Raw genomic sequence first — 61,796 nt, forward strand, 5'->3', positions numbered from 1 at the left:
TTAATAATAATTATTAGTAATTATGCAATTAGAATTAATTCTGTATATTAAAAAAGAAGAAATAAAAAAAATTTAACTTAAATTGTTTGTTTAAAATTTTAAAAATGTTTTAAATTAAGAATTAGAAAATGCAACTCTGCATCAGCTGTCGATTGGGGATACCAGAGCAGATCAGAAATACTTTTTTTATATATGACACGCAACAGAGATGTATGATCAAAAAAAAAAGAAAAGTGGTTAGAATCAGCACAGCGCCTATGGAAGGCTCACCATTTTTTTATGTTTTGAGGATTTGAAAACGTAGTGTTTCACTAGTTTTTTCACCACTTTTGGCTGGCAGGGTAGTTTCTTGAATATGTAAACAAGCAACATAAGAGTATACGCGTGTGTTAAAGTTGGCAAGAAATCTAACCAATCTATCCAATAATCCCTAAATATTCAAACGCTTAGGACGGCCCCGGTTGAAGCCAATGTCTGCAGTTTGTCTTGATGACGCTTCAGATGCGAGCGCAATGTAGCATCACATGACGTTGGAGCGGGTGCAGGTCTTTGATGACGGTACAAATAGTAAACACACAAATTTCCATATAAAACATTTTATGTGTTACAACAACACGTGCGCAATCATAAAAAAAAAGAAAACAAATAAAGCGGCGTAGAGAAGAAAGATGGGAGATTGCAATGCCGTTACACTGACTCGACTGCTCGATATTCACATATGCATAGATGCACTTCGTTAATTTCTTCTATGCGTGAATACGAAATAAGTGACAGCCAACTCAAGTGCAAAAATCTGCCTCAAGTCTTTGAGTTTTGAATATGTGTATCAGCTAAACAGTAATTATCTTCATAATCTCCATCGTTCGATGAGCCATGCAATTTTGTACTAAGCCACTCCATCGTCTCCCGTCTTCTTCGATTTTCACTGCATCCGCGGTAACGCCGCGGCTCAACTGCTTTACTGTTGCACAATTTAGTTTGGAGCGTTGGAATCATCATCACAAAATTGCGGATCCATTTACATGTAACTCCTTAACTGTTATGTCGTTCCGGGCCACATTTATGCACTCAAACCTTGACGTACTCTCAGCGTGCCATACATCATCTGCAGCCGCACGTCGTAACGTCAACAGCCGCGTAGCAAAAGACATTCGTCATTATCGCATTCAATGTAATTTAGATGTTTTTTTTTGATTATTTTGTGTTCTCCTGCTGTTGGTCTCGTGCTGTGCTTTTATGCCACGCACATCCTGAAAGAAACAGCATGATTACTCTACCCTTTCACTTGGGTCGGTTGGGGTTGATGTCGGTGTTTAGGTTGAATTTATTTGGTGTAATTTCCGCTTTGCTTCGTTGATATCTGGCATCAGTAACAAACAAGTAACACAACAGCATATCACACAAGACTACACAGTTTTAGACTAAACCCTTCTCTCAGCAGCGGAACATCCGCCTAATTCTTGGTTGGCCTGTAAGTATTTCCGCATCGCCAGACTACAACAGTCGTCAGGGTCACTTTGTCAGCTCAAGGAAAAAAAGATTGCGTTCAGTGTGCGCTTAAAGAGATACCATTCAAAAGAAGATAATTTGTTTTTCCATTGTTTCTTTTCATTCTTAATGGCAAGTAATCATTAAATATTTCCTACTGATTTCCTCTGATCCGTTCCAGAAATGAAAGGAAATTTTTTATTTTTATGGTAGAAATTTAAGAGGAAAGGTGGAGACCAGTGTGGTGTGGTAAAAGAAAACAATTTTCTCGGCATATCTTATGCGTTTTTCTGGGGTTTGAGTGAATTTATTGTATTGTTCTTCAAAGTATTTTCATATTTCCATGCTTTGAAAAGTTTTCGCCTTATTTTACACGTTTTTAAGTGAATCCTAATATTATGTGAGCTTTTCTATTATTTGGTAACCACCTTCAATGAGTATTGCTTCCCGTTCCTTATCTTCAAATCTTTATGACCAACACGGACGTCAATCAAGCTTTTTGAAAATGTCGGAGATTAGAATATGATAGAAATTGTTATCAGCAAAAATATTAGTTCCAACTTCAAAAATTTTCAGGAGTTAAAATTGCAAAACAGCAAACTGTTTCGTTTTATGCCTCTGAGGTGATACCATACAAGGGACGCTACCTATATTTCGAGATTGGAGAAAAAAAAAACAATATTAATCATCGCAAATAGTATTATTTTTTCAAAATATTCTCCATTTGGATCTATGCATTGATGGAGGTATCTACAAATCATGCTTTTTGAACTCATCGCCAGCCTGTTGAGCCTTGAACACTCACAAGTCTGTAGATTTTTGCATTGTCTACGTGAAGATAATCCGTCTTCCGCAGTTGGTTTTCCTGATTTCTTGAAAGACAATTGATAAACAAATGCTTGTGTATCCCTTAGAATTTACGGTTCTGCGTTGTTCTAGTGGTATAGTTTCGATATGTCCCATTTTTCAAAAAGAAAACAAGAAGCTATTTGCTTCGAAGTGCTTTCACTCGTCTGGAAACACTCATACAGTTGACTGCTGTCTACTATCGCCAATCGACACGAACCTGTTTTGTGCGATTGACAAATTGCATTGGATTCAAAGTAAACAAATAATTTTTACAATGAAATGTTTGTGCGATCCTACTAAAGTCTATGATTGTCACAATATCATGAGAGATTGCGCATCGCATCACTAGTTTCCGTAGTTACAACTTTTGGGCGACCCTTCATGAAATTCGCCTTAAAGTGACCATACCATAGATTAGCACTAATGATGAGTTCATGGATGCCCTGTCGCTGAGCTAATCCTCGACTAAAGTTGTAAAAAATAATCGCGCAAAAATAAATGTTTGTGACATGAATATTTCAAGTTACAGTAAACAACACCACTACCGCTAGTATGCATGTCAAAATGTTTTGAGTATGTATAACATCAAACCCCTTAAACCGATAAAAGGGGAAAAAAATGGAAAACTGTAAGACGAAGAATTTGACTGTTACAATTAAGAACTCAGACTTATAGAGATTTTGGTGGAGATGCCCAAGAACATATTTTTCACAACGTCGAAACGAGAGTTCTTATTATCGTATAGGGATTGTCTTTTTCTCAGTAGAACTACAAGTTGACAGCCCTTGTTAAAACATGAGTCCGCTTTCCAGTAACGGGTCAAAAATATTTCCCATTTAAATTAATGGGTTGATTAAATCGCTTCTTCGATTAATGATATTTACTCGAATTTGTCAAAGTGTGGGCTGTCGGGAAATTAATGCTCTGAAACACTTTGGCAATTTTAAAATACGGCTGTAATACAGTTGACACTTGGCTATCGGTTTCTATCAGTGATTGGGGCAAATGTCAAATGGAATTTATTGAACAAAATGAGCGAAATAAGTATTTTCGTGAAACTGATTTTTCAGCTGTGCGAAAACCGCTACTTCGTCATGCTATCTGCGTTTTGCGCTCTACTTTCTTCTTTGCGAATCACAATCTCAATATCTAAGTGCTTTTACAACGCCAGTCAAGCGCAATTGCGCAATACTAAACTTTAGAAACAGCAGAATGGGATCAAACCAGTCAACGGAATGATGAACAAACAAACCCAAAATAACCATTGCTTTAACTTCCACGCTTTGCAAAAGTACTCTAACAGACTGCCGACTCAATTGTGAGACAAGAAAGCAGTAACAAAATTTTGATTTTTGCTGTTGTTGCAATATTTCATTCTCTTATGGATCCTTAACAGTGCTGATTTGAAACACTTCGGGTTGTTTGCTTTTTTTGCTAAGCTCAAAATTAACTCAAATTTCCGTCCTGCGCTTCAACAATTGCTCAATGCGATTAAGGATAATAATGAATTGACGTGGAGCGGCGACTGTGGCTCCCAGTCGCTCTCATTTCGAAAGTGGAGGCACCGCGGTAAACGCTTACTACAACCGTGAGCATTACCTTCAACTTTTTCAAGGTTGCGTCTTATGCGATATTCTATTGTATACATATATTTATGTTTCCCCTTTTTTGATAGTTTATAAATGTTTGTGCTGTTCCTTATTATGGATTTGATGAGCGGGTTTTTTGTAAAGCTCCATTTGATATTTTCTCAAGAGATAACAAAGAGCCGGTGACAGTTTAACGAAACGCTTGCTGACACGGCATTAACTGAGTAAACTTTCAAAAAGAGCCAAAATGCATTAGCAAAAATCTTCCGAAGAGTCCTAGTGGTATTTTTTTCAAAAATTTTTCCAAAAAAACTGACAATCTTCAAAAATCTTTGTTTATAATATTATAAATGTCCGAAAGAACTTCTACGAATAATTACTTAAACTTTTTGCCACGCGAACTTGAATGATTTTTTTCTAGAAAAGGGTTTAAATTCTCGGTAAATATTCACTCTAAAGATTTAAAATATTTTGTTTTCAGTACAAAAAACCTCTCGGTTATTGTTACAGCCAAGGCCATTCCGCTTATATAGACCCGACTGTCGTAGGAACTCTTCATTTAGTTTTAGCCCTAACATGTTTCAAATCCTAAAATTTCCCATCTAGAGTTTAAATTTTTATATAAATTATGAACAGCCGTTAGCAGTTAGCCTTCTCAATAAGAGCGCTACAAAAGTTTAAACAAGACAAAAAAGGGTACGGGATATCAATAAAATTCTTTACTCTGCATGGAGAGCATGGACACTCATGTAGAAGTCCAGACGTTGAACCCAATTTTCGACGGTTTTCAAGCAAAACTCGGCCGACACTGCTGAAATTTGAAGTTAGGTATTCGTACGAAGCTCACTAATCGTTACTAGCTTGTTGGCATAAACCGTAGACTTGACGTGGCCTCACATTAAATAGTCTAATTGCGTCAAATCGCATGACCGAGGCGGCCAATTGACTATGTCAATTCGTGAGATAACACATTCACCGAACTTAGTTTCCAATAAATTGATTGTGGCATGGCTTGTGGCGTCGTCCTGTTGTAACCACATATTGTCCAAGTCTATATCATCTAATTCGTGCCAAATATATTCGGAGTCTTTTCCGGAAGCAATGGTAACTCGTGAAGTATGATTGAATTGCTGTCTGACCAATAAAGGTATATTTTGCTTATTGACGAAGCCATTCATACAGAAATGAGCCTCATCGCTGAAGATGATTTTTCGATTAAAATCTGTATAATTTTCAAGTTGTTGCTCAGCCCAATTCACGAACATACGACGATTCTGGTGGTCAAGCTGAAGTCACTTGCCTCAATTTGATCTTGTGAGGATGTATGCGAAAATATCCTCGCAAAATTCAATTACGTCACACAGAAGGGCAATGCGACGTATGATAGACCGAATTGAGTATCCTCACTTTATGCGCTAGCAGCAGCAATGTTCTCGACACTACCGGCTCTCCTTTGTCTCATAGGCACGGAGACATTTTGTACTATCGCTGTGGATTAAAATTTTTCCACTAGACGCTCAATCGCTAATCTGACACAACGATCATGGCGACCATAACTTGCACATAGCGCTCTCAAAGTTGAGCCCATCGACTCCGAACTTCGGTAGTAAATTTTAATAATTTTGACTAGTTGCTGTAACGTATATCTTTCCATGATGAAATCTGAAACGAAATGTCAAAAGAGCGGGAAAAATATGACGTCGTTTACTGTTCCTAACGCTCTATTTTTGTAGCGCCCTATTGAAAAACCATATATTTCATAATTGAATGTAACGCCTTGTTTCTACGCCTGAAGGTATGCTTACAAATAAGAGTTTGCAAAAATGATAAGCCAGGTAGTAAAGGAGAGCAATTTCGTTGTAGTTCTGCCGAGACGTGCATGATTGTATTCGCGCTGCCGCAAGTTCAAATTACGAAAATACTAAATCATGTCAAAGATGATCCATAAATTAAGTGTAAATGTTCGAGTAAAAGTGTAGAATTTGAGATGCGAAAATATTTCTGTTAATGACAGCCATTAAGGCTTTCTACCGCTTTTAAGAACTTTCAATGAATGTTAGCTATAACCCTTTTAATGGCGATTAACCTTTTCGCCCGCCAACACATACACTCGCAATATGGTCTAACATTGCAGGACGCAGTCGAACGTACGCATTATGATCGAATATAAAAAAAAAACACCGCAATGTGAAAAGTGCTCAGACATTGGATAAAAGAATTAGTATAAAGGAAAAGTATTTGTTGCTGCCCTTTTATTGTTGCCATAGCAGCGTGCTTTATTTAGGCGTAAAGTCACTTTCACTTGCTATTATTATTTAATGAGTGCCTACGTACTTAACCGTTCAATAATTTCATTAACAGAAAGTAATAACAGGAGAGCAGTGAAAGAGGCGGCCAATTGACTATGTTATTCTAACATAAGATACCGTTATATTATATACTACACAATAAACACGTGTTAGAGTTATGAAATGCCAAGCACTAAATAATCTGCGGTTGTACGGACAGGCATCAGCTGTTGCTCACAACTGACTGGCGGAAAATATTGGTTGCATATGCTCACATTAGGGTGATTAAAAAAAATATATTTTTTTTTTCGTTTGGTACTTTGAAAAATAGGTTCCTAGACACCTCTAAGGAAGCCTCTCCAAGAATCCAAGAAAGTTCTTAATTGTAACGGGAAAGTCCTCCTACTTACAATTTTCTATTTTCTTTTTTATTATCGTATAGAAAAATTCATATTATATCTCACTTCCAACCACTTCAAAAAACATTTTGTTTATTCGCTATTTTAGGAAATTGAATGCTCTACAAAAAAGCTCTCAAACGATTTTTTCGTAAACCCAACCGTTTAAACATATTAACGGTTGAAATTTGATTATTTTTGGGAAAAATTTTTATTTCTTATGAATTTTATAACTCAATGAAAAAAAATCATTACGCATGATGAAACTCGTAGTTTTGTAGGCAATTTACTGCTCTATAAAAATGGTCTCATATGATTTTTCGATTAAGTTAAGCGTTTACGAGATATTCATCGTCAAGCATCAGCATATTAGGGTGAATCAAAAAAAAAAAAAAGTTTTTTTCGTTTGGTACTCTGAAAAATAGGTTCCTAGGCACCTCTCAGAAAGCCTCTTCAAAAATCTATGAGTTTCATCATTCGTAATGTTTTTTGTCATGGAGTTATAAAATTCATAAGAAATAAAAATTTTTCCCAAAAATAATCAAACGTCAACCGTTAATAACTTTTAAACGGTTGGGTTTACGAAAAAATCGTAGAGACCTTTTTAGTCGAGCATTCAATTTCCTACAAAATCTAAGGAACAAGTTATTTTTTCAAGTAGTTGGAAGCGAGATATAAAACATTCTATATGACACTAAGAAAAAATAGAAAATTGTAAGTAGGCGGACCTTCCCGTTACCAATAAGAACTCATTTATGCAGAGGCTTCCTTAGAGGTGTCTAAGAACATATTTTTCAAAGTACCAAACGAAAAAAAAAATTTATTTTTTTTTGAATCACCCTAACATACATAGTTATATTTAGTTGTTGGTTAATATATTATATTATAGTATATTGCAAGAAATTGAATAATGGCTTGCTTTGGCGGCAAAACTCACTTATGTGAAAACCCTGCCGATGGCTGTGAAAAATACTCGGATAATTTTAGCACGTAACAGACTTAAGAATATTAAAGTAAAACACATGGCTCAATAAGCAGATGGTTGATAGATATAAATGATCATGGAACCTCGCGGTTTACGTACGAGTTGAGGTTTCAAGTCACGCTAAAGTAGGATGGATAGGGCAGGCACGGAACTTTAAAATCTATACGGATAAATAAAAAATTACTCATGAAATGTGCACCGGGATCTACTGCCAGATCTATCCCTTGAAGGTGCCGGAATACTTCAGTGTCTTCAGAAAAAAAAAAAAAAACGCCAGATATCTTTGCAGTTTAGTAAGCTGTTAAGATAGCTTATAATGCAGAAGGAGATATAAAGAACGTAAATATATACGTCGATAACGCGCTTTTTTACTCACACTGCCTAGACAAGGCTGCAGGACGATTGTTGACATAATGCCCGGTCATAAAGTACTGGCGTTCCATGCAAGCCGGGTGGGCATAAGTAATAAGAATATACACAGAAAGAGAGATACTCTAGAACACCACTTTTGCTTCTGTCCAGCTTTATCTTGCACTCGTATTAAATATCTTGGAGCTTCGCAGTTCAAGAGACTCGATTAAGTGTCAAAATGAGATGTCACATTATTAAAATGAATGTGTTATAAATTGAATTACTTTGTAGAAATTAAAGTTTTTTCAGCTATAACCAGAACGGTTAAAAAAACAGCGACGAGTTGAGTAGCTTCAATATCTTTAAAAAAATTCAAGTGCATCCAAACTATGACGTACTTATTTACTATAATAATATATATATAGTATATAGGAGTAAAGTAAATACATGTACATAGGCTCTCACGAAGCTATCTTATGGCTTGTTCCTGATCTCTGTATAAATATATTATAGTACAAGTCTCTACATAGCCGCTCACAATTCATCCTTGCTCAATCTTGCTCTACCCATTACGCTCAATCTCAACGTTTTATTGGGTCTCAATTTACCTTCAGCTGTCTTTGGACATCCTTCCCATTTCTCGCGCCTGTACCAAAACTATCCTATCAGAAACTCACCATAGTCGCTCTCGCAAGAGTACCTGTTTTTTGATGTTGTTATATGCATCACATGGCTTTAACTTGGTACTAACTCGCTGGACCACAGCATCATTCAGTCATCGTCGCGCAGTCAGCACAACTGGTACATTCGTGAAAAACATTATAACGGACAACAACAACAAAAAAGTTTCATATGTAAAATATTTACCTCTCTTGACTGTTAGTCAATTTGCCGGAGTAGGCCATCAGTCGCCTCACCGGTGAGCTAAAGAGTTGCTAATTGCTTCTGACATATTTCACATTTGCTGTCAGATTTTCCACCGACAGCATATGCAACAACAACAAATTTATCAAAAAGTATATAAAAAAACAAGTACACACTCGCGCATTTAAAAATTTGGCAACATCGTGGCCGGTAAACCATAAGCTGTCGCCCTCGTTAATTCACTGTTAATTAAGTGCTCTCGTAATCACGTTCTTAAGTAATGGCTTCCAATGCAGTGATGGTGTAGAGTAGCTATTGGGCGGAAACGGAGGTGAAACGGAGTTTTTGAGACTTCGGACGAAAACAGGCCAAAAGTAAACCGCTTATTGCAGGTGCTTGTATGTGAGTGTGTGTTATTTAATACTTGTGTATTTGTGAACTTATACGCTCAAAGATAATTGGTGGCAAATGTTGATGTTGACATTAACAACAACGCAGTCATAACTCGATCAGTCGGTCGAGGCTGCGAAGTCACATGTTACGCATAATTAATGATATAACCAAATATGACAAACAAGCTAACAAGCTAACACATACACATACATACATACATAAAAAGAGAAACTAAAAGCGTGTGCGCTCCCACTTGTGTATATATAATATTATTATTGTCTGCCGGCAGCCGCAGGGCGTTCATGCGACATCACGTGGCTGGTAGATAAGAAAAGCATGGGTGCCCTTGAGTATGCGTTTCCTGCTAAGCGTGCAACATTATTGTTAATTATTATTATGCTGTGAGCACTAACATACACACGTTTATATGTATTTTATTTTTATTTTTTATTTTTATATAGCCAGTAATTTTTTTTTTGCAGTTTTAATTGCGAATACGTAACGCTTGAGTGATTGTTTTAAATGTTCTTGTATATATCTACATATAATAAATTAAGCACAATGGAAAATGTGAAATATGTCAATTAACATGCCATGTGTGAAATGCGTAATTTATATTATAAATTGTTAACACACAATACAAAAGTGGAGCAATTAAGTGGAATCGGCAAATGTTTTAAAAAATCAATTTCAAAAACTGGAAAAAGTGTAGTTGCATAGTGTGCAACATAGTAGGTAATTTAACTAAAATGAAAAACACTAATAACTAAAATATTAGAAATAAATTTAAAATCAAATAAATTGAATTAAAGTAAACTCAAATACATTGGAATATAACAGCATGAAATGAAATGAAACTTACTAGGACTTACTAGGGCTGCCTTTCGCTTTTAATGATTAGGGAACAAAAAAAAATTAACCATCGTTTTCTTGTTTTTCAAAATATTCTTCACTAGGATTAATACTCTGATTAAGGTATCTCCAAAATTTGAGTTATTAATGGGTTACATAGGTTGCCATGGGAAAAATAAAGGCCTTTTTTAACAATTTTTTTTTTTCATATAAAAATGAAATATTTTATTATTATTATTATTAGTTATTATTTATTATTTATTATAATTGAAATTACAATAAATGTGAAAAAACTCTAGCAACTAGGGCTATCGGTTACTTTTGGTAAAATAATATATAGCTTATATTAATTTATGAATATTTAAAAGTTTTCAATAATTGAAAATGTGTTTGACATTGTTTTCGTTTGGAGTATTTAGTATGGATATGGGATCTTGATGAAATACGGTGGATCGGTTGAGGTTTAAGGATTGGCATTCCTTAAGGATATGGCTGATTGTTGAGATGATGAGATGAGTTGCAGAAGTATCACGTTGGCTGTGACTCCTTCTTCATCAAGTGAAGATGTGTAAGACGGATGTGCCCAAGGCGTAGTCTTATAAAACATTTGTTCATTAGAGCTGTGGTATTGGTTGGTAATTTTATGGTGTGTTTATCTGGATTCAAGTTTTTGTAATGACCAATTTTTTTGTTCCATTCGTATTGAAATTTTTTATGAAGGTCTTGTAATATCTCATTTTTGATTCGTTAATGTTTTATATGTACATACATATATGCATATTGTCTTTGAAATGTTTGAATGTAATATATATGTTTGTTTGAGTAAAATTTATGATCCATAAGGTTGCGTCATTGCAATGAATTTCAGTATGAAAAATTTTTGTTTATATTACTATCATATTAATTTCTTCTATTAATATAAATCTATAGTTAGGTTAGTCTGGTAGGCTAATGAGCCCTATAAGGCGCAAATGGGTTTTCAAATGTTGATTACGTTTTCAGGGCAAGCTAATCCACTATCACATTGCCTCGAAGCCTTTGTGACCCGTTGCCCAGTAGAAGTGATTTTTTGTTTTAATTCATAGTTGTCTATCAAATTGAAAGGTGAATTTTTGTCTGAATTTATTGAACAAAGAAGTGCGCCTGAATTTGTTATTCGTGATCATTTCGTTACATTTTCAACTAATATCGTGCCGAAATCACCGCATTCGCCTTATTTTCCTTAATGTAATATCTTACTATTCAGCAAATTCACATGACTACCCCGAGGACACCGTTTTGACTCAATTGGATGATGGACATAACGACGGAGAATTTTTCCAAGTGCTATGATGACTGGAAAATTCTTTGGCATAAGTTTATTGCAGCGGGAGGGGATTAATTTAAAGGAGGTGAAATGGACAACATTCACATTTTGATTTGATCACAGTAGTACTTATGTTAAGAAATACCTGTAACATAGTACTCCAAGGGCGATTCTTGTGATGAAGACACATAGATACTGGTTATAATTCAAAATGCCGTGAATGATTACAAGTAATACGTTTTTTCTATGTGCTAAGTCTCTTAGATAAGCGCTTAAAAAATGTCATGTAGTATAATGGGAAGCGAAGCAAATGAAGACGAAATATCTTCATATGAAAACACTCTAGCTCTGAGATTATTTGACCGCCGGGGGAAACAGAGGAAGAGGAAGACCTTCATTTCGTTTTGAAGACCGGGTCGAGAAGGAATACTGGCGTGCCGTTATTAACTCAGCTACATATAATGCGTAAGCAGTATCTACGTCAATAAAGAGAATTTTAGTACACCGAAAAGATAGCGTCTGACTCTGCAAAATCAAAATATATATAATTGACAAGTGTGACGGGTTGAGTCGATTTAGCCATGATCATCTGTCAGTCTCTTTATATGCAGGAGGGATTAGTTCTTAGACTATTGAGATATCGATCTGAAACTGTGCACACGTTCTTTTCATACCAAGGTTCCAAGTTGTAGGAACCGCCATTATCGTTCAATAACAGCACTTAGCTGCTGTTTAAGCTGAACCATCGGAAGTTTACATATGGAAGGCTTTTTATTTTGACTAGACTAGTATCTTTAAGAAAATCGACATGAATTTTTGCCTTAGGAAATACTCTAATCTACTTGTGTGAAAAAATTGATGTGATCAAATCACTATGGCATCTAGCTTTCATATAAACTGACCGAAAGTACTCAGACCTTGTATAAAAATATCTTCACGATATTTGACACCGATTATAATGCATTCTTGCAGTCTCCCAAAAACTGCTCAGATCGGATCACTATAGCATATTGCTGCCATATTAGCTAACCGACTGGTATTAAACACATTTTACATTACGCAGGACGTTTACTGGTCGCTTGAGTGAATTAGAACAGAGACCTGTCGTGTACCTTTAGTTCAGAAGAATCTTTCATCGTAATGTGTGGCCTCAAGCTTTGTCGCAATCAACTTTTTAGATATATTTACATATGTATGTATGTGTGTTTGGAGTATAATTAAGTAGGTGTGTCTGTATTTGGTTGTATACATTTTTAGCTCATCTAAAATGGCGATTCGCTATCCATAAGTGCTTATACATATTTAATGAAACGCGACCTTTTTGACATTATACTGAAATATTTACTCTTTGCTTTTCTTCATCTTTATTTGCAGCCTTTGCACGTCCTTTTAACTAATAAATCGTGTCTTGCGTGGATTCACCAAAAGCAATTTGCAATTGAGAAATACATCGCTTCTTTATCGCCTTACCTATTTATGTATGTCTTCCGATCCGATGGATGATAAGCGAGCGATTGGGAAAATGTTTAAACGGCGAAAACCTTTATTTCATTATGCAGTGACCAAACGTTGGAGTAAAACGCTTCGCCAGCGCAAGAATGACTGATATTATCGTGTTACTCGTGATGGCCTTTTTTGGTGGTCATATCTACAACCTGTATTGGTGAGTGGAATGAAAGCAAATACATTTATTTTTGTTTATATGTGCATTTTAAACCATAAATAAACCCATGCTTACATCCATACATAATTACAGAACATATTGCACATGTGGCAGCATGGAAAAAAAATAGCAGGAATGCAATTAACATTAAAGTTGATAATTAAAATCTATGTATTTGTGGTTGCATCCGCACACAATTCGGTATTTAACTTGTGGTATGCAGCTACATGCACAAACATTAGGTTGATATTCAATCGGGAAATTTACTTAATTTAATTTTTTTATGCAAAGGGTTGTGAAAAGGGCTTTGTTTTAACACTGGGATGATGTGATCCGATCCATTTTAAAAAATTCCTAATGAAAAATCGTGCCTAATTAAAAATTTTCAAGTCTAAGTAGAGATCGTTAAAATCATACCTAATAAAAAATTTGGAATACTTATTTTAATTCCAAGTAATTAATTTATTTTTTCGAATGGTATATTAAAAATAAATATCTTTGTGAGAAGTATTTATAAAGAATAAACCACGAAACATATGAAGTAAAGCAATCTTGATAACTTAGGTTAAATATCGCTCAAGCTAAACAGTAACTCGATTCTTGTGCCGTCCAACTGATTTAACTAAACCTTACGTATTTTTTGAATATCTCTTCAATTCCTTTCCACTAGTTTGACTTCGTTAACAAAAAAAGAACAAATATTAACTTCGGGTCCACCGAGAATATAATATTCATTAGTACAATTGTTATAACATAAAATGTTGTAGAGAGGTATTTTGATTTTGTTCGGCTCCGTAATGCTTTCTGTATATAGAAAAATCAATGGTTTAGAATAATTCGATGTCTGCTTTATGATAGAACAGGGTACGCACAGAGGAAGTGCAGGATAGTTTCCTTGCTGTCTATTTTGTGCTATTTCTTCAAATTACATGTTAGGCTCCTCTTAATTATCAATAGCGGACATAGTATTGGCCTCTTCTATCGAATGAAGCTCCTGCATGATGCTGATGTCGATGTCACCCTAGACTCTCTGTAGCCTTTTTCGTGCACTGCAGATTTATCTATATACATCTTAGCTCTCGGTGTAAAAGAGAGAGCTTTTTCACTTAGCACTCTACAGGGGCATCGAAATGCGAGCAAAAGGTCTTATTCGGTTTAATATGATGACAAGATGCCAGAGGTGTGACAAGAAACTCTAATCGTCAAGAAGTAGAAGGTGTACGTAATATAGAACAAGACTAGACAATCTGACATCGATCTCCAACCAACATTCTGGGGTGTATTGGGAACTTTGGGTGGTACCCTCTGTTCTTACTGCTGTAACTACTGGTGTACTTTGGCTAATACATTGTTTCATGCCTGGCGAGAAGGATGTCTTTAAAGGATTTCGATATATTGATCATATACACTATAATATCTGTCGAATGTCTAAGGTTTGAAACTTTTTAATTTATATTCCTTATCTGGTTGTCTGCTTCATTAGTCGCCTTTTAACTATATTTCTAAATGAAATCGCATGATTTACAACTCGTGAATAGACATCTGTTTATAAACGGTAAATTAAGTTTCTTTATACAGAGTATATTGAGTATGTCACGAAGTTTGTAACACACAGGAGGAAACTTTAGAGCCCCTATAAAAAATTTCGAAGGTAATGCAAAGCTATAATAATAGGTTAAGATTGCTTTTTATTGGAGAGATGACAATTAAATTGTTCTCTAAATCGCTAATGGCTAGCTTAATATAAGTATGTCAATAGGCCTCATGAATTTTTACATGATAATTTGGGAATATACTCCGCAAATTTCACATTGCATTCTTCTCATTTTTATACAAAAATTTCAAAATGAAACGAATTTTTTCATTATTATCACTCATTTTTGAACAGCTGTAACTTTTTTCAATATCCCAGAATTTAATTAGTAGCGCTGGAGATATTATAAATGACTGCAACAATAATCTCTTCCAAGCTTTTGAATCATTACTATACTTTTATTACTGTAATTATAAATATTATTTAAATAAATACAAGACACAAATAAATGCTTACATATTCAAATATAAGTACTTAAATGTACTTGCTTTTATATTTTTCTTAAAACTAAGATTACTATTTTGTAAATTAGTATAAAAAATAAATATATTATTCTTTTTACGTAAAATTATTTTCTAAAAGACAATATCAATACTGATGGTGATGATGATGATACAATATATCCGAGATTAAAAACGCATCTGCAAATATTAATCGGTCAAGTCTTGGCGCTCACTCAGCTCAGCTCACGTGTGGCAAACACTTCCAAAACCGAGCGGTCTTGTATACGCATATTTGTCGCTGTGTCTTCACGTACAAATGAAATAAGTAAACAGATTTTTAAGCAACAAATGTTATGCAGATACCGCAAATGGAGGGAAATGGATCATTTTATGTGATTGTGATTATCGGAACAGCTTTGACTTTTAAAAATATGTAATGTAAAGAACATTTGATATACATGATGTAAATATAAATGTTAGAGCCGGTCGATTTTCTTTTCTAAAAATATTAAAAACTTTGCATAAGCAACGACGGGTCTAAAAGCGGTCACGAGACAGCGATTTAGAATTTAGAGATTATAAAATTTGTTTGGAAATTTTTTGATTTATCTGAATGAAATTTAATGCAAATGTGAAACTCGATATTACGCTATTTATTCGTCGAAGTCATCCAAATCGGCAACTACAAAATACATTCCACTTTTTATTCGTAAAAAAAAATTTCTAGAAGTTGATTTTGAAGACTTTTTTGATGATCATTATCGTATCAGTAAAATATTCCCAAAAAATATGAAACTTTTTGTTGGTTTTTTAGCCACGTTGTTTGATATAAACAATCTTCAAGTCGAAGTTAGGTTACTTAGACAAGCAAAACCATCTTTATCTTGATTTGGATCGGTTAGTTTGTGTATCAGTTATATTTTGTAATTATCGATATCGGCGGTAATACAAAATTAACAGTCAAAAATCGAGAGAGACATGACCAAATTAACTCAGCTCCTATGGGTCAGTTATATAGATTCTGTCGGGTCTCCATCATCGCATTATCTTCTGAGTATTACAAAATGACAATCTTAATACACTCTTTACAGGGTCGCCTTAAATTCAATTTTTATTTCCTCACTACGAGGTGTGTTCAAAAAGTATCGCGAGTTTTATGTTTTTTCAAAAATTATTTATTTATAAGTAATCCCCATGAGATATTATACACTTGTGCCAACGGTTTTTCCAACCTTCGAAGCACTTCAAAAAATAATTTTGTTTTATCTTCTTCAGCTCCTCCTTCGATGCCGTCTTTATCTCGTCAAGAGAAGCGTAACGTCGTCCTTTCATGGGCCTCTTCAGTTTAGGGAACAAGAAAAAGTCACAGGGGGCCAGATCTGGGGAATATGGTGGCTGCGGCATCATTAGTGTGTTGTTTTTGGACAAAAAGTCGCGAACAAGCAAGGATGTGTGAGCAGGGGCGTTATCGTGGTGCAAAAGCAAATTTTTGTCACATCTTCTCGGCCTTCTCAGAACATTTTGTACCACCGATAAACGTTGCTTCGTCCAAAGTAGCTTCTCCGTATGCCACAGTCAACATTCGGAATGCATCCGCGCACTTAATTTCGTTTTTCACACAAAATTTTATACAGGTTCTTTGATCCATTTTTTTTTCAATAGCTAAAAATCGAGGACGATCCAAAACACGTGCAAGCAAAGCAGCTGTCAACAATTAAATGAACATTCAAAATGGCCGAGCTTGTCGGCATAAGTGAGAGACATGAGTACCAACATAACGCCACAAAAAATTCGAAATGAACTTTAATATATATTTTAATATTATATAATATATATAAAGTTTTCTTTAAAAATATTAACAGTTTTAGCCAAGCCATATGTTTGTTCGCTTCACCGGACGGAATATATACAGGGTTTGTCTGGAAAGAAAAGGATTGACTTTCTTCCACCGCGACTGTACTTCAGAGCGTGCGCGCACCGATCAGTTGTCTCCGAGCACCTGGTGAGTCAGGATAAAGTGGTGTGTTTAGGTGGCACTATGCCTTATTAGAAGGTCGGGTAGAGGTCGCTGATGAATATCAGACCTGCGACAATGTGAATCGTGTGCGAAAAGTTTTGAAATCAGACCGTCAACTAAGTATTCGTTAAATTTTTTAACTCAACAGATTCAAACGAAGGGTCCGATAAGACATCGCAGCCGATTGGAAGTTGCACCACGACAACGCCTCGGCTCACATACATCAGTGTATAGCACGTAAACCAACAAACAGATAACTGAATCTTTGAGTGCCATCTACACCTAACCTCCCACACTAGCACATTATTGCCTCCTTGATATCAACATAAGTGTAAAAAACTCAAATTCAATGGGCTGTGCAACTTTGCCGTTACAGTCAGCACTGTCACACTCACCACTCACGCTGTAATTCCTCGCGTTTTTCTACCTGATTACCTGACTCAATACTGTCATCATCAGCAACATCGTCTGCATCAGAAGCATCATCGTTGATGTCAATGTAATCTTCAAACCCCTTTGATTGAAACAAACTGGATAAGAAGCAGGGAACAAAGAAGTCTAAAAATTATAGTATTAGTGAAGCGGGAAAACGCAGGAAGTTGGTTGAGCAGAGCTTTTATGGTTTCATATGCCTTAGCAACTTCTCAACCACAGCAGTAATTACATCTTCTTGGTTTCAGTTTAATTTCGCCTCCATCTCTACAAAAGCAATAGCAAAAACGCATTTGTGATTTAACTTTTTTGTCTTCCGACTTTTGCTTGCATGTAGAGAAAGGGAAGGTTGTAAGTTTCCGTTTGACGTTTGTATTTGTGCTCGTGTAACATATTACATTGGATAAAAATATTTTATTGAGATGTCTCAACCAAAGGCCATTCATATAAACTCAAGAGTAAGGCTGAAAAAAAGATTGACGACTGCATAGTGTATTTTTTCATAATTTTTAAATATTAAAACCACGAGCAATGACAATCTTTAGCAAAGATCGGAGTGTATGACTACACCTACCTCCTTTGAAAGGTAAAGATGAATGATAGTATATTTAAATTCAAGGTATAAACTTGGATAAGCATTCACATGAAAATAAATGACTACGAAGACGAAAAGGACGATTTGCATTGAAATCTTAAATGATCTATGTCGAGATCAGCTGACTATAAATGCAGTAACAGTATCTAATGTTGGAATTCGCTCGAACTTAACTCCGCCTTATACATTATTTCAATGCAATACATATTTATGATACTTTACATGGTTTCTGTGCAACATCCTGCATGTGTCGCAAGTAGCACGGTTGCAGAAAGTGGAGGCTTTATTGAGTTTGTTCCCTGCAATTTCCTGTTTGCTCGTGCGACTTCTAGGCTATTTGTTTAAACGGAGTTGGAGTTAAAAATAGAAGGGTGTAATTACTTGGATGTGTCTGTGACTAGAGCTGCAACTTGCACTGGAATCGCAAGAAAGATTTATAAAGCATGCACTTGAACCCATTACGGTTTATTGTATACAATGTGTCTCCAACAAATGTGGGCGATGAATCTTTATAACGGGTGCTTTTTAGACGTGTGGTTTTCAATTATTTGATACTTTTTTATGGGGTCTTTTTGACAGCTCATTTTTTCTTCTCATTTAAAAATGAGCGGATTTTTTCCGGAACAATGTTTGGAAAGTGTGAACATTTTTTAACAATATGACATTTTGGTTTTCGTACTATGCGCAATATTAAGTCAACATAATTTCCCAGCGGACTCGTTATTCCGAGCTACTATGAATCGCTCTCACACCCTCGAACCGAAAACTCTATTGAGCTGTGGAGCAAAGAATCAACCCGAATGAGTCCGCGCGCAATAATTAGACCAGTGTCCACCCATTTTATTTATTTTTAAAATGCAATGACAAATCCTTATCTTTATAATATAGCTAGTTCTCGGACGTAGCATTAAATTAGACGCATTTTATTTCTTGTCGATAAACCATATGTCTTGAACAAGCACACTTCATCAAATTGTTGCCACCAACCCCAGTCATCTCAGACTATTGCCGCCCACAAACGCTTATCCGGACTTTTTACCAATCCAACAAACAAGTAAGCAAAGAAACGACATTGTGGAGCAAAGACAAACCCTTGCCAATTCCGGCAACTGTTTGCTCGGGCTTTCTGAAAGGTCTTTCTGGAACAAAAGCGGCAACGGCAGCGCCTATATATATGTTAAGATTATAAAGAACGCGGCGAAAGTATTCTGCTGGTAAGGTAGATTTTCTAAAGAGCCAAGACAAACTGCCTGAGACATTGTGTGCGGTGCTGTTACAAATACTTGAAACCCAAGCGACAGTAAAGCAAAGCATATAGAAGGGTTTTAAGCAAACAGTTGAAAGAAGTGAAGGGGGTAAAAAAATGTGTAAATAGAAAAAATATTTGTGAATGAAAAAACGAGAGATAATATCCAGGTGGCTTGGGCTTGATTGCAGCCTGCTTTCTAAGCATTTAGCTGCATTTTTACTGGGGGGATTTTAGCAGCTTGAAGCGCTTCTTCCGTTATCTACTGTTAGCATCAGCAATCATCGCACTTAAACTTAATTTATCTTACAGACAAATAAAGTCTTTTAATGCACATATTTAAATGCACATATAAACCATATGATAAACTTATGTGTAACCTGGTGCTTCATATTTATTTATTTCTTCTTCGCTTTCTTTACTTTTAGTGTTGCTCTTTCAGATGCTTCCAACTATTTTGACACTCTAGGACTTAATTTTTCGCATGAGCCGCCATCGCACATCGAATACACTAACAATGCCGGCTGAAAAATAAATGCGCAAAACGCAACTTCCAATGCTTCTCGCCTTAAAGAGTTGCTTTTTTCCATTAACGAGCGTTTTCATTTACGCAACGCCTTTACAGAGTAACCACCCTGGACTACCATTGGTTCAGACGCAGTCTCAAGACTCTTTCGTCCAAGATGGATCTCAATAGTTGTGGGATTCCAAGTCGTCATTATCCTAGCGGCATCCTTTCTATAGGGCCTTATCTGACGCAATCTGCACAAGCTCTACACAGTAAGATATAAACCACTCAACACTTGCATAACCACTTGGAAACTCACACTCTGGTATCCGAGTGAGCCAATTAAAAGAGAATTTAAATACCTAACCACTGAGAAAATTGTTTATTGGTCACAGGGCGCTTTGTTGCCTTATAAGAATGGAGATCTGTTTTTAGGGCTTTACAAATGACTACACATAGTAGTCCAAGTGTGATCTATAGATCAGCCATCGAATCTGAACTGACCTTAGTTATATATTTATCTATGATTCCGGTCGCTGGAAGAATTTTAGCAATCTCGAGCAATCTTAGGAAACAAAGTCAATCTACAGGAATAGTAACTTCCGTTTAATGTCATTTATCGAAGCAACTTTAAAATGTCTTACATACAAAATCGGTATTCTTCAATTGAATTTATAAAAAACACTAATATAGAAATAAATAAGTATGTATGCGCAACAGTGGAAGGAATGCATTTCGCTTACAAAAAATGTATTGTTGTTGTTAACTTAAAGTCTGTGTMCCCTTTAACGCAAAAAAATTGTAACGAAATTTAAAAACTGTGAACAGAGTTTCTGGCTGGCGCAATCACTAACACTCAAGCGGATACATGAGCCGCAGAACGAACATTGCATGGTATTTACTTTACACTTACAAAAAGCGAAACAACTGCTACCAACATAAAAATCCAAATACAAAACAGTAGCAACAMAATGACAATAAAAGCAACAATAACTTACGGTCGACATGAAGGAAGCGCTAGGAGTTGAGGCGCGGCCACAGTCAGTTTCGAACAAATTCAATCAATAACCACTTGAACCAAACTTCCGCCATAGGCGGCTCGCCTGAGTTATTTCGATATGGCACCGAAAGTACGGACGGTTGACTGGCGGCTGGAATCGTGCGAGTGTCGTTAAATATGAATGTGAGACAGGCTGCCGCAGTCGGCAAGTAGACAAATACTGCGAAAGAGGGTGTTGTTGGTCAGGAAGATTAACGGGCGGTCAGACAATGTAGCAGCTTCCCATTATATATCGCACAACAACTACTCTAAGCACGTCGATGCCACAATAAACAACGAGAAAAGTCAATGCGCCATTGCTGCTGTTTTTGCTAGTGTAGTGGCTACAACAATGTGGCATTGGCAATGTGTCCAACAGTAGCGGGTCTTAGGTGTTGTCTGCTGTACGGGAATCCTTAATATTACCCTCTATAAATATGTATGTGCGTATTTTTTATTTAATCTTTGAGTTTCTTTGTTCGCTTACTGGGACCCATCCCAGCCCTTTGATGCACTTATAATTAACGCCTGCCAAGGATTTCCGAATATTTGTACTTTCCGCGGCAATAGCAAGTTATTTTGTCGCAAATTTTTATAGGTCAATTAAGAAAATTGTTGTTGGTATCTCTGCAGTACCGTACCAACACGCTCTCCACCGTTTGCAAAAAACACGTTATTACACATATACTTCTCCATTTTAGGTTTAAATGACTCGCATTATTATCGATTTCCATTACACTAAATTGCTGTTTGAATATTTTTACATTTCTCCCTCTACTCCGCGCTAATACGTTTACCTCTCTCTTGCAGGTCTGTCATATGCTGACTAATGGTTCACTCTATTTCCCACCTTTCGAGGCGGAAGAGTTCTGTCAAGATGACTAGTCCGTGTATCATTGTGTGGCCAGCATTGCTGTGGGTACAAATGTGTCTCGTTACGTTGTGATCAAAGCAGGTAAGTACAGCGATAAGTTCGAATTATAAATGTGAGAAACACAATCGCTCACTTTGTTTTCGCAACGATTCCCCGAAATGTATGGATTGAATGCATCACAACTACATTATATCCTAAGCAAATGAGTATCGAAACCTTTTAGTTTTCTTAGATGCCACATCCGCTTCAACGAAACTATCTTATATCCTGAAAGTAGGGTTGATGTGAAGCTCTCAAAAGAAGAATCCTACTTAACTTCCCCTTGAGCTTTGATCCTTCCGCTTAAAAGCTCACTACGCTCTTTTTCCGCACCCTCCACTCAGTCCGCATATAACTTTTAGACATATGTTCGCAAAGAATAAATCACCAGAAATAGGTTCCGCGTCTACTCTTCTTGAATATAAATAGCTTGAAGCTATTTTAAAGCCCATAGAACCCTAAAATCTCACTACTATTCTCCATCTACTTCGCCCAGTTCACATGTCGCACGTAGAGTAATATTTACAGAAAAGAAATCGTCAGAAACAGATCCCGCGTTCAAGGCTCTCGGCTGACCGAGTTATGGTTATGGCTATCAGAACCTAGCTATTCATTGGTTGATACAATTTTCATCATATCTAAGCTTTTTTGTCCACAATCACTCTTCTTCTTTACAGATGTAGAAACCACTTACGCGGTTATAGCTGAGTTAACAACAGCGCGCCAAACGTTTCTTTTGGTGCCAATTAGAGATTACGCGCTAAGCCAGGCCCTGCTCCACCTGGTCCTTTCAACGGAGTGGAGGTCTTCCTCTTCCTCTACTTCCCATGGCGCGCTCACAATCATTAGAACTTTTAACTAACAACCGGGAATTAATTTTTCGACAAATACTATTCTTACCCTTATCTTATTCAAAACCCAGTGTGTACATATAAGACGAACAAAACTTGTATGGGACCGACTATATAATTATATATGTATAAAACTGAACAGCTGAATTGAGAAGAAGTTTAGTAGGTATACTATCTCCCTCTATACCGACGAGTTCATATTGGACTGCTAATTAGGATTAATTCATAATTGCTTTCGTCCACCAAACTCAGCCAGCTTCTTTCAAGCGGACATAAAATTCTTAGAACACACCTGTGGAATTCTATCAAATAACTACGGGAGGAAACAGAAAGCTACCATATTCACAGATAGCCAGGTGGCATTATTAGCCTTGTCGTCGGAAAAGATTTATTCCAAAGTAGGAAGCAAATTTGGAAGTACTTAAGCTCACTTGTCTATAATTGGCGACACCGGCGACAGGAACATTTTTCACAACGAAAAAGCGGACAAATTGGCCGAATCAGAAACACCTCCAGGCAAGCCTAAGAAGAGGTAATACCAAGAATGGTATTATTACTACTACTAGAATGATCAATTTGGTGAACCTGATATTACCAAAATGAGATAAAATAAGAACTAAGGACTTACTACACTTCCTCTGTAAGTGTCCAGCTCTATTACAAATTCGACATAGAACTCATGGAATCCATCGGGTACCTAACCTTGAAAAATATCTACAAAAATCACAACGGAGATTAGAGGTTTTATGAAGGGTACTAAATGGCTTAAATATTACCATGAAACAAGATAACAATCTTTAAAGAACTTATGGCAGTGTTTCAAAATGGCGCATCTAGTGCTAACTAAGTCCGAAGAGGCTGTAATCTCTACAGGCTCACATGTAGGTCTACGCTCCTTTCGTCCGAATAGATCGAAGTTTATAACTTCAATTTTAAAATTGCAAAAAATACCATAAAAGTTCAAGTTAGGTTAAAATTAACATTACACATTCTTGTGTCTTTTACTAAACACTAGTGTATATAAAATATTTGTTTACTTTCCTTAACACGAAGGATTCGGGTCGCAGCTTTTGTGTGCGCTATAAAAATACTTTCATAGAGCCAAGACAACATACTCATTTATTTACACATATATGTGTGTTGCATCAGTTATGCTTCTATGAAACCATGCCAAACGCTGCGAAATGTGGAAATGAAGTGAACATAAAGTTTTACGGTTATCATGAAATGGTTTCTGGTGTTTATTGGAAAATTTACAATTCCTTCACGCACCTTTATGAATGAATGAAATTCGCCAAAGAGTTCATCTTAGGTGGAGCTGTGTGAAATAATTTCAAAGCTACGAATATTTGAAAGAAGAGATATGTATGTGAGGACGTATGCAAGCAAAGCTGTGAAGTTTTTTTGAGAGGTATCTTGGGAAATTGTAGGAATATGTAAATATGGTCTAGCGGAATAATATTTGATTGGATATGCACTGATATTACTGTATATGTTTGTCTTAACATGTATCCTTAAGGTTTGTTGTGCACAATTATAATTATCTAAAAGTGTTGAAAGCAAAAGAATGAAAGCCCTTCTTTCAATGACTACTGCACATTTTGTAGACGTGGGTTGAAACACTATAATACCTACATTTTTCCATAAAAGTACTATGTATACATATCATCATCAGATTCGCTCGTTGCTCCACTCCAACAAAGTTAATCAATGAATACAATAAATCCGCTTCAGTCACTTTTTAAGCATAGACAGATTTCGAGTGACTATAATTTTGGTTCTAGGCATCTAATTTCATATATTTCTATGGTATGTTGATTTACTCCACCCATCAAAGTGGTTTTCGATATTAATGTGGTCATGCTTCGAAGATCTATCTTTCATCTTTTAATTAGGAAATAGGAAAACTAAAATATACAGTGTTAGCTTTCAGTTAGTATATTAGTCTGAGTATCAGCAAAGAGTCCTAGTAGTAGCAGCATCAACATATATTAAGAAACTCAGATGCATGTGCAACAATATGGTTATTGTAGCAACTTTTGGAAAACTCTATTAAGGCTGAGGGGAAAGGAACGCCCCAAACCGGTTAAACGTCCAAATTAATGCATCGTCCTTTTTTATATAGCAAATGAACACATAAAAGTTATATACAACAAGTAAGGAAGGGCCAAGTTCGGGTGTCACCGAACATTTTATACTCTCGCATGATAAAGTGATAATCGAGATTTCAGGCGTGGTTGTGAACCGATTTTACCCATATTTGGTACATGTCATCACGGTGCTAAGAAAATACTATATACCGAATTTCATTGAATCGGTCTAGTACTTCCTGAGATATGGTTTTTGATCCATAAGTGGGCGACGCCACGCCCATTTTCAATTTTTAAAGCCTGGATGCAACTTCCTTCTGACATTTCTTCCGTAAAATTTAGTGTTCCTGACGTTTTTTGTCAGTCGGTTAACGCACTTTTAGTGATTTTCAACATAACCTTTGTATGGGAGGTGGGCGTGGTTATTATCCGATTTCTTCCATTTTTTAACTGTATATGGAAATGCCTAAAGGAAACGACTCTATACAGTTTCGTTGACATAGCTGTAGTAGTTTTCGAGATATGTACAAAAAAGTTAGTAGGGGGCGAGGCCACGCCCACTTTTACAAAAAAATTACGTCCAAATATGCTCCTCTTTAATGCGATCCTTTGTACCAAATTTCATTTTAATATCTTTATTTATGGCTTAGTTATGACACTTTATAGGTTTTCGGTTTCCGCCATTTTGTGGGCGTGGCAGTGGGSCGATTTTKCCCATCTTCGAACTTAACCTTCTTATGGAGCCAAGAAATACGTGTACCAAGTATCATCATGATATCTCAATTTTTACTCAAGTTACAGCTTGCACGGACGGACGGACAGACGGACGGACGGACGGACGGACAGACGGACGGACGGACAGTCAGACATCCGGATTTCAACTCTACTCGTCACCCTGATCACTTTGGTATATATAACCCTATATCTAACTCTTTTAGTTTTAGGCCTTACAAGCAACCGTTATGTGAACAAAACTATAATACTCTCTTTAGCAACTTTGTTGCGAGAGTATAAAAAGGCACGAATCTACATACATACATATGATAGCTACATATGTATGTACATAAAATGGCATGCTACTAATATTTAGACGACAAAAAATACACAAGGGCACACAAGTTACTTGTACTACAGAAATACGAATGAGCGCTTCTGCTGTTCTTATTAATTTTTTGTATGGCTCGCATTCCAACGTTAACTTTCGCTACTTTTTTTTGTTGATTATTGACTATTTTACGTTTTATACCCAAGGTCCTCGCTCTCCTTTCTTCTCTCGCTCCCATACATTGTGCTTTATTTGCTACGCTTTCGTTATTGTACTTGGAATATCACAATTGTTGGGTTTAATGCTTCTTTGGAGCTGCCTAATTTCAACAAACATGTAGCTAAAACAGTTTGATGCGCACTTGGTAAACACAACAACTAAACAAGCGACCGTCCAACCCTAAACCGCTTCAATGTTTAGCGCCCTTTTAAGTATGAAACTTTTTCCTTCCTTTTTCAAATTTGTTTAATTCTAATATTTTTCTATTATTCTTACTAACGCTTGCAGAATTATTCAATATATATATTAATATATGTATTTACATACATATGTGCACGGATTAGGGTGGTGCTTTTTGAGATCGCACTTTAACCGGAGCAATGACTGTACGAAGTGGCTAGTTAGTGGTGATGAAAACGCCCACCTTTGGATGAAATTCAAAACTTCACGGATTTCTTGATCAATTTCAACCAAATTTGTATGTGTGCGGTTACCTAAATATTCCCACAAGATGTTTTGAAAATGGGTGAAATCGGATGACAGCCACACCTAATGACGAAATCAATGAAGTTATCAGCATAAAATTTTGCACAAATAGTTCCGTTAAGGTATTATATCATATCGTTAAAATCGAATCATAAATTCTGCTTATATCTAATATAAAATAATGAATACATAATAGATGGTAATATTAAAATCATAAATTAAATAATCTCTTTCTAAGAAACCTGTATCCTCTTGCCTTAAGTGGATAAAATAAAGGCGATACTTTTTCTAGGTTGTTTTAAAGGTTTTTCGCAGGCTTTGATCCTTTGACTATGAAACGTTCAGCTACACCTAACTTAGCCCTTTCCTACATGTTTTTGGCTTTTGCTTGCTTTGTCCGAAAAAGAGGGTAGTGGATGAAGTATGGATAGAAAGAAATAGAAGCATAAAAATTTAGTGGTTTATGGAGGTCCGTGTCGCTCATAAATACAAGGATTAAGATCTAGTTTACGCGATGTGTGAATTAGCGGTACATTTTCAAAACATTGTATTACCCTAATAAATTGTATTTATGTACTCATGAATATATTCTTGCTCGTTTATTACCAGTGTTTAAAACTTTCACCATTTCAGCCTGTGCATAATTAAAAAGAATTTAGCAACTTTGACACTGCATAATTATAATCTTAATAAGGGTTGCGTTACGCGTTTTAATGTTAGAGAGCAAACTGATTAGATTCGGGTTTATTTAAAGGTAACCTTTGTCTTAAACTGCGGCATGCATTTAATCAAGAAGCCTTTCACGAGCTGAAGGATACATACGTATATGTATATGTATATACACTCGTAAACTCACAAACCTTACTCAAAATTTTCAAGTATTGTGCATATTGGACATATTCGCGCTTTAGAAATTTTTTATTTAGAAATAAGTTAATGACATGTTATTAATTAAAAATATTAAAAATTAAAAACCAAATACATTCAGCTATAGATTAATCAAGGTAGTGATCTTTACAAAATGAGCTCGAAATATAAGACTGAGATACGAAGAAAAAATTTTATTTTTTATTTTTTTAATTTAATGTCATTTACACCATATTTTAAATTAATATTTCTATATTTTTTTTTATTGAAACATGAAGTTTAGTAGATGTATCACTTCAAAAACAATCAAATCGCCCGCTTTTGTACAAACACAGAAAGCTAATTTGTATTTTACTCATTAAACATAATAAATTAAAAACTATTATTGTAATTAGATAATATAATTAACCTACTTATGCTTACTAAAAACATAAAAAAAAAAAATTGAAGAAAATTCCGATCGAACGAAAAGGTCCGAACAAATGTAAGAAAGCCTAGTAGAAAGGTTTGTGTGGCCACGAGTGTACATACTTTCATATATAATATAATATAAAGTATGCACATACAGAAACTATGTATGAACTTATTGTTTTTTGAATGGTTAAATCGAATAAAAGCGTGAACCCAAAACAGTTCTAGCGAAAAAACTGTTTCACATTGGAAAGTTTGATGGACATTTTTAAGATTGGAGAACCTTTTTGTGCTTTATTTGTAATAACGTTACTCTTGCTAACTATGTTCGAAGTTTAAACTTAGCTTCTTTATCTGTTCTACAGAAAACAAAACTAACGGCGCTCTTATTAAGGCCAATGATAGTAATATCATCGGCATACCATAGCAGCTGTACACTCTACCAAAATATTGTAGCAATCGACTAAGTTCTGCAGCTTGAATTATTTTCTTCTACAGTAGATTGAGGAAGTCGCAAGAAATGGAGTCGCTTTGTTTGAAATTTTGTTTGGTATTGAATGGCTCGGAGCAGTCCTTCCCGATTTTGGCTACCCAGATGATACTTGTTCATGTAAATGGCAATCTGAATACTTCCCTCAGTAGTGTAAAGTTCTACATATGACTCCATCTTTCCACAGCATACAATAAACAACTCTACACACATTTATGAACAGTAATGAGAAACTTGTAAATTACACATACTCACGCTTTCATTTAAAAATACATTCACATACATACCCACCCACTTAAACGCGCACATAACGTGATATAGGTAAACATCAATGCCTGCAGACCAGTGCGTATACGCGACATGCAATTTGTATGACTAAAAACTGACAGAGGGCACGTTATGGGCTGATAATGGCAAATGTCAAACAGAAAATTGAGGCAGAGTAGATAGAAAAAAAAAAAAATATGCCCGCACGAATGCGAGTTGCGTCAAAGAGAATCCTAACAATCTACACATGCACACGCTGGGAAGCTTTCATGCAACACTTCAATCAGTCGATGAGCGAAAATGAGAATTGTAAAGCTGCTGCTTGGCCGACGAAGGCATTATTGGGCGTGATTGATTAATACAACTTAGAATTTGACCTAACTTTAATGCGATCCCCATCTTGTGCCTTCAAAGATTCTTGATAGACCAGAAAAATCTAACTGGGTTTTCTAAGAAAATTCACTGTAGACAGTCTAAAAACGTATGTGATCGAAAGGGATTGTTTATGAGCGACATAGACTTATTTTTATTGAAATAGTGACCTTTAAATTCGATACAACTGGCTTCAGGTTCCACTCTGTTTTATGCATTAGCCTCGTTTGGAGCACGTTTAGTTATTTAAGTAATTTGTTTGTCTATCTTCTAATATCTTGTGGTGAGTCAAATTGTCGGTCTATGCTTCGAATAATATGGATCAAATCCATCTTTAGCCTATTCGCGCACAATTCTAAGAGTAATAAATGGACTCCCGGAGAGTAGTTGATCTAAACTATTTAAGCTTCTTTGGTTAACAATGTTAAATAGAAGGAAAAATCATTGAAAATGCATCGACTATCCCTCTATCTACGGCACATCTGACACCTTATTATTGAACTGTTCAGAATTGGAAGACACCATTATTCCATCTGAACAGGAGAGTTGAATTCTTGATTAACCTAAAAACATCCAACCTTCTTTGTTCCGGGCTATGTGCAATTTATCAATTTGTTTTTGCCGCATTTATTTTTTGACAACAATGGCTTTTTGGCAGTTCGACGAGCGGTTTGCCTGGCTTCTTGAAGGCGCCATCAAACATTTCGCGAACTGATTTTGTTTTCATTCCCGTGTCCCGTTTTTTGTCCGCTACTGTATATAGGGTAATCAAAATTGGTAAAGCATTATTACTTTACTGTATTACTCTGTTGTCTATAATTGACTTAAAAGTGAGTTTTTAGAAGTAATAAATGCGAATTCTAAAAAAAATCAAATTATACATGTGTATGTATGTATCAATCGTTTAAGCTTTTCGATGCTTTGGATGCACAACATTATGACCATAACCGGTGGAAAAAATTTCCGGCTACTTACCACAATTTTGCTTGTCTGTTTCTTCAGTTTCTGTGTGTATAACATTGCCAGTACTTTGATCATGTATGGAATGAATTGATTATGTGAGTCTAAAACTGCCTATTTGCTATTTTTGCAAACTTTACCACCGAAATTCATACTTACTACACACGCACGAGCAACAAAAACTGTCGAATTGTGTAGAGAGAATTTTGTGGAGAATAGCTACGTCCAGCAGAGCACACCGAGCACTTCGCTTGGGGTGTTATTGCCAGAATAAAGGTGGTTTACTCTGCTCATGTTCTGCACCAGCTCCCACTCACGAGTGCGACCCGTTAAGTACATACATATGTAGTTTACGCTCTGAAAAATGACAATTTAGTTTCCAAAATATCTCTCTTTTATCTCGATACGTTTGACCCAACGATTTTTCAACTACTACTGTTCCTTTCAATATGGAAACAAAACGAATCTCATTGACCAAATATGGCGCCAGGCCTACGCTTCTCTCGTCGGTTTATACAACTAAAACGGTTCCTTTTATCTGTCTTTCCAAAATCCATTCGCGTCGTATTCTAAATTCGGTTAAAAAATAGAAAATTCGATTTGTTGGAATGGGTACAAAAATTTTGTTGCGGAAGTTGGACTATCGAACAATGAACTTATCGGATTCTGCCCGTATATATGATATTCTCAATGCTAGTACCGAAAACTTTTTTTCGCTATCTGCATGCTTGCTGAAAACAGGCCCAATAAATTTGAACCGATGTGATGGCGGCAGCGGTGATGTTGGTCAAGTGTGCAGGACACATACTGTCAGTAGGCGTCCATATATCTTTGGCATTGTCGATGCGTATTTTTCACTGATTTTGATTCAGATTTCATTCAGGTTTTCCATTTTTTTAGCCTCTTTGCTCATTTTGGTTGTTGTTATGTACACAATGTGCGGTTTTTGTTGCTTCACTGCTGCAGTTGACGAGCCAAAAATTCAAATTACCAGCGAGAAATGTGAGTTTGGTGGTTCGGTTGGCCGCGTCGAAATGAGCAAAGATGCAATTAGGTTCTGCGCTGTTTGTGTTTATATACATATGTATCTTCACATGTACATATACGTCTATATACGCATTGTATATATATACACACTTGCAATTACGTGGGAGTTATTGGGGAGTAGTTGTGTTTGCGTAAGTCTGATGTTGCCTGACTGGCGTTGTTGCGGTGCTTGCGGTTATTTCTGACTATAGTCCGAATACGGCAACTGACTACCGCCAAAATTGATGCTGCGGCATTAATGCAGAGTTTTCTAAAGTTGCATATCAGTTTCATCATAAAATTGTTGATCCAAATTTCAACAATACTTCTAATAAGTTTGTAAGTTCTTTAAATAGCCAAAACCCGATCGTTCAGTTTGATTGGTATGTGTAAATTCTCAGATTTTACCATTGCCTTAGGCAATAAGCCATGCCGAATGTCTTGAAAATATTTCTTCAAAAGCTTTCAATTTTGGTATATGTTGTAGTGGACCGAATCAGCGGCACCGCCGGAGAAAGAACGTATGAATCGATATCTCAAAAACTGAAGGGCTTTTCTTCCTTACACACAGACACCGCTTACATGGTAATAGCCGAGTTAACAATATACTGCCAGTCATTTCGTCTTTTTGTTATTTGGCGTCAAATGGAGATTCCAAGCGAAGCCAGGTGCTTCTCAACTAGGTCCCTACAACGGAGTGGAGGTCTTTCTCTTTTTCTACTTCCATCGACGGATACTGAATCTAAAACCTTTCGCAAAACATTTCTCTAGAGCACACTTAGGTTCCAATCACCAGGCATGCTTTCATCCATATTTTGCAAAGAAGCTGAAGCATGCACCTTATCAGTTCTTTGACGCCGTATTTGAATAGATTGACTGTTAATCCATCGGCGCCAGTCACTTTGTTATTTTTCAGGCAATTAATTGCTATTCGAACCTCACCAACATAGGACAATAGAATATCTATTCCTTTGTCATCAATAGGATGGCGAAGTGTTCCTCTATAACTTCAGTTTTCTCTGAATATCAGCCACTAGATCACTACTTTGGCCGCTTTTGTTCTGCGTATGCAACAATTGATATCAATCACATCCCGCTTGTGTTGTGGTCTACCGCAACATTACGAGGTAGGCTGAATTCCTTAATGTAAATTGAATGGCTCCACTGAAGTCTCCTCTATCTCAGATGTGACACGAGTTGGCTGCCACATTTCACACAAGCGTTGGTCACGTTTCTTGGCTGATCGGCGAGGACGCAAGGATAGAAATTAAGTACAAGCCATACGACTTTAAACTCTTACCCATAAGCATGACTCTACCCCATTACCATTACCGCGTATAAACAGACGAGAAAATTAACACAACTAAATCGGTTGACTATTTATATATGTATCTATTTTATAAGATCTCTAGTGTTGCCTTCTGCGTGTGACAGACTTTGAGGCAAACTTAATGTACTCTACCTAAGGTATAAAGATCTAAAAGAATTCATGAGATATGAGCAAAGCTAATAAACACTACAAGGGCTCTCACGCCACACATTCAATTGATTTTAATTTTAGGCAAAAATACCGAAGAGGCTCATATTGTATATAATAAGAGAGTTGTCATCTGCTGAAAATATTTTTGTGCATTTTTGATTACATTTGAAACATAATTGAGTATTTTCCATTCACCAGTCATATTATCTCAAGGTCGTTAAATAATATATATGAATAGTATTTTACTTCTTTTAATCCCATTCTTATGCAGACGACATTCCAGCAACAGATCTTCCACAATATACATTAAGACTAACACTAAGATGGTTAGTGTGTAATTTACCAAATGAGATACATTTTCCTATACATACTGTATCTCACAGAGAGGCTGAGCTAGTTTTCATTTGCGTCGTTTAATAATAACCCTACTCAAAACTTTATTTTAAGCTTAGACTTCTTAGAGTATTCTAGTTTAACCATCTGTGTAACTACAAATGTTGTTCTTTTTACATACTTACATGTTTATTTCCAGCAACATACGTACCAAAACACACATTAGCATGATTATAGCATGTTAATGCAAGCACTTGTCATCTTATAGTTTGGCATTTGGCATTGGCACACTTTTAATAAAATGAATGAGAAGAAAAATAAAAATATAATAAAGGAAAAAAGTAACAAAAGCAGTTACATATGTGGCATTTATTATTTTGTGTGATGAAATCGTGGAAGGAGCAGTTTACCAGAGCTGCAGGAGTGGTTCTTAACTGTAAACCCTTCTAACCGCCGCCGAGTTGAAGGTTTATTTCAAGCATTCTAAAACAGCTTAAATGGGTTAGCCATTAGTACTTTGGGCTAACATTGTAATATTTACTTACTCAAGCAGTTGCACTTGTGGATCAGGGTTAGTTGTACATATCCACAGACATGCCAGTGTGGGCAAAAAACCTTAACAGGGCTTACAATTTTAAGCAGAATAGTCTTTAACAAAGAGCCAACATTAAATTTTGTTTTAAAATTTTGGTAAAACTTTTACCGAAACGTTTTAATTGATGAAAAAAGCGTATGGCGGTGATTGCCTTCCCGAAGCAGAGTGCACGAGGGTTTCAACGTTTTCAAAGTGATCGTAAGGACATAAATGAGGACCAACATGTGGGCTAATGGCGATGTCAAAAGTGAAGCCAATGCTGATTTTTTTTTATGATTCTAAGGGTATTGCCCACAAAGAATTTGTTCCGCCCGGCAAAACCGTTAGTGCGGTATTCTATCTCGGAGTTTTGTAGCGTTTGGTGCGCCGTATTCGACGTGTTCGGGCCTAATATCGAGAAGTTGAAAGCTGGCGTTTGTTGCACGATAATGGCCCATCTCATCGATTGAGGCTTCTAACCGATTATTTGACCAAAAATTACATGTTAATCAATAACCAGTACCTGTATTCACCTTATATGGTACCGGGTAACTACTTCCTTTTGGAAAACTACATTTTCCCATGAAATGAAAGCGTTATGCAGACGTAGGGCCCATTCAAAATGCTTGCAGCGGCACTCTGCATTGGCGGCCATACCGACCAACGAACTAAAACACTCGTTCGTCATGCTTTTGAATCGTCCAAAAAACTGTATTAAATCAGAAGGAGACTATTTGGAATAAAATAAATTGATTTTGCAAACAAAAAAAAAATCTGTTTTTTTTTTTAACCATCTTATTCGTATTACCACTTATGATTTGGAAACTTATTCCTTTCAATACACGAATTTTGATTGTTAGAAGGCACATCGTAGTTTTGGGTAAATTAAGGAACTGGTTTTATAAGTGAAGCATCAGTTTTGAATTAATTTTGAGGTTTCTTCAGACTCCCATATAAATGTTAACTTCCGTTTTTGAGATATCGATCTGAAATTTTGATCGTGTCGTTTTCTTCCCTAAAAAAGTGCTAAATTGTTTGTACCGCTAATATCGGACCACAATAGCGTAAAGCTGTCATACAAAATAAATTATCAAAATGCCTTCTTTCTGTTATTTTTGATTTGAAATGTCCACCTAATCAATATTGCAACAACCCCAAAAAATTATGTGAATATTTGAATTTTGAATTATCTATCTTAATAATATTTCGAATACAATCAAAACATTTTAAGTCCATTTTTGTCCATTTACTCGAACTTTAGAGCTTAGAACGTGACTGAGCTGTCACTTCATACTTATTACGTTAGTTTTCGCAACCATTTTAATTCAATAAATTTCATAGAAGAATGGAAGAATTGAACTCAGTTGCTGCTATCAAATATAATATATGGACTAAACCTCAACGGTGTTGAATTGAGTGGTTCTGATGAGTTCCCGACGACAAATTTTGGAGATCATGGAGAAATTGCTGAACATCGCTATTCTGAAAAATGTTCACCTATTCAGGTGCAAACTTGAATTGTTGTTGTTTAAACCGGAGAAAGTATTATGTAAATGAGCTTGAACAATGTTGCCGAACCGACAGTCGATAGTCAATTCTAGTCTAGTATCATAGTAACGGTATGCAAATTGTTCTTCATTTTAAATTGGTTGAGACCCATCTGCATAAAACATGTTTGTAATTATTACTACACTTGTCAGCAGTTTGCAAATATTTATTTTAATTTTCGCTTTCGTCATTAAAGAGCCTTTAAAAACAATTAATGTGCCCGAACTAGTAGTTTACAAATACATGCACACAAATGTATGTTTCGCTACGTTTTTTTCAGTAATGTGCTAATAAATAGTTGTCTGTTTTGTTGTTTTAAGTTGAATAATTAATGCATTTGCAATGTTGTTTTTTTTTTTTTTTGCAGTTGTAAATCACCATTACTAACCGTAAGTGCAAAATTTAGGAGCTTTTATTTTAAGCAATGTGTTAGTTAAATATAATATACCGTCGTTTGACAAGGATTGCTGAGAGGAGGTGAGTAGGTAGGTTTAATTAAACCTTTAATTAAAAGAACAGTGGAGTGACGATAAGAGAAGTCATTCAATATATTATAATTAAAAAATTATATTTAACCCCAAATAATAGTTATGGATAAAAGAGCTCACATCGTGAATGTGAAGAACCGTTACTAGTAAATCATCTCTAAAATCAGCTTGAAAGATATTTGTTTGCCAAATGCCCAAAAAGAATTATGAGTAGGACTATCAAATTTCTCCGCTCGAGTGTTATAGAATAATATATGTTTAAACATTGTTCGCATTTCCCAATCCCATTAAAGGAACCTAATGGAGATTACGTGTTCCTTCGCAGACGTTCAAGAAAACTAAGTTGGGCAAAAGGCGTGTGCCACGATATCCTTGAGTGGAAAGTTTACATCGCAGTAGTAGTTAAAGTTTTTTTGGGGAAGTTGGTAACCCGATATGAAAATATGCTCTGAAATTAATTTATCGGTAATCAACATAGGGCAATGACCTCAAGGTCGCAAATATTCAAAAATTTTAACAACTTTTGAAATTCCAATAAAAAATGAGTAAAAACAATGTCAAAATTTAGTCTACGCAACTATTTACTTTTCACTAGTCTATAAACAACATATGTGGATTTAGTAAACCAAAAAGGGTTAGTGAAAAATGCCGAACCAACTGCACCATCCATCACCAAAGCAAAACGAGCCAGTAGCAGTCAACAGCCGGTTTCCTCTTCCACGCAAGGCCTTCAGACTTCCGTCTCCAGTGCTATGAGTTTTGATAGTTCGGTGTTTCAGTATTGAACACCCGCACTACCTCTTACCCGGCCATCGACCATTCTTCATCGAGCCAGCTCGTTGCACATATCCTTGTTGAAAACTTTAATATTATTATTTGCCACAACCGACCAAAGCTATTTAAATACCGAGTCACATGTGTGTGGCCTGAGTTACTAGGAATGCATACGTGGATGAGCGTATGTAGTTGTAGTTAAGTATATAGCGGAAAAAGTTAGACAACGAATCCGCAAATGAAAGCAGCACTGAAATAAAATAAACGAATACAGTACTGCACACCACATTTCCGCTGAACCATAACCTTTTTGCCAGTTCATTTTTATCGCACACATTTTCTCACATTACTCTGTATTTTTAGATGGTAAAAATCATATGCTACCTACCGGCGAACTTCTGGTGTACAACATCACTCGCACCGATGCGCACAAAGTTTATCGCTGCCGCACCCATTACAAGCTGATGCAGGACTCCGTCGTGAGCAGCAATATGGGCGAAATTCAATTGACTGGTAAGTTAACTACAGCAACAACAACACCAAGAACAAATAGTGGCTATGTAGCATCGCAAAAGCCATGCACGCTTGATCTCACCTTACGGCAGTTAGTTTGTTGATATCCAAGAATGTGTGTACATTTTACTTGCGTGTTCTACAAGTATGTAGTGAGTGTTTGCGACAACAACCTCGTAACTCAAGAATGGAAATATACATTTTTAGTTATTTTAGAACAAGCTTAGCATTCCTGAATTTAGTGAACAAAATTTTGAATTTAGCTAAAAAAATAAATCAAATTCTGCAATTTCTTCCTAATAATCAGTTGATTTTACCATCGTTTCAATTATTTTTTTCATACAGTGTTGTGCAAAATATCGAATAACAGAGTTAGTAATCTATGTTGGTGGGTTTTCAGTTACTAACAGAGATCTGTTAGATATATTTGTCAATTCTAAGGTAGCTGAAGTGTGTAATCTCTTCCTATTTGCTATACTACAAAAGGCTTTACAGGCTTGCCTTTATCTTCGACGCCAGTTACTTTCGCTCCGTCCATCCCTGCTAGCTGCAAAAGTAAAAATTTAGATATCTCGATGAAACTTGGTATGTAGGTTCCTTAGTATAAAAAAATTTCTAGTTCGTAGATAGGCGTTATCGCACCACTGCCACGCCCACAAATCGTCATTTACCAAAAACGTATCAAGTGCCATAACTAAGCACTAATTTAAGTTATAAAGCTGTAGTTTAGTACAAAGGATCGAAGTAGCAAGGTACCGCTTTGGACTAACGTGTTTGGAAAAAATGGCGAAGCTCCTAAGTACCGAATATTTAGAACCCTTTATCTGTATTAGTACTAGCTATCTAGTAGTACATGTTTGTAAGATATACAACGTAATTCGCTTCAAATTAATAGTTGTCAACTGCGACGTAGTTCTCAAAGAAAGAATCGGAAGAATTATGGAGACCCAACACGAACTTCGTTTCCTTTTTTTCTTGGCTAGTGCTGACGATTCTGTTGTTTATGTCTATTTATTATGTCACTATCATCTGCGTATCCCATTTGCGTTATACTTATAATTTTTAAACGGTACCACTGCGGTTCAGATTAGTAGCACGTATGACCTTAGATATCATTATGTAAAAGAAGAAGAAGAAAAGGGATGCCGAATTTAGACAAAGCATTGTCAATGCAGTCGAAAGCAAATTTAAAATAGACAAAAAGATGATGTGTACCGAAAATTTAACAGTAGTTTAGAGAATTATTGCAGCTGGTCTAGCATTTCTTTCTTTTTTTCTTATATTATTTTGTGTAATTAATCCACAAACTATAACGATCTGTCTTGAAAATATTTCCATAGCTAATCCCAAAGGTTCTCCTCTTCTCGGACTTTAAGGCTTAATCTTGTTAAAGGATAGCTGATCAACGATATTTAAATGTTGGGTAAGATGCCACGATATCCATCTTTGAGCAATTAAAATTTTCAAAAGTACAACGGTTTCTCCTTACGTTAACTTAAGGAATCATAGAACGGAATAACTACCTAAGGTTTTTGAGGTTTTGGGATTATGAACACTATAGTCAGGCAATTTTTTTTAGTTACTTGCTCCAATTTTTTGACGTCGAAAAACTTTCGTCGATCTTTTTGTTTTCGAATCCTATTTGACTGAAATATTTAGAATTCTTGTGATTTTTTTATTTTGATGGAGGTAAGGAATGAAGAATATTTACTTTGGGAATAAAATCTGACAAATGAAAGCACCTTATTAACATGTTACGAATTTCATTCCGCAAACCGCTGGAAATGAGTTGGCAATGAATTTCAGAATACTGTACCAAGGTGACTCCAAGTTTCGCCAATCGCGTGTGGGATTTGTAATACTGTGGTTTGTTATTTATATACGCCAAATTAATTAGCGATAGCTTCGAAGCTAAAAGCCAAACCCAACATAGACATGAAGTTTGCGATAAGTATACGCTGGAGGCTCTTGAAAAGCGCTCAAAAGCGCGTACGAGTGCAAATATACAAACAAATAAACAAGAATTATTTAACTGTGGTTGCATGCACAAGTAACTGCCGTTAATTTCTGTTTAATTTGCTTTGTGTTCTTTGCAGACTTTTTTGTTTTTGTTGTTATTGTTGGTAAGTGCTTTCTATAAACAATTTATAATTTAACGTTTATTGTTTTAATTTTACCTGTAACGCTTAATGTGCCACAAAGGATAATATATAACCTGCAACTGGATTTTATTGAAAGAAAATATTAAAACTCTTAAAGAGCTAACATGAAATAAAAATATGTTTTTACTTTTGTGCTTAAGTCATAATGCTTCATTAAATGTGAAAACAGTTCGATCAGCGCAATTTATACAAAATATGCCCATACATGAAAGCGGTAGAAACTCAGTGATTTAGTGGGTCTTTCTTGTCAATTCAATTCAAACTGTTCAATCCCACCAAAGAATAATCAGTTTCACTGTTAATACCAGAAACGTTCGAAATGAGTTAATTTTCCGGGGTCAATTGGCACTGATATCCCCAATATACCATTTTATAAGATTTCAATATTTGATCGTGTCTCCTTTCACGAATATCAATAAAATTCAAAAATTGTATAATGTTACGTAAATCAGTTCTCAATCAACAAGCACATATTCATCCACCAATTACGGCTAATAGAATTCCAACTGCGAGATGATAAAATAAAAACAATTTTAGTCCTACCACATTAATGACGATCGAACAGTATTCAGTTAGAACTTCAACAATTACTAAGTTGTAGACTTTGCAGTGAGGGAAGCGTGTGGGCCTTGTTATGAACGAGGCTAAGATGAAATATGTTCAAAAAGTATCTCGAATTTTGTATTTTTTTCAAAAATTATTTATTTATTCATGAATATCTATTTTGTCCCCTTCAAAGTAATCCGCATGAGATATTATACACTTGTGCCAACGGTTTTTCCAATCTTCGAAGCACTTCAAAAAATCATTTTTTTTATCTTCTTCAGCTCCTCCTTCGATGCCGTCTTTATCTCGTGTAGAGAAGCGTATCGTCGTTCTTTCATGGGTCTTTTCAGTTTAGGGAACAAGAAAAAGTCACAGGGGGCTGGGGAATACGGTGGCTGCGGCATCATTAGTGTGTTGTTTTTGGCCAAAAAGTCGCGCACAAGTAACGATGTGTGAGCAGAGGCATTATGGTGGTGCAAAAGCCAATTTTTGTCACATCTTCTCGGCCTTCTGAGAATATTTTGCATTTTCGTTTTTCACACAAAATTTGCTACAGTTTCTTTGATCCATTATTTTGAATAGGTAAAAATCGAAGACGATTAAAAACACCTGCAAGCAAAGCAGCTGTCAACAATTAAATAAACATTCAAAATGGCCGAGCTTGTCGGCATAAGTGAGAGACATGAGTACCAACTTAACGCCATAAAAAATTCGAAATTGGAATATACGTAACCCGCGAAAATTCAAAATTCGCGACACTTTTTAAACACACCTCGTATATGCTGCCATCAAACCAAGAGTCATCGCTTTCGCGACTTGGCTCATTCGTCGCTGTTAACAGTTGTAACATTGAAGACGTAGATTTCGTTTATCTTGGAATCAGTATTAACACCAAGAACAATAATAGCAGTGAAATACAATGCAGACAAATTCAACAGGTTCTACTTTAAACTGAGGAGGCACTTAAAAAGTAAAGTATTCTCTCTACAAAGACCAAACTCTAAAAGTCCCTCATTATTATGGTTTTGCTATTTGGTCCGGAGCCATGGGCAATGACAACTTCTAATGAGTCCGATTTAGGAATCAAAAGGTAGGGGCTGCCTTGGCTATGTCTTATGACTTACGACTATATTAGGCAGTTATGATGAACTGAACTGATTCCCTAGCAAGCTTATCAGCTATGCAGTTTTCTGAAATACCGCGAAGACCAGTCCCCAAACTAGTCTAAACGTGTGGTAACTCGATGCTAGATATAAGAATTCTGAACATTCTTTCACTAGTCTTGTGCATACTGTCCGTATGTTCAAGGAGGCTGTACTCCGCAGCAATAGGCCTACTGCTACTTTTGTGGACACTTTGCAGTGGTCAGGAGGAAGAGGTTAGGTTAGGTTAACCTGGTAGGCCAATAAGCTACGAATAGACCAGTGTTGGTTCTTTGCGATACTAGATGCAATTAAATTCCTGCGTCCAGGAGAAGTAGTTATCCTCTAGGATGTCTGTGCTTGACGCGAATTTTAAAAATATCCACTATCTTAGGGTCTTCGCATTCTACAGACTTCCTTGGAGACGTTACTGAGCACTCCAAAAATACTCGACAATACGCCAAGAGCGTATTTCTTATACCTCCTGGTTCTCTATAAATCCTATAAAAACGTTTTTCCAGAATTCTCGCTTTGTCCTGCGCACCAACTTCTTGTAGTCTTTTAGAAAATACTTATATTCATTTCAATAGTCCTCGCTTTCTTCTAACATGGCTCAGTTGAAACACTACTGTACTTTGCGTCTGCCCAAGCTCCTTGTTAGCACAATAGTACATACAATAAAATAGGGACAGAATATCCTCTGCAGTCTTAGTAATCTGGGTGTAGTTTTGGCCTCCATATTCGTTCCAGTCGGTATTTGGCATGCCCGGATTCTATCGTTGCAGCAGCCGTAGAGGATGTTCCGGGTACACCACTCTAGGAACGGTTACCTTCGCGTTGGGCAGCGACGGAATAATACTGCGGTAACATTTTAAAGTTTTGACATCACTAAACCATCGTGCTTCATCAAATGAAGGCATAGTTGCGCTCGGATCGAGGTCCATTGTCGAGGGGAAGACTTATAATAGCTTTATTGGTGAACGTATTGAAAAGGCACGACAGTGCGTGTAATGAGCGATGGAAGATATATTCGCAGCGTTCCACAAAATGAAAATTATATTTAATATACCTTCTTTCCTTATTGAGAACTTTAAACTAATGAATTAACTGCGGACAATTAAAGGGGACAACATCTAAATGAATGAGGGCAGTTCAGAGTTTAACATGAAAATGGACGCAGAAAATATGAGGGAGCCCTCATTTTCACTGCAAACTCAAATGCTTCCACTTTCACTTACATACCACCCAAAGCAATGTAAGTATATGACGAAATGTTTGCAAAGGCATGTCGTGCATATTTGCGTACAAGCTCGACTGCACACCAAGACAAGCCAAAACAAAGGACAACCGAGCAGCAACTGCAGGAGCTGGCGAAGTGTAAGGGCAACCATGTCAGGAGCTAGCAATGAAATAATTTAACACACATGACTGCAGCAACTGTCCCGTAATACGCTGGAATCGTTGAAACCGACGGGCCTGGCGAAACACAAAGGAAAAAAGTAAAAAGCAGAAAATTAAGAAGCAGAAAACCTAAAAGCCTGAACGACATAAACAAACAACAACAAAAGAAGTAGAAAAACCGACCCAGGCAAAGCGAAAAAAGTCTAGAAAATGTGAAATATTGTGCGAGCGTATACTAGTAAGTTTGTGTGACATAAAACCGGAAAGAAGCTCAGGCGACAGTGGAAATACTCAAGCGTGCCTATTGGTCTGGGAAAAATGAGCGCAATTTCACATTGTGGCTGTTAGGCGTACGCTTCTTTTTGTATTCTATGCTTATTATTTGTGATAAATATGTGTTGAGACAGTTTTTGGCTTGTCTACATACGCAGTCTCATATATGCCCATATTACAGTTGATAGGCTCAAGTACATTTACATGCAGTATTTTAATATGCCTCGGCAAGCAGGATGCCGGCGCAACATACGTCTATAATACCGACCACAATAAAGATTGGAATTACTAACGATACGTGATTTTGTCACTTCATACCGAATAATGGCCAGATGTAGATAAGTGAAATAACTGCTTATGTATATCGTAACAGGAAGGCGCCCAATTATAATTGTTTTGGAAATGAGGTCTCATCCTGTGGAATTTAGATTTAGTTTTTTCCTTCTCAAACGAAGCCAAACCTATTTATTTCCGAAAGATATGGACAGAACCATTTCATTATCTGTTAGTGCAGACATATTGCAACATAGGAAACCTTCAATCGACATGTTAAAGCTCTGTCATCCGATATGTGTGGTATAAAGCAACTCAAATTTTGATATTATTGATTAGGTTTACGGAGTCTAAAGGTACATCTGTCTCGATTTTTCCAATTTTGGCATTAGAACATAGCATTATCCGAAAAATATATCTCTGAGATTCATTATCTGCATTTTGCTAAGATAAATTACAAAAAAAGACGAATGGATTCCAAAGTTCTTATATTAGGTGCACGGAAAGTCAACCGAAAAGTTTGAAAATATTTACATTAGGCCTATGCGAGTTATGGGAAGCACTGTCCAGTTATATCTATTTTTAGTAGTTAGGCGCAACATTACCAAAAAAGGCGTTTCCTAATTCTATGTCAACTCATATTTACGATTAACCATCAAACATCTTACTGGCATTGTTCGAATATCGGAAGGATCAGTGAGTACCTCTTTGGGACTTAGCAAAGTGAAAGAACGAAATTGTTTTCGCAAAACAACGACGCATTAACGTCTGTGAAGCAATGATTTCCTTCTCTTCAAGATGTCATGACACGTATTATTATTGGCGATAAGACTTCGGCCAATGCTTAGTCAATATAGACCTCCATTCCGAAAAAAATACGTCAAATCAGATCAAAACTCAAAGTTATGTTGACAGTTTTCTTCGATTATCGAGGTGTGGAGCACTTCGAATTCCTCGGATACTGTAATAATTCCTCTGAATTGTGGTTATTCAGCAAACTCAAACGACAGGTTCGGGAACCCTTTAAGTACAATAAAAGTGAATCGCTACTCGCATTGGAGGCTATTTCGCAACCTGATCTTTGACAAATGTTTCGAGCATTAGAAAAAACTTTAGCACAAGTGTATTGCGGTCAAGGGAGATTACTTTGAAGAGGATGACTTAAATTTTAAGGAAATATTATATATAAGATTTTTAAAATTTCATACAACGCCTTACTATTTTTTGCTCACAGCAGTACTATATGATTTCAAAATGTGTTTGTTGGCTTTATAGCTAATTTGGGGTAACAAAAATTGCTTTTGTAGCAGATTGCCTATCCACTTAACGCCTCATTAGCTAAGTAATCCAGTATTTAAACAACTTGCGCAGTTATTAACGAATACAAAACTTCGCTGCCAAATAAATATTTTAACAAATTGAGCTAAGAGTTTAGGAAAGAAAACTAAAAGTTTTCCATAGCCTCTATATTTGCTAAGTATATTAAATAATAGTCCACACATTTCAAGCCTTGCGAATTACTTCCAACTGGCACACGAAACGACCAAACAAGGAGGAGTCCACACAGCATGTCAAGGAACCACGCTAATTATAACCACAGTCGATCGGTCCGAGTGCGGAGTCTTCTTCTGCACTGCATCCAACTCGGAAGGCAGCGAAACTTTGGAAGTGCAAATCGCTGTTACATCACCGCTCACTGCCAGCATCCAACCCACCGTGCACACAGTGAATCTGGGAAAAACGGCAAACTTGGTGAGTTCTATAGCCAGCAGGCAAAATTTTAATTTAATATTCGCGAAATTTATTTGAAACACACAAAAAACTCACTTAAATTTCGCACAATTATCCTAATGACTGTCATTTTCGTGTAGCCCTAATCTTGATATGTATGTAATTGTTCTTTTCATTAGATTGGCAGCATTTCGGCCTTGCCAAAACAGAGTGTTCTTTGGCTGAAGGATGGTCAGCCACTGAGGAGGAGGACAAGGGGATGTATCAGTGCATTGTGAAAAATGATTTGGAGTCGGCCCAAGCCACAGCGGAATTGCGATTAGGAGGTGAGTGGAATGTTAATTATGGCAATTACTTAATTTTATTTCAAAATAGTAATTAAGCTTTTTTTAAAAGTGTGAGCTTGGTCTTCAAAGGGTTGAGTCAAAAAGATAATTGAAAGATAAATTTGAAAATGTTGTAGAGCCCTATTATTTATAATTTGTAAAATAATAATACAACTATTATTATACATTAAATATAAGGAACACTAGCTACAGAGGCTTTCAGCTCAGCTTTTAGAATGTTTCTATGGATTGATTCCTACTTCTACATTTTGGCATTCCCAGTGCCCCACGTAGTTTATTCATTCGCAATTCTCTCTCTATGACGAACTTCTATAACGGACTTTCATAATAACTATTAAGCTTAAATTCTGGACAAATCTGTCTTCTTAACTTTAGGAACGTGGATCTAATACGTGTTTCAGGTTCTGATAGGTTTTGGAAGTTCTGTTTATAATATTTCAGATTATACTTACTTAACTGGAAACATAATTTCCTTGCAGAGGTGGCACCACAACTAATCTACAAATTCATTGAATAAATCATACAACCAGCACCGTTAGTTTCGCTGAAGTGCAGCGCCAGTGGCAATCCAACACCGAAAATTGTGTGGCACTTAGATGGATTTCTGCTACCAAATGTGAGTTTGGCAGCCCTAACCAGAGCAAGAATAGTTCATAGGATTAAAACAGGAAAAATAAAGAGAAACCTTACTAACTCGATTGCTCCACTGAAAACGAGGTATCTGCACAGTTTGTTACCACTGCAAACGTCTTCATATTTCAAATTCAACTTTTTCATTAACGGAAATTGCACATATGAATTCATACATACATATGTAGTTATGGACTTAACGGTTTTTTTTTTTTTTTTTTTTTTTGTTTGTCGTTTGCGCTGGTGGATAATGCACATCCTCAGAAACGTCGTACAATGCGCAGCGAGGAAGACCCAAATATGTACATACAATGCAATTGGAGCTGAGCCCATCCACTCTATGGAAACTTTTAAAAAGGATGGTGGGCTTACAATATCCAACTGCTAAATAAATTGAAGTCGAACGACTATCAATCGTGTCGCAAGTTCAGCAGCGAATCCAAAAAGAAATTGGCCACCGATACCGATTTTTACCAACCAATTTTGTTAAGCGATGAAGCTCCTTTTTGATTAAATGGGAACGTTAATAAACAAACTTGTTGCATATGGAGGAAGTGGAGTACATTCTCAAAAGGTCACCTATCGGTGTATTTTGTGGTTATAAAGAATCCTTTGTCCATACTTTTTTAAAAATTAGCCAAGATTAATGACTTTTTCGTGCCTGAATTGGAGGCTGTTGAAGTGGTCTACTTTTGGTTAAATCGAATTAATCAATTTATTGAAGGAAATTTTTGGGTAGTTTAGCTTGTGTCGATTGACTCCTTGGAAGATAATATTTGGCGCGTAGTTGCATTTTTAAAAACTAAAGCTAAAATAACAGGAAAACCACATGTCTAAAAAGATACCTTTACTTATAGTATGTTCAAAGAAGTATGAGTGCGATTGCTGTCACCAGCAACTTTAAAGATGACATATTGGAGAGGACAAGAGTCATGTTAAAATCATTAGAAACCACTGTTGGTATGTTCCACACACTTGTGGTGATGTATTGCAGAATAGAAATGCATGAAATGTTGTATTTCGAACTTCATTGTATTGTCTCAAAAGACGGTGTTTTGACTGAAACTTTTAAGAGAACGCCAGAGTCCTGTAGAGCTATCGCATACGTTACTCCAAAATAAAGACTATGAACTTAAAACCTCTGGTACTGATGAACGATTTATCTTTTCTCAGTCTACTTTATACCATTTTTATAAAGTTGAAGTATCAAATTCAAGATAAACACTTTTTTATACCCTTATAAGCTATAGGAGATGCGATGAAGAACGGTATTATAGTTCTGCAGGCTAAACATAGTAGGACTTCTTAATACTAAATATTCTAAATATCGGGCGAAATCTTTATTATCTAGCTTAGTACGAGTAAAACTGTGTGCGACATCTGTACCACATGTCATATATCGTTTATTATACGATTGTCTTTCTGAAGTGTATAGAGTGTATTCGGAGAATTTTAAGAAGAGTGAAATTATTCAACAAAGAAGTTATATTACAATCAATTTTTTGCTGTCGAAAGGTCGTAATTGGACGACCGCTACGTCCACAAAATGCAGAGAAAATAAAACTTATAAAATGTCTAACTAAGCACTAAACCAAGTTACATAACTGTAATTTCACACAGAAGATTGCTGTAGAACGAAGCACCAAAGCTACAATAGCCAAATTCTCTTCAACAATTGTTATGAGAACTATTACCAACAGTGTGAAAAGGGATTAAATCGGATAATAGCCTCACCCACTCCCCTTATAACTGTACTGTTGAAAACTACTAAAAGTGCGATAAATCAAAAACTAAACACGCCAAAGATATTAATTTTTTCGGCCGAGATGGTATGACATTATACGACCAGGTGTAAAATTTATCATCATTAAGTAAAATCACATATCTGGAGATCCGTCAAACCGATTTCAACGAATTCCGATATTAACATTCTTCAAACACTCTTATGTTACAGAGCGGATCCTTTTCTTCCAGTATACAAATCTAGAAGAAATTAATATAACGGTATAAAATCGAATAAAAACCGAATATTTTAAACCCTGTACCAGTAGCTGAGTTTTACAAAAACTATCGGTCAATGCATGGGATATACAACTGAAATTAAGAAATGTGTGTTACAAATGGGTTGGAAAGGGTCAAATATTTGAGTTATATGTATCAACGAAAATTACAGAACGTGTTTTACTCATAACAGTATATTTTTGAGTCTATAACATATAAAATTGCGAGATAACTCGGCTCGGCCTCCATATAACAAGTATACGAGTAACATTTATTCTTTGTTTTGATTCTTGAAAGTTGCAAGGGTATAAAATGTTCGGTTGCACCCGAACGTAAATGTTCCTTACTCTGACGTTCTTCTTACAGTTTTGTTGTTGCTAGTAGCTGCTAGGCCAAGCGACGAATGCGTATTTTGCATAAATCTCATTTTGATGCTATTCGAACTTAAAATTCTACGCAGTTGAAGTCTCCAATGTACCCATCTACAAATGTACGTCCCGCAACATTCTAGTCACCGGAATACTAAGTCATATCTTTGGCCTTCTGGTCTCCTCTTGCCGGCTGCGTTAGTTGCGCTGCTATGTTGCGTTGGTGCTTTGCTTTATGCCCTAGTTGCGGCAACAAAAGTGGTTGACAGCTGGAAAACTGCAACTGGAAAGTTCAATCAATTCTGTTGTTGTAGTTGCAGTTGATGGTTTCATTGTAGTTTCAATCATATGGCAGACACGCGTTGCGATATATGCCATCAGCACAACACAAAAAAATTTAAACCCTAACTTTTTTTTTTGAAAATTTTCAGGTACGCTCTATTACTTTGAGAACAAGAATTAGATGTATGGGAATTTAAATTCTTGCAAGAAATTTTCAGGAAAAAGCAAACTTGTTGAATATTGAACTTCTGTTGAGTTTATTTAGGGCGAGTGCGGGTATGTGATGGTTTCGTTGATGTAAAAACTAGAAAAAAAAAAAAGTTTCTGAAATGGTTACCTCTCGGCAGACTTTTCTTCTAATTAAACGCCGTAAGAAACCGACAGTTAAAAGTCGGTAAATATGCAAGTAAATGTATAGGAAATAAAACCTCGTCTTCTTCTCTTCAAATTAACAAGTAAACGTGTACTCAAGCTGTACTCACAAGTATCAGTTGATAGTCAAAACTGAAACAATTTTCGAAGAAATAAATCAGATGGAGTATCATAGTGTATTGACAACGGTATATAGTATGTCTAACTCCAACATTGTATATGAAAATAATAAAACGTTATTTTTTCTCCAGCTTACAAGAAAGTTAGGAAAAACATGAACTTAAGCCAAATCGCCCAATTAGCCCAAAACTGCTAATTAAGAAGAAGAAAATGCTTAGTGAAGCGCAGACATTTGTAGGGTGATGCAAGTAATAGTTTACTACAGTGTTAATAGCTTATAATTGCCATCTCTAACAAAGGTAATCTACTTTTTCTGCGTCAAATGTGATCTTACAACGAAAGAATTATACCGCCAATCTTTTGATCGATCAGATTACTCTTCCAATCCCCTTATCTTCACCAAGAAGCAGTTCTTTTCTCGCACCTTGCTCTCTGGTAACTTCTGAACCTTAAGAAGCTAACTACATTGCTTTTATAAAGTTCTAACGTCGCAGTCACAAAATGACTGTAAGGTGGTGTATTGAATTAAATTATATAAAAACTACATCGTTATGAAATACTTCGAAAGCTAGATTTAGAAATTTAGATTAAATTTCGACTTTTTTAAAGATGAAACCCAGAAACTTTAAATTTATTGGAAAACATCCATATTTAGTTTTTGGTGACCATCTCTTTCAAATATTGGCCGCCTCTACGTCGCAGATGGTCCATCCGTTAAGTCCAATATTCGATGACTTCGAGTTCTTCAAGGCCCGAAGCCTTTCTATATTCCTATAGGAATAAGTCTAACAGTATCACATCACCGGCGGGTTGAAAATGTGAAATTATCTGTGCATTGAAGTCTTATCTCAATAAATCCGTTTATGGTTGTGATATGTGGGAATTACCATCTACAATTTTAGACATCATATAATTTGTTAACATGGTGCGATAACGGTCATCATTGACGGTTACGTTCCCACTGGCATCAATTTTGACGAAATATGGACCGATGATTCCACCAACTCACAAACTACACAAAATTGTTTTTTCTAAATGAAATGCCAGCTCTTGAAAGTCTTTAGATTTGTATTCGTCCCGCATGCTGCAATTTTGTTTATTTTTATATCCATTGAGCCAGAAATGGGTCTCTTCGCTGAACAAAATTTGGCTTGAGAACATTGGATTCAGGAGTCCATAGGTCAAAGCGATGTCGCTTGGGAAAATCGAGGGACTTCAGTTCAGTGGCGACGTAAAATGTTACGGCTGCTATATTTTCTTCACTGCGTTCTGGACGTGGTCTATTCGGTCGATTATTATGCACTAATGAATGCTGGGTCTCAAGATGTGTGATGCTGTTGCGAATAGTACGCTCAGCAAACCGATTATGTTGACCACACGTTGAATGAAGCACACGAAACAGCTTCTGTATAGAACGTTAATTTTCAAATAAGGCTGAATGTTTTGTAAACGTTGCTCAGGCGTTAGTCTTTCCTTGATGAATTGTGAAAAAATACTGAACAAAAATAACATGCAACTTGACACGAATCAAGCGTGGTCTGTAAAAACAAGCCTATTGAGATAATTACCTTTACATGGATCACGCCTTGTAAACCAGTAACCTTCTAGCAATTCAAATAGTTTTTGGAACAATTTAACGCTCAAAATTAAAATTATTTCTCTGAATCAAATCATTTTCTATATTGTAATATAGAATACTGTAAAAATTAATTTAGGATATTTTGTGTGTTGTTCTGGTAACCTTTTTCATTTCGAAAATAATAATTTAATATTAACCTTAGAATCAACATTTGTTTTTTATAAGTTTTAAAACCTTTAACACCATATTTGGCATTTCCCTACCGAACGTCTCATGATTGGACAATATGTCACAGTGTTTGTTGTTGTACATACTTCAAAATTTTGAGGAAATGAACATCGCGCCTTTCGCTGAAATTAATATATAGTATTTGATTGTTAGCTTAGCTTTTTTGCACACCTCGAAGGTTAATTAAATATAAATTTTATTTTATTTATTTTCTCATTCATAGGTATGCCATATGTGCGCATGATGCCGAAACTATCTGTAGGGGCGGGAAAGACCTTTTTCCTCAAATGCCTTTTGGCAGTATATCCAATCGACACCATCATCACAGAGAAAGGTAAGCGTGCATGTAGCGTTCATATTTACTAATTTGCAAATACAACACATACAAATATGTACATAACATTCATATGAAATTTGCTGACTGCTCAAAGTTTGTATCGTCGGTCGAACGAAATTCTCCTTCTGCGAACATTTCGGTTCAACGAGTTTATTGCATATTGTATAATACGAATTTGGAATGCAGCATGTGGTAAACGATGCTTTTGGGGCTTTGCATGTTTAGTTGGAACGCATCTGCGCACATTAGGGTAATCCTTAAATACAGTCAAAACAAATATTCACTCGAGTATACATCGAGGATGGAGTCATGTGTAGAAGTTCACACAAGTGAGGAAAGTTCTCTAATCGCCATTCACTTGGGAGTGGTCAGAACCGATTCTTTTACATATCATTCAAGCAGCTCACGACTTCCGGTCTTTGACCAAGTATTCTCTGGGTAGCCTAAGAACATTGAAGGCGAGCTAAAGTGAGAAGGCGAAATATCCCCTGACTTTAATGCCAGGGTGGGCAAAGACTGTCCGTTTGGCACTACGGTCGGTAAATTCAGCCTCCACGCGAAACATCCTCAAATAGATTCCAGCATAAGAAGATTCATCAAGCTACCTGGCTGTCTCCGGATCGAAAAACAACCAACCAGATCGATCATGTTGTGATAGACGGAAAACACGTCTCCAGTGTTTTAGATGTGTGTGCGTCCCAAGGTCCTAACAGCGACTCGGACCACTATCTCATAGCAGCCAAGATTCGCACTCGAATCTGTGAAGCAAAAAAAGCACGTCAACAAACACAGGAATGTTCGACTTCGAGAAGCTGCAATCACAACAGACAGCCGAACGATTTTCTACTCGGCTTTCACTCCTGCCCTCTGAGAGCACTCGTCAACAACTCGATATAAGGGAACTGTGGGACGGTATTTCAAACTCCTTACGTACCTGCAACCGAAACCATTGGTTTTCGGAAAGTGCAAACGAACAGGTACTACGACGAGGAGTGAGGTGTCGCAGCGAAGAGAAAACAGGCTGCCTACCAGAAGCAAGTTGAAGAAGTCGCATGATAGGGCATCGCCCTTTCTAAAACCTCATTTAGTATCGAATGGCTCGGAGAGGTCCTTTCCGATTCTGACGGAGCTTTTGGTGTTGCTTAACGTCAGTTTACACAGCCGTATTGGTTTTGCGGGGATACCAAATTCAGACATCGCGGAATAAAGGCAGCTCCTTTTCTTGCTGTCGAAAGCAGCTTTGAAATCGACGAAGAGGTGGTGAGTGTCGATTCTCCTTTCACGGTTCTTTGCCAAGACTTGGCGCATGGTGAATATCTGGTCGGTTGTTGATTTTCCAGGTCTGAAGCCACACTGATAAGGTCCAATCAGTTTGTTGACGGTGGGCTTTAATCTCTCACACAATACGCTCGATAGAACCTTATATGCGATGTTGGTGGACTTATCCTACGGTAGTTGGTGCAGATTGTGGGGTCTCTCTTTCTGTGGATTGGGCAGAGCACACTTAATTTCCAATCGTTGGGCATCAGTTCTTCGCCGCCGTGATTTAATAGCTCGGCCGGCAATCCATCGGGCCCCGCTTTGCCATTCTTCCCGAATACCATTGACAAAAGTAATATGTAGTATGAGGCGCATTTACTTACACTCCATGCATTGCCTCATTCCCCACCGATCGTTTTTCCCAATGAAGATAATCTCTGATTAAGTTAAGCTAATATCAAACGACATTTGCAATGTGCATGAAGTACCCTTAGAAGTCCGATTCTTCGTATGATCAATAAGTCTCTCTAACGTTTTCTATATAACCTTTGCGTCTCGATTGTTCTTATATTTCTTCAAAAATAACCGCGACCATAATGTTGCGGAGAAATCTATGGAGCCAAACCAATGTCTTCGCTGCGTTATTGCTGACATACCGCCCTAATTGCCGCAAAAAGTATACGAAATTGGTCACCTCGGAATAATTTTCAAAACGTAGTGCCAAACACATATTTTCCTAGTAAATAAATAAAATAAAAATAAAATACTTCGAATTAATTTAAAATTTCGAATTTTATATCAGCCAACCACGGACGGTGGAGGTGAAAGATTTGGGAGAGTTAAAGTTGAAGTTGAGGTTGCAGTTGATGCGGCGAAATTTTCGTTGATAACTCTGCCACTGGTGTTTCCATTTGCTGCCCATGTTGGTTTGCTGCAAGTTCGGGAATTTCACCATAGTATTTTTAATGTGTCTGGCGGAGTTAATGAAAACCCGTATAATGATGAAATGTTTGGTAATGTTGCTTTTAAGTATTCAGAAAAGTTATTGCAAATTAACTTATTTTAGCATAATTAAATTTGAGCATATATTTGGAGGGTGGTGGGCAGATGCAAATGATTTTCATTTAATTAATTGTGGCCTATTTTATCAATAAAGTTTTTCTTTTAAGATTTGAATGTTGTAATAATTGTGGATCAAGCATCCAGCAACTGCAAGAGGCGTCTGTGAATTTTTTTTAGATTAGGATCGTAACCTCCTTTACTCCCCATATAACGGTAATTTTAAAAACTAATAGAAGCGCGATAAATCGATAAATAAATTCGCTACCAAAATGGTATTTTAGGGCTTTAATGGAGTTGGTATTAAAGTCATATAGGCGTGGTGTCCTGTGAAAACACAAATTTCGAGGTCCGCCTAATCGATTCAAACTAAATTCGGTATGTGATCGAACCTAGAAACTGAACAAAATGGAGAGATTATTATTTTTCTTATAACGGTGCGCCTTTGTGTTTAGAATAATTAAAATAAAGAGAAACATCACTAGAAAGCCCCTATATTTAACACGCCTTATTTACCTGAAGATACTTAACTGACTTTAATACTTGAAAGTTGCAAGAGCACTCTCTTCGGTGATACCCGAACTTAGTGCTTCCTCATTTGTTTTTTATTGGTTTTATGTTTATATAAGATTGTCAAATATCTCCCTTCCGCTTTTTTGCTCTTTATTCAATGCTATTTAGAGGGCAACTGCATAATACCCACTCGTAGAAGTCCCTCTCCTTATTTGGGAAGAATTCGGACAGCTACTTTTCACAAGCCTCTTTTAAGTTTTACTTTACACCAACAAGGGCGTTCGCCATGCACAGGAACAGATGGCAATCACTTGGAATTATGTCCGAGCTATGTGGTGAATGCGATAAAACCTCCCATCCGAGCTTCTGACAAGATATCAACGAAGTGTGTGTTCTGGCGTTTTCCTGGTGGAACTCTTCACTCTTCCTGTTCGGTAATTCTAAACGCTCCCTCTCTGGTCTCTGGTCGATCGCCTGCTTCAAGCGGTGCAGTTGTTCACAGGAGATGGTAGAATTAGGTGTCTGGCCATAGGGCCTTCGACCTCGACCGTTTTAGCTTGATATTGTCGTATGTGAGCCATTCATCGTCGCCAGTCACCATCCCTTCCAAAACTAGATCGAGTTCGTTTAAGAAGGTTTTTTGCATCAAATCATGCGGCACCCAAACATCAAGCTTTCATCCGGCCTTCTGCAGATGGTTCAAAATGGTTTGGTGACTAACTCCCATCTTCTAGGCGATTTCACGAGATGCCACCGGTCTAACTCGATGTTTTCCATGATTCGATCGGTATTCGTCGTCACAGGTCTTCTGCCGACTGGCTTATCCATGGTGTCGTTTTCAACCATTCTCAATTGTCGAAACCATTCCCCCACAGTTCGAAGTGATAGAGTACCATCCTCTAAAACACCATTAACCTCTCGGCGAATAGCACGAATTTCAACGTTAGTGAACTCTATGTTTACACGTTTATAACTGTTGAGCGTAATGTCCAAACAAATCATAGCTTCGTTTTGTAGATTATGTCAAGACCTTCCAAAGATGTATAGTATTGCCAGATATGCGCTCCGTAGCGCCTTATACATAGCCGCGAAATTCAAAAAACCAAAAGGCGGAAGGGAGATATTTGACAACCTAATATTTTACTAGACCTTCAAGTTGCGAGAGTATGAATTGCTCGGTTAGACCCGAACTTAGTACTTCCTTATTTGTTTTTTTTTAGTATTATGTATGCATTTTATAAAAAAAAAAATGGTTAAGGTACAAAAAGATTATATATTTTTTTTTTTTTATAAAATAAAACTTAATCCATTCCGTACTAGAAACGGTCATGGTTTAACATTATATATTTTTGAACACTTTTTAATTAAGTTGCGTAAAATTGATTATTCTTAAGCGTCATTTCTATAACTTTGGCCACACTTTCTTTCAACTGAAACCACACAATGCGGTTACGACAAGTGGTATTTAAAAGTAAACAAATAATATACAAAATATTTGAAAAGATGTTAACTATTTTTTACATATTTTAGCGGCGATTTATCATATGCACATTTTAATAACAATTAATTTGAAGAATTTCCAGCAAACGATACACAATAGAAGCCGATATTAATTGCACATTTTTACCTATAAAGATGGATTTTTTCAAAAAGCCTGCTAAAAAATAAAATGCACTAACACATCCATAAATACACACAAACAGTTATACAAAAATACATGCACATGCTGGGATTTCCGCTTTCACCCACTAAAATGAAAAGAATACACGAAAATATGTTGCAGGTTATGCGTGTTGAAATGAAAGAACAACGCAGCACGGTGGCTATACCCACACTTATACAGCACTCACACACTATTTTAATTGTTCACCTGCGTTTTTCCAAACTTTGCTCTGCTACTTTACTTCTTCTTCTTTACCTTTTTCAGAATTCAGAATTTTCACTGCTGCTGTTTTTATGCTATACCTGTATTTTGTACCGTAACTTCTTTGTCCTACCTCCGTGTGTTTGTATTTGGTGCACATTTTGTTGTTGTTGTTGCTTAAATTTTCCCTTTATTGGCCTGCATATGAAATGTTTTGCTCACTGTACACACACAACGCCACAAACACAGACAGGCAACACAGTTTTTTCGAATAACATTGCGTTCGCTTTGACATATCGCTCTGGAGAGGCATTGATGAAATGTAAAAATGCAATGAAAAATGTTAATTAAGACTCTTTACACATACTCACATACATTCACGCAACTACGATATTCATAAATAAAACGACAACAAAAAAAAAAACGTTCTCAGAAATAAATTAAGTGCAAAAAGCTCAGATCAAAATGAAGCTATAAAAACATCGCCATTTTACCGCACATCAAAATGCAATAAAATTCTTATCGTCAGACGGTAGCGATTGCTTAAATGCTTACACGAGCTTCTTATCCTTACGCACATACACATTTGCACTTGGATGAACAAATGCATACCTTCGCTATTTCAGCTTTGCATTTATATCCAATTCCGATCGAAGTTATTATTTCTTATGTCAGCTGCACCCGCAGCTTTATGTTTTGATTCCCAAAAACCTAAAATGGCAAAACAATACTCCTTCACAACATCGCTTCATTCAGTTCAAGTTTTTGTTTTTTAGGATCTTTGATCGCTAAATTTCACACGTGGCTTCGTGTTTTACGCAGGTTGCTAGATAAGTTGCTTCCCTAAATTTTTTTATCTTAAGATCACTAAGAGAATATTACCACTTCGCCAGTAACAGACATTAGATCAATTTTAAGTCTGGTAATACTTAAATATTAGGTTATGATAGAACAGGTTTCATGGCAAATCCCCGAGTTAAGATCGCAAATCGATTTTCGAAAGCAGTTTTTGTGAAGAAACCTTTATAGTTGTAACTCGAGCATCACAAAAGCCTCTTGACCTGAGAACAACCGTTTATGGGAAATAAGTAGCTCATGTTTAAAGACATGAGGTCAAAGTTTTTTTTTTTCAAAAGTTTGCAAAAGTGGGACACGAATAAATGTTGATCTTTCCTAGTTTTCAACATCATACTATCACTATGTTATCGGCTTCAAACAGAAATTTCTTTGGGAACTCATAACGATGTCAGTTTTATCTATTCCTTCGTCAGTGTTTTTTAATACTTCAAAGTTTGGTAAACGAAATTCGAGTTTTCAATTCCTAAAAACACAGGTACACAGATCGAAACTCTAATCGTGAAACCGCCTGATATTGCAATCCTCTGCATTTTCCTTAAATATTCCGTAATTATTCTTCCATTAGCAGAACAGATCAGAAACATTATTACGAATGTTGTAATTGTTACTCCAGCGGTTATTTAATCCCTTTTTAAGTGCAAAAGTGATTTAGGAGGTAACTTACTATATCGGCGGAATAGAACCAATGCGGAGGAAAGTGTAATGAGCCGGTTTATTGAGCATGCTAAGTGGTAGTTAAAGTTATACTGCCCCTCTAATCTAGTGCCTTCTTCCTAACCATACCTTCCTCGTTTGATTGCAAAAAAAGAAAAAAAAGACTACCAGAGCTTGTTTCGACGACGCTATGATTCAAACGAACTGGTACGAAGTCAAAGCGTGCGATAATTTCGAAGTTTACAGAGACATATTCATTTAGATATCCAGCTGCAATGAAGCTAAAGCAGTTTTTTTAACCAAACTCCTGTTTGCCATGTCGTCGGGTGCTACGTAAAAAACGACATTAAGTTTAATGGCTACCGTGGTTCTTACTGGACCGTACAAACTGTTGAGCGATGATAATAAAGACAACTTTAAAACAAAAAAAAAAATATGTTATATTACAACAATACCGATCCGAGTTCTTAGACCCAATAAAATCTGACATATTATAGTGTAGAATGTTTGAAAAACTGGAATGGTGTGTTCATGTTTTTTTACGATCGCATATACCGTAGTAAATAACAAACAATGCCGAGATATTCCGTATTTGGAGGCATACTACAAAAACATAGCAATCAGTTTTTTACTTAGAACTCAAACTCTAATAAAAATAGTTTGTTCCCATACCATAAATAAAAAACAAAATTTCAAAGTAAAGTGTTTCGACTTAAAATTCATTTTAAGCTCATCCAAGTGATTACGTGATTCGATTATAATTGTTTCACTTGCATACATATACATACATAATTACACTATATTAGCAACCGAAATTTCAATAAAACACTCGCAAGCGCAACCTGTGCTCCACATCAACCAACTTTCCTTTGTCCCTTCCTCGGTGAACTTGGCACATGATCAACACACCTGTTTGCTTGCAATAAAAGTTTATGCAAATGATCAACTTGCAGCACACGCACCACCAATTTTGCACAATATTAAGCACCTATTAACTCACCAACAATTATTGCACACGTTTAGCATACATACCCAGCGCCCTTTCACTGCTACTGCATCCAAATTTTATCTAAATATTTCTTGTTTGAATTTCAGTAAATCATATCCGTCCACTCTCTTAAATAATATATCTATTAAAATCACGTCCTATGCAATGCACAGATTTATTTCGCACATTTTTTAATTTTCTCACTTCTACACTTCAGCGCTCTCTTTTTGTTACCATTTTCTTGAAATCCTAGTATTAATTTCTACTTTTTTGCACCACTTTGCATATTTGATATTCTACACTTCCGCATCTGAACCTGCATTTGCAAGTGCATCAGCATTGCGCATTCGCGACGTTATAGTGCGGCGCTCAAACCGGAACTAAACTTCAGCGATGATTTAAAAAATATCTTTGAGATAGTTCTATAATTGAGATTGCTCAAATAAAGCTAAAGTGCTATAAAAAACAATTTTTTCATAAAATATCGATAAATGCATAATTCCTACAAATCCTTGCAATTAATATTGTGATTGTCTCCCGGACAATGCTTGATTCAATGCACTTCACGAACAAAATGTTATGACCAAATACCTGCCTTGCCTGAGCTGACCGTTGTCTCAATCTTTTTAATGCTTTTTCTCAAAACTCAAGTCATATCTGGTTAACAGATAAAAACTCAGATAATTTATGTTACATCTTTTATAATACAGTTTACAAGATCTCAGTCTTGCAAAGAATTACTGTTGTGGCCTTATGCTTACACAAGAATTTTTGGTAGAACGTAGTAAGGTCATATTTGTAGAGGAAATAAACAGCAGCTATTTGTTGTTACAAAATAGTGCAATAATTCGAGCTGTTTGGAATCCATAAATTCAAATAACACTGAGATCCCTAAAGGTCTAGATATATAATACTAATTACTCATCGTTAATTAAACTAATTTTAAAATCATTTTCCATTTTTCTTTGTAACAATTCAGGTCTGACGAATAGGTTATGATAGTGCATTACTTAAATTACAAATAATTAATGTGAGCCATTTCCATTGAAGCCTAAACAGTAGCCCAAAGTGGCTTGTCTTAGTTGTACTTTTCGACAATTAGAAATAACGGGACAGTTCCATAAAATTCTATTTGTTTTGAAAAAAAACAAAATCGAATCTCAAATTGTTTCGACATTTTATTAACCGCCCCTCAGCGGCTTGTTATTTTTTAAACTTATTAAATAAATAATTGTTTAATGAATTCAGCAAAAAAGTATTTGTTTTTTAATTATTGACGGTTGTTGTTATGTGAGATATTTTCATAAATATTCTTCAATTGTAAGGAAATAGCTTCAGATCTATTTAGAATTGGAACTCGATGAATGCATAGTCTCGGAGGAGGTTGAGATACACTTTGGGTTCTCGAATTTAAAAAAACACACACAAAGAAGCCCGACCACAAATTCTTGCTAATTAATATAAGCTAAGCAACTTAATAGCTAGATTTTCTTCTCTTTTTTATTATTGAAGAAGAAGTAACCTAAATTTCTTTGTGCTACCTTTTTCCATTTTCTAAAATCCTAACTTTTTTCTATCTTTTACAGTTATGGAATGAAAATTGTTTGCCACGACGACTAGTCGTTAAAAGGTGACCATTTATATCCGCTGTCTTTTCATACTCATAGTCGCTAACCGACACGAGGAGTATGGTATATGGATGAATTTTGAAGAAATGGCGGTTTCATCCACAAACTTCACGAAAGAGGACATCTTCCAGTAATTTACGCTTAGACAAATCTTCCGCTTAGATCATCATGGCGCACGCGAGCCAAAAACAGGAGCTGTGGAATTTTAACGGCCCGAGCAGTGGCAACAACATCGATGGGCGAAATTCGCAAAAGCAAAATATATTTATGCTGAAGTTGAAAGGAAATTGATAAAGACAGGGACAACTGAATTCAGCTCTCTGCCAATGAACTAGTCGCTCTAAATTCTTTTATGTAGTTACTCGTTTAAACCCATATTAATAATATCAAGGGTTGTAGCGGAATAAATGAAATATATAAAGTTAAATGCAATCGTAAATTATTTGCAGTTTCAATTTTTTTACTCGGTACGTAAGTCAGTAGGATCTATGTCATAGATCCAAAATGCCTCAAAGTTAGTTGCTTCGTTTAAAGAGAATTGAAAGATTGTTGTGATTGATAATGAAATGGAAGAGTGATATTGGATGGATTTTAAGAAAAAGATTCCACGGTTTGAAAAGATGCAGCTGTAGGTTCCAAAGCTACACTATATTAGCATGAAAATTCGCAAGAGTTGTCGTTGATTGAGCGAAGCAAATATTTATAAAAAACATAACATTGGCTTTGCGTAAACGCTTGGAACAATTAGAGACGAATCACTAAGATTCAGACCCTTCAAAATAATAGTACATTCGATTATTTAAGAAAGCATATGACTTTATTTCGGCAGGATCAACGCCGTTTTTCTAATTCGAAAATTTTCTAGACAAATGCTCTGCTTAATCCTGTATATCGGTTATTTTAACATGCTTTGAATTTCCTGTTCAGTCAGCATTACAATATGAACTACAAAGTCGAATTTTTATTAAATTTATTCAAGGAGATAATAGCGATCCAATGATTACAATTAGTTCTTATAGCTTATAAAAATATTCATTTCGAGATTTCAAATTTATAATCACACCTCAGTCTTTAACAACGAAAAACTATTTTCAAAAAAACTTCCAAAGTCTGAATTCAAAACAGCGACCGCATGACTACAACTGCTGTCAACGCCATTTCCGTAGCGAATTGCTGTTCCAACAACAGTAAAAACATATGCAAAATAACAAGAGTAACCAATTCGGCACAAAATAGTGCAACATATAATGCGAACATTTCATTTATGCTTTTTGCTTTGATATTGGTTTTCCGGCCGGCTTGGTGAACGGTTGTTGGCTTACGCTCGCGCCATCAATTAGAAGCAGAGCGTAAAAAACTAAAAACAAAAACAAAACGATGATGAAACCATTCTGCAACAGTATTAACAACAAGAATAATAAAACCTCCATACACAACAGTGACCAAATCCATATTCAGTCCAACTGTAGTCGCCGAAAATAAAAGTTTTAATTAAATTTTTAACTGGTAGGCTTGCGACCATTTGGGCATAATACCAGAATAAATTCATTTCCACCCCAGTAGAGAAAATATTTGATACAAACATATGTAAATATATGTATACAATTTTCTAGTTGACTGTTAGCTCAGGTTTTATATTGCGTATTAAATCGGAAACGGACTTTCATTTTAAATTTTTTACTTTCTGAAGAAAAATTTATTTATTTTCTGAAGAAAAATTTGGGATTGATATTCTAATAGGTCTGTGGGATATTAGAGCTGTGCTGATTACCAATTTGACTTCAAAAATTTTCATTCCCGTACAACTATTTATGTCACATACCAGTTGACTACAACCTAAAAAATCCGTAGTGGTAGGAAATTTTTCCTATCATTTTTTATTTTAACAATCCAAAATTAGCGAGGAAGAGCATTTGAAATAACATTCGCTAAAGGACTGTAAGCTTGTGTTGTCTACCTACGGAAGACAATACAGTTTAGTTGGCTGTTCGTGAAGATCGTTTTATGCTGCTATAAGACAAGATATAAGAGTTTGTTGCCTTCGGCAAATTTTTATCCTTATTTATCACTTTCTAAGTTAAATAAAGAAAATTAAAATTTCCGAATTTAAATATTCTCTTAAAACCGAGGGCTATTGCAACCATGGAAGTAATTGCAATATGCAAGGTATGTCGTATTTCAAAAAGAATCCTCACTAGATCTAGCTCTTAATGGGTAGCTCTAAGTAGATAAAATTAACGTGTTTATAAAATGTAGTGTGAACCCAGTAAATAGCAAGTTTTTTTTAAATAAAACAATATATCAGCTCTTCTTCTTTTCTGGCGTAGAAACCGTTAATGCGCTTATAGCCGTGCTACCAATAGCGCGCCAGTCGTTTCTTCTTTTATCAATGTGGCGCCAATTGATTATTTCAATCGAAGCCAGGTCCTTCTCAACCTGATTGTTCAAACGAAGTTGAGGTCTTTCTCTTTATCTGCTTTCCTCGGTGGGTACTGCGTCGAATACTTTCAGAGCTGGAGTGTTTTCGTCCATTCGGACAACATGACCTAGCCAGCGTAGCCGCAGTCTTTGTC

General features: G+C 36.2%; 1 pseudogene; it reads left to right on the forward strand.

The window, feature by feature from the left end:
- Positions 1-21,038: 21,038 nt before the first annotated feature.
- LOC108968091 lies at positions 21,039-59,510 on the forward strand (annotated as a pseudogene).
- Positions 59,511-61,796: the final 2,286 nt, after the last annotated feature.

The sequence above is a fragment of the Bactrocera latifrons genome, unplaced genomic scaffold (assembly GCF_001853355.1).
Source record: "Bactrocera latifrons isolate USDA-ARS-PBARC rearing strain unplaced genomic scaffold, ASM185335v1 scaffold_201, whole genome shotgun sequence".
Taxonomy (NCBI): Eukaryota; Metazoa; Arthropoda; class Insecta; order Diptera; family Tephritidae; genus Bactrocera; species Bactrocera latifrons.